We start from the raw sequence: 67578 nt of genomic DNA on the forward strand, positions 1-67578 counted from the left end.
TGGGATTAAAGGCATGAGCCACCACCGCCCGGCTAAAAGATTTTATTTTTAAATCGGTTTTTATTAGCTGGGCATGATGGTGCATAGCTTTAATCCCAGCACTCAGGAGTCAAATAAATCTCTGTGACTTTGAGGATACCCTGGTCTATGCAGTGAGTTCAAGGCAAGCCAGGGCTATGTAGATACCCTATCACAAACACACACACACACAAACACACAAAAAGCTTTGCAGGTAAGTTGACATGTGCAGTACCAATGGAGGCCACAGGAGGGCATTGGATTCCCCTGGAACTCAAGTTAGAGAAAGTTGTCAGCCACCACACGTGTGCCAGGAACTGAACATGGGTCCTCTGCAAGATCAGCAAGACTTTAACCCTGAGCCTGCTCTCTGGCCCCTAAGGTTTGTTTGAAAAGGTATGTATCTTACGTGTGTGAGTGCTGTGCCTGCATGTATGTCTGTGTGCCACGCACACGCAATGCACAGAGGCCAAACAGGGTATCAGATTGCCTGGAACTGGAGTTACAGATGGTTGGTTGTGAGCCCCATGTGGGTGCTGGGAGCCAAACCTAGAGCTCCTGGATCTTAACCTGAGCCTTCTCCAGAAATACATTATATTTATCTCTTTTATTTTTTTATGTATATTAGTGTTTTGCCTGCATATATGTTTGAGTGTTGGATTTCCTGGACCTGGAATTAGACAGTTGTAAGATGCCATATGGGTGCTGGAAATTGAACTCAGGTCCTTGGGAAGAGCAGACACTGCTCTCAACCACTGATCACCACTCCCGTCCCAAGCCCTTATTTTAACTGCATGTATATGTATGCCTGTGTGTGTGGGTATGTGTCCGCAAGTGCGGGTGCCCTCAGATAGAAGACAAGATTGCTCTAGACCAAGGTAAAAATTTTAAATGTACTGCACAGCTCTCAAGCAGGTAACATTGTGGTGGTCTGCATGAAAATGCCCCCACAGGCTCACAGGGAGGGGCACTATTAGGAGGTATGGGGGAGGTGTGTCACTGGGGGCGGGTTTTGAGGTTTCAAAAGCTCAATCGAGGCCCAGTGTCCCTCTCTCCCTCCTTCTGCAGCACCACGCCCGCCTGCACACCACCATGCTTCTCACCACGGTGGTAACGGACTAAATCTCTGAACCTGTAAGCCAGCCCCAACGAAATGTTTTCTTTATAAGGGCTGTTGTTGTCGAGGGGCTCCCTGAGATACAGACATCTACTGCACAGAGAGGACTAAGACAGCCTGGAACCAGACGCAGACATCCACAACAAAACCAGGCTGAGCTCCAGGAATCCAGTTGAAGAGAGGGAGGAGGTCAAGATCATGATGGAGAAATGTACAGAGACAGATGAACCAAGCTCATAAAAACTATGCACTCTAGACCAACAGCTGTAGAGACTCCAGAGGACCTAACTAAGCCCTCTGTATGTGGGAGACAGTTCTGAAGCTTGATCTATCATAGGGACCCCCGGCAGTAGGACCACCATACAAACCTAGTATATGAGCTAGCTTGCTAGATCCCATTCCTATGGTGAGATGCCATGCTCAGCCTTAATGCATAGGAGAGGGGCCAGGCCCTGCCCCAACCTATTGTGTCAGACTTTTATTCCTCATGGGAGCCCTCACCAGTGAAGAGGAGTGGACTGGGGCGGGCTGGGGGAGGTAGTGGGGAGTGGGAGGGAGAACTGTAGTTGGAATGTAAAATGAAATTTAAAAGAATAAATTTTTTAAAAAGCTGTCATTGTCATGGTGTCTTTTCACAACAGAAACCCTACCTAAGACACACAGTTTGTACACGCCTGTGTGTAAGTAAGCATTCCCCCCCCCCATTAATTTCTTAATTACAATCCACTAAACAATGCTGTTCTTTTCTGGTATGCTGGGTCACAAACACACAGCTATTGCCTGTGAAACAAATAAGTCATTAAACCAGGGGTTCTCCACCTGTGGGTCGCAACACCTTTGGGGCTGAATGACCCTTTCACAGGGGTCACCTAGACTGTTTACATTACGATTCATAACAGTAGCAAAATTAATTATGAAGTAGCAATGAAACTAATTTTAAGGTTGAGGGGGTCACTATAAGAGAGGAATGATTGCAGGGTCAAAGCATCGGGAAAGCTGAGACTCACTGCTCTGGACCATGACACATCATGCCTGTTTTTGGGGCCAAGACTGAAGCTCTGCGGTAAAGTGGACACCTCCACTGTAAGCAGCTGCCCTTGGGTTTCAACTCCAGTGTGCTGCTCTCCAGAGACCAGGCTTCAGGCAGAGCAAGGGCACTGGCTGAGGTTCCTGTTCCTGCCTCCGTGCGAAGCCTTCAGGGCCAGCAGAGAGGCTTCTGTTTTCAGATGGCTAAGGAGTTCCACTGTACAGCTGTATTCTACCACAGATCACAACGGTGGGCTCAGAAGAAAGAGCTACACCTAACAACTAGGGATAGGGCTGACAGGAGTCCAGAGCAGCTGCAGGAGAAACAGGCACACAGTGCTACAGTGACAACATAGTATGTGCTATGTGACATGTCTAGATTTGGGGTCATCAGCACCACTTGTGATTGCCGCTGGAGTGAGCAGAGGGACAGCTGGGATTTGAACCCTCTTGTCTGCTTGAATCACGGTCACACATCCCATTCACAGAAAGTCTACTGATAGGGAGGAGACCTGCTAGGGAATAGTCACTCAGACATGTCCGGAAAAGATGTCTCACACGGGGGACAGGTGTAAAACAGAGGCTTTAATCCAAACAGCAAGGAAGGTGCAGGACTAGGGACCCAGGGACAGGGGAGGGAGCCAGGAAGGTGATGGCCTGGCCCTGGAAGGGCCTTTCCTGGGAAACTGCCTGTGACACTGATGACTTGAGTCCCAGCTGTGTCCACATAATTGCTAAGCCAAGTCCTTGGGTTGTGCTTCTCATGTCCACGCCCCAAAGGCTTTGTGGAGACACAGGATGGGCAGTGCAGGATGACAGGGTGAGTGTGGCAGGGAAGCCTGCAGCCGCCAGCTCAGCCACAGTGCTGGAAAAAGCTGCTGACTGTGGCTAGGTCCCCTCAGCAGTCCTACCCGTTCTGAGTCTGTGCCCAGGCGCAGGGCGCCGCTTGCCTCATCCCCTAAGAGGGGAGAGGGAGAAGGAGAGGGCTGCTGCCTTCCCTGCCATTCCACACCAGCCACAAACTGACCCAAGGGAGCAGAGCAGCAAGCAAGGGCCCCAGGTGAAGCTAAAAGCCACTCAAAGCAGGGGTCGAGGTAGCAGAACTGGTCAGGCCTAAGACTGGAGGAAACCAGACTCTCCACAAACACAATAGCCCCAGTGCCTCTCTGAGTCTCTACCATCCTCTCCCTGCCAGAGACAATTCTGGAAAGACAGGCTTTCCCAGGAGCCCAGGGCAGCTTCCATAACTAGGTTACCCCAGGAAGGGGAACTTTATGATAACAGTCAGGAAACCTGGCAAACCCAAGGGCCAGGGAACAAAACCCAGAATGAGGATGGGCACAGGTACCCTCAGGCTTAGGAGGCCACCTGAAAGGCCAACCTCATCATCCACAGCCCCCTACCAACCATTACCCCACCCTCCAGCCCCAAGGCAGACACCAGTGAACACAGCTCGAGCAGGTGGGAAGCTGACCAGCCAGCCCCGGAGGGGCCGTGTTCTGTTCCCGCTCTGAAGGAGGAGTCACATCATGGGAAAGGGAAAGCAATGGGAAGAGCAGGAGGCCCTTGTCTCCACACGGGCCTGGGCAGGAGAGAGAGGCAGCGGGGAGGACGGGGCGGGCAGGGGCCCTGGGACCAGGTCCCACCCCTCTTCTTGTCTGCCCACCAGACCGACAGTCAAAAACTGGCCACACTTTGGTCAATACCCAACTCAGGCCCTGCTCAGCACCCATCTCAGTAAACAGCCTCTCATCAAACAGAAAGAACAGAAGGTGGGTGGGGGTGCCGGGTCAGAGGGCACAGGAACCTGGCCAGGGTGGCTCTGGTGGCTCAGCCTCTCTTAGCCTGATGTGACTGGATGGATGGGCAGCAGGCTCCCGAACTTGAAGTGCTGGATCACAGGGAACTTCTCCAGGCACTGAGGAAGGAGGGGAAGACCAGGAGGTGAGGCCTAGCTGGCCTCTTGCATCCCTAAGGACCCAGACAAACAAAAGCCCACAAATGAAGCCACTTGATGGGGTATCCATTAATGCCAGGGAAGCCACTCAGAGCAGCCGCTGGCCTACACAAGGAAGGCTGTGTTCACCCTGCCCTTACCCCCATACACACACACACACACAGTAGAAGCCAAGACCGGCATCTGAGAGACACCAGTAGACCCAGAGGGGAAGCTGGCCATAAGAGACAGGAAAGTACCACACCACCCCCGCCCACTGCCACCCTGACGCTGGAGGCTGGGGACATCTGAGCACAGCTGAGAATAGTTAGCAGGAGTGGCTGACACCTGTGTCACCTCGGCAGCACCCACTGTGGAGGTCGGGGCAATAGCAAAGGGATAGGGACTCCCTAAGCCCAGTTCAGACCACTGCCACAGGCCAACACTGGCTCAACTCTCTCCCAGGCGGTAGTGCCAGCCAGGGTGTGAGGATGGGGTCTACCCGGCTGGCCAGACCTCTTCCTGTACTTTGGTCTCACAAACAACCCTCAGTACTGCTGAGGAACAAGACCTAGGGACTCAGAGCAGGGGAAGGCATCGCTCTGGCTGTGGTCAAAGGAGTAACCTGATTGGTTCACCTTCCCTCAGCCCAGAAACCAGCTTCAGAACAAGTGCAAGGGGCCCATGTCGGACAAGCAGGGCAGAGACTAAACTCAAATAGGAAGCCAGGCCTAACCAAAGAGAGTGGGGAGAAGGGGAGTGCAGCAAGTCCCTGGGGGAGGGGCAACACGTCCAGGCCTGAGGCGAGGCAGCTGCCATGCTGCTTATGTCATCAGGAAGTGGTGGGAGCTTGGAAGTCACCCCACCCCCCCAGGGCCTGGAATTCCAAAAAGGGTCAAAGGTCAACCTGCCTCAAGCTTTCACAGGAGAAGCCAGAAAGGCAAGTGGGGGAAGGGCAGAAATCATCCCCATTCTGCAGAACCTGAGCTGGAGAGAAGCTGCAGAGGTGGAGAAGTCGCAGGACAGGAGGAGCAGCGAAGGGGGTCTTTCTTCCAGCCACACTGGCCAGCTCAGGGCCTGGCCTGCAGAACCCTGTCACCTCCTGAGCCCAGTAGAGTCCAGGCTGGGTGGTCTGTGATACAAAGAGGTAGGACTCTGCAGGAACAGTGACAGCCTTCAGGACAGAAAGACCTCCAGTACACAAGGCCCAGAAAGCCCGGATACTTCTCTTCAAAAAAGCCAGGCCAAGCAACTTGACATTAATTGACTGTCCTGAGACTGTCTAAGGCCAGCAGGCTTCTGTTGGCAACTCAGGGGCCAGGGTCTTGTACTTCAAGTCTAGTGAGCCTCAAGGGGCCTTCCCTATAGACAGAGAACTGGACTGAGAAAGTAGGTCATTTTCTGGGCCCTCTAAGCAGGGGCTTATAGCCCCCCATTCTCAGGGACCAGAGATAAACGCACCAATAAGAACTGGGTACTGGTGGGCAGCGGTGGCACACGGAAGGCAAAGGCAGGTGGATCTCTGTGAGTTTGAGGACAGTCTAGTGCACAGGGTTGAGTTTCAGGACACCAGGGCTACATGAAGAAACCCTGTCTTGACCACCCCACCCCAAACCCCCCCCCACACACAAAAGAACTGGGTCCTACAAAGCCTGTAGGTCCTCACAAGTTGCAGAGTTACACTGCAAACCCAGCCTGCTGCATACACCAGGTGAATGTCCAGTCAGTCACAACCACTTTTCAGTCAACAACTAGGGACACCTAGCAATCCCTTCAGGTCAAGGATGCCAAGGCCTGTGTGTCACACCACCACTGTGTATCTTATCTGCTCCTCCCTTGGCCTGCAGATCTCCTGCTTCTGAAGGGAGGACACTTGCTGGCCCTCCCCTTAGGAAGCTGAATCAAGACAGGTCTGAAGACACCCAAGGCCAGCATTTATGACTGTAAACAAGGAGGCAGCTGGAGCCCTGCCTTTGCTATGAGGGGAGCTGCACACCGTCCATGCTGACCTGACACTCCCCAGCAGTGGGGTGGTCTTTTCTGATCCCACTGGGAATCAGCAGAAGGAAGGCTGTGGAGACAGGACCAAGGGTAGTGCCCAGGCGCTGGAGCTGGCATGCTGAGCCGGTAAATGTCTGGGCAGCTCCAGGAATGGCTTCCCAGATGACAGCTACGTGGGCTGAAGCCTAAACATAGGATGTGAAGTCTAGAGGAAGATGGTCACCAGGGAAGAACAGAAGAGAGCCGGCCTAGGCCTGGTCAGACCATCTTCTATTAACTCCCCCGTCAGGGTCAATTCAAGGACCAGATCAGAGGGAAACATTCGCACTACCACCCAACTGGCCTCTAGACCCCTCCCGTTATCCTGCCTCTGGTGACGGATGGGGTGAGCTCTGGGCACCGTGAAGCAGACTTCTCCAGAAGAGAAGGGATGATGTCAAGAGTCAGAGATGGGCAGCTGCAGGGCAGTACTTGAGAGGCTGTTAGTGAGATGGGGGTGGGGCAGAGGGGGCTACACCTGTCAAAGACAAGTAGTCCCGGGGACCAGTGTGCTCAAGCTGCGGGAGGGCCAGCAGCACAGACAGGCAGGAAGATGTCTTCTTCCGGTTCCATGCAGGACAGTATGGGAGGGCAGATACCTTCAGCAGGGAGAGTGTCCCAGCCAAGGTCCTTCCCAACAGATCTGTGAGCTGAAAGCAGGGAGAACACCTACACCCTACCCTTCCCACTAAAGAATGCTAGTGACCACTTCTGACCCCCCCCCCCTTCCTAGTCACCTTCTACAGGAGGATAGCCCACTTTTGATAGTGGTTCCAGGATCACACCCACCCCAAGGATGCCCTGGTTACTTTGGGAGAGAAACTCAGCCTCCAGCCATCCGACCTCTTCTCCAGCAGCGAGCGAGCGCTGCTTCTGTCCTTAAGCTATGCAGAGTTGAGGTGGCCTCTGCCTGGGCCTTGTGACGTCCCACCAGGTTCTGAGGTCCCCACGTTTCAGAGAGAATCAGTAGTCTTGAACTCAGCCCCAGGACTAAGTGACAGCAGGGGCAAGCATGCTGGCCAGACCCTACTCACCTCCGCCTTATACATACGGATGAGGCCCTGGTTCACTTTGGACCAAGAGGGGACGGCACTGATGTTCCACAGCTGGTTGGAGTGCTCTGCAAAGGGGCCGGTCTTCATCTGGAAAACAAAGTCCAGGAACTAGAGAGGCAGAGGCCACCCAGGGGTCTACCCCACACAAGAACACACATACATGAGATGGGGGCGGGATAAGGGGACTTGACTTGTAAAGCCTGCTGAAAACTATAACCTCTTGCCCACATCCTCCACTTACCTTTCTTTCCCACAGACATAAGACAGGCTCCATTCCCAACACCAATCAAGTTAGCAACCCTAGGGAAACACAATCCCCACCTGGGAGAGTAGGATATGTTCCCACTCAGATGGCAGCCACTGCCTTGCCACCCTGTAGGGAGTTTATTTGCACCTGCCAGGCAGACCTGAGGGTGAGAGAGAGCTACGGGAGGGCGCTGTGGAGACCCTCAGCACAGTGCATAGAGGGAAGAAAAACGAGAGCACAAGAAGGAGGTCACACTTCCAGAGCAGTACAGGAGGACCGTCTGTTTAGCCAGGTGGAGAGGAGGGCAAAAAATCACCACGGCAACACATCAGCAGGGACACAGACAGTCCGTCACTATGGTCCTTCTTGCTCAAGAACCTGACTCCAGGAAGGCAGAGAAACACTACAGGTCCAGAGCACTTCCTGTGACATCAGATCCGCAACACGGGGAACGGGAAGCCTGTGTCCTGAGTGGACTCTGCCAGGGATAGCGCAAGGCCAGTACAGTTGTATTTATTAACCATGCAGCTCGCCACACCCTCCTCCTTCCCTTCCCAGTTTACAGGCAGCATTTATGTTGAGAACAGGGCTCAGCATCCAGCCCCAGGCTACAGAGAAAGACTCTGAAAAACAAAGTGACTGAGTCTGGCAAGGAAGTCAAGACTTGGATCTTAGTCAGTGGAAGGTTCCAGAAGAGGCTGTATATGGATGTGGGGGTGAGGTAGGGGCTAGTCCAAGGAGAAAGGACGAACTCAAACATTCTTTGTACTGGGGCATCACAGGCTACTTTCTGTGGCTTCACCTGGTGGTCCATTCCCACCCACAGGCCTCTACTTCAGTAAGAGCAACCTCCAGATTTAAATTAGAAACACTGCCATTTTTCCCCTTCCTCCTCCCCTGGCAAAAGTCCCCAGTGAGAGCCTGTCTCAGTGGCCCCTCCCCAGTGGTGAAGTCACCAGGCTTCTAAAACCAGCCCTGTTCTCTACCAGGCATTCGTGAAGTCTTTCCTTGACCAGGAACCAAGAGAGGCACCAAGGTTTCCAGGGCCCTGGGCTTCTTAAGACTTCTCCCAACACTCCTGCAAAGACTCCGCCTTATCTACTCCTCCACCCTTGTCTTGTTCACTTGTCCGGCCAGAGGCGTGAGACTGCTGGAGCTGTGCACCAGGGTCCCCTGCAGACCCTCTGAGCCAATGCCAACTGCTTTGTCTCCTGGCAGGTGCTCAAGGGCCTCCTCAGCAAGGGCTCTGGGGCAAAGACACAGAGGGACACTAAGACGGCCTGCAGGACCAGCCTAACTCAGTAGCAAGGGACATTCAGAAAGGGCTGTCTGGCAGGCTGCAGAGTTGTGAGGCCCAGTAGGTCTCAAGAGAGGCTACCCCACCCCCAGGCCTTCAGTGCCTCAGGTCTCCCAAGTCCTTCAAAAGGAGGTTCTGCAACTCAGAGAAAGAAAAAACAGATGAGGGGAAAAAAGGAATTGGGGGTGAGAAGACAAAAAAAAATTAGCTCATTCTAGCCACAAAGGGAGAAGAGAAAGAGCGAGAACAAGCAAGCAACTGCAGTCCCGCAGTGACCCCAGGGGAATCGTGTGAGTCAGAGCAGCCATATTGAGCAGGAAATTACTCACAGACGCTGCGTTCCTGCCTCTCCACTCCCCAGAGAATCGGCCTTTTGTAAATGGTTCCTCTGTCAGTAACTGAGGGGGATGGGCAGGGGTGGGGGAGGCTCAGCACAGCGCCTTCCTGTCAGCTCCTTCCCTTCCAGCTGAAATCTGATCCCTCCCTTCCCAAAACTCCAAATTTAGAAGCCAGATTGAAACTGAAATTCTTTTCCTGCCTGCCCTGGGCTCTTAAAGGCGCCAGGGCTGCATTTCCTGAAGCAGTAGGAGCCCTGCAAGGTGGGCTTCCTCAGCTGCCATGCCCAGGGCTATGAAAGCAGTCAACACGAGGCCCAGCAATAGGAAGTAGTTTCCTTCCCAACTTCCTTGGGTTTGCCTAACCAGTAGGGATTTCAGGTCTCCAGAGGCAACAGAGCCCTGAACACCTCATAGAACTCTAGGTTGCTGTGCTCCAGGGCCTGAGTGATCCTAACCGAGCTACTCACTCACTGATCAGAGGTCATAAAAGGCTGCTCACTCCTCTGAAGTGCATGGGAGGCTGGTGGGGGATCTTCGAAACAAGAGAGCTGCAACGGCAACCATCCAACCCAGGCAGGCAAAAGGGCCCTTGCTACCACAGTGCCTAGCAACCAACCAGAGCATGACCCTGAATGAAGAGGAAACCAAGCCTTGCAGAGAAGGTGCACAACAGCCACAAAGCCACCCCTCCCACTCTTCCCACTCGGTCACAGAAGCCGGCTGAGCTCAATGGACTTTGAGTGCCACCTTGTGGTTACCTAGAGCTATCTTCTATGGGGTCCTCTGTTCCAAACTTTGGGGTTTTCCACCAGCAGAAACAAACAAACATGCTAAGTCTTAGCATGAGATTGATTCCCAGTCCCCGAAGCCCAGCCTGGCTAGCCTCCTTGTTAGAATTATTGACAAGGATGCAAGGGGCTTGGCAGGCTGCCAGGGGAAGCAGAAACAGGCTTTTGGCCTCAAGCAGCAAGCTCTGCAGAATGTGTGGCTCCATCCTCCACTTCTTCCACCTCGTCCTAGAGCTCCCCAGCCCAGCACTCCACTCTGAAGGAGCCCTCTAAAGCTGGCTTTCAAGGCAGTGAGCCAGGCTGCCCCCAAGTCCTTCTGACCTTGAGCCCACCACACTGCTGAAGGCAGCATATCTCCAAGAACCAAGTTGTGGCCGCCCAGCCATCAGTCCTGGCTCCATTTGCTGACTTGGAAAAAATGTGTCATTCCCCTCTGACCCCTGGAGCTTGGCTGAAGCTTGAGGTGAATGCTGACCAGAAGGAACTTAAGAGTCAAGGCTGCTAACCAGGCTCTTCCCCATTCAGAGGCTTGGAACAGGAAAGAGTGTCCATGGGCAGGAGTCCATGTGCATTTCCACAGAGCAGACATGCAGTAGTCATTGGAAGAGAAGGAAGACAGAACTTTGTAAATTTGGGGTGAGAGAGTTTGCAGGTATAGGTGGGAGAATGAAACGGTCCAACATCTCCTAGAAGCAAGGTCCTGAGACTGTGGGCTCCTTAATGAGCTCCTGGCTCGTGTCCATAAGATTCTAAGTAAGAAAGCTGGCATGAGGCCAAAGCCATGAGTTTTCAGAGTCCCAGGGCCACCTTGGGGAATGTTCCAGCACCACACTATAGGGAATCCTGCCTCAGTGAGACAGGTGGTATAGGGCCCAGTGACTGTCAGCACAGGCTGCTTGTTTTCACCTCTGGCACATTGCTGAAGCACAGACAAAGGCAGACAGCTAACTACTCCCATCACTACAGGTCCTCTAGGGATTCCAGCCTGAATCTATAGCACATGGCTCTACAGACCTCATCCCTGAGCCCTGATGGATGATCTTCCCCCCACCCCTGCCCCACCACAATGCCTGCCACCCTTTCAGGCCTGCTGCCGATCACCAAGTCTAGCTAGTAACTACAACTTAACCCATCAGCTCAGGAGCCTTGTAGGAGTTGAGTATGGCTGCTTATTTAGTAATTAATCCCAGCAGGTAGCAGGTCGAGGCAGGAAGATTGCCATGAATTTAAGGCCAGTTTGGGCAGCACAGTGAGGATCTAACTCAAACCAAACAATGAAAGCGTCCTCTCGGGTCTGGGAGACGGCGATGGCTGGGCAAGCAGGCGCTGGTGGTCTGGTGTCCCCGCACTGGTAGCCAAGGCTGGCTACCGGGCTGCAATGGCTCTCACCTCAGTGATGAACAGGATGCACTGAAGGAACATGTAGTCCTTGTGGTTCTCACTCACTGCCTTCTCATCCACAAAATGTCTGGGCTCCAGGTGGGGGTGGTCTGGGAAGAGCAGAGGCCTGGCTTTTAGAACAGCCCTGACCCAGCCTGAGCACAAGATGCCCCCCAGGTATTGTATAGCCATTGTGATGGTGTGCAGGGCAGAGCTGTGGTAGAGTGCTTGCCTAGTGTATAAAGATCACAATGGGACTGAGAAATCCCTGCCACCTAATGAGGTGCCCACTGTATGTGCCTGTGGTGACGCTGGTGCACAAAAGCCCCTGTGCTGCCAGTCAGCAGAGGGAACAGACCCAGCTGAGCACTGTGCACCCACTTAACCAGGACAAGTCTGTTCCTGGTTGTCAGCACCGGCCCCTGCTTTTCAAGCACCATTAGAGTGTACATCTTCCTTAAAAGTTACCTCAGCGGGGTGTGGTAGTATACACCTTTAGTCCCAGCACTTAGACAGGTGAGTTCCAGACGTCAGGATAAAGTGTCCCCAGGCGAGTTAACTATACACACTTACTATGTCAAGAAGACACCATGGTGTGGGAAGCACACACTACAGTGCTTATGCAATGTCCTAGCAACCAAACTCAACTCAGCACGTGGCAGTGAGCCCCTGGATGCAGGCTCCTTGGATTCCAGGCTCCGCATCTATGCCACAACATCCCCCTCCACCCCACCAGATGCTGAGACCCTGAGAAGACTGGTGGGGTATCTAGAATGGCAAATTCTCAGCCATTAGACATTTGTGAATATTAATTAGTAGCAGTTCATTCTCCATGGAACGAAAGATGACCCCTAACCCCGCCCAATGGCAGATCCCAAGATGCTGGTCACGCCTGCACAACCATCTCAAAGTGAGGAGCGCGGCAGAGCAGACTGAGGGGCACACAGGGAACAGCATTGGCAGCGACTCCCCATAGCCCCCCACACACAGGGTTCAATAACAACGGTGGACGGCACTGATGATCGGCAAATCAGGAGAGACCCTAATTTTCAACTTAAGACCCTACAGCTGCTGTTGCCAGGAGCTGCACGCATCCACACCAGTCTCCAGTCCACGCCACTCTCCGTTATTTTGGAGGCACTCTACCATCACCCCCTCCAGATGACCACACTGGCTGGAAGCATTAAGTCAACAGCAACCAGCCTCCATCCACAGCTGGTCTCCAAGCTGTCACTCTGTGCCCTGGGTAGGAGGAAGGAAAGGAGGGACTTGGAGTACCTATGAGCTGTGAGCTGCCCCAGATGAAGGGCAGGAACTGGAAGTCATCCAGACCCCACACGCCCTGGCTGCCGGCAGGTTCCATTCTGTACGTCTTCTGCAACTTCCGCATAACCTCAAGGTACCTGTGGAGGGGGTGGGGGGAGAAAGGAGACACAAAGGTGAGAAGGTAACAAACGGTGTCCTTCAGCACAGGAAGGGTAGGGAGAACGGTGAAGCTTTCTGAAAGGGCCAGTGGGCCTTTTCTCTTTCCCTCACACATCTTCTGTCAGGGAAAGAAAGAAACCACCACCTGGAGACCGGGCTCAGTGTCAACCCTGGCAACTTGTAGTAAGGCAGCAATCCCTTTCTCTAACCTAGGTACCACTGGAAAGTGGGTGAAATCCAGTAAGTCAGACATCAGACTGTATGCCTGAGTCACCTGCAGAGCTGTCCTGTGTCTCAACACCAGCATGCCAGTGTGCCCAGGACCACTGCAGCTCAGAGCAGGTTTTTGCACTCTTGTGGAATATCTGTATAACTATGCAAAAATGTGTTACATTTCTTTAGGTTGAGGAATATTTGTTTAACTATGTAAAGATGTGTTGCATTTATGTAGAGATGTGTTGTTTTACCTTGCCTGCCCTTGCCTGCCTAAAGCACCTGACTAGTTTAATAAAAAGCTGACCAGTCAATAATGAGGGAGGAGGTGTAGGCAGGACTTTTTTGGGGCAGGGAGAGTAAGTGAGAAGAGGTAAGCTCAGAAAGAAAGAAAAGTAGACACCAAGGGCCAGACAGACAGACAGACAGACAAGGAGGAAGCAGGAAAGTAGGATGTACAAACTGAAAGAAAGGTAAAAAGCCCTGAGGCAAAACAGAGATGAAGAGAAATAGGTTAATTAAGTTATAAGAGCTGGTGGGACAAGAACAAGCTAAGGCTGAGCATCCATGACTAGTAATAAGTCTCCGTGTCTTTATATATATCTTTGGCAGTCCAAAGAAAATCCAACTACACCACATACTTGTGCTGCCCATAAAATCTGCCTCCTACTTTGGTGGACTATGACCTCAGTGAAACCTGTTTGCTTCCTCTTCTGTAAGAGGGAGGCAGCTGCTACACTATAGGGAATTAACTGAGTTGTATAGGCCTCCAACGGTGAACACCAGGTATAGGGGCTCACCATCTCTTCCCCTCCAAGCCGACTCTCACCTATCAAACACCTTGAAGACAATAGCCACCTGGTCGTCTACCCGGAGCACCCCGATCTTGCAGAGACAACAGAGGAAAGCAGCAAAGGCAGCCTCGTGCCCTGGGGAAGAAGAACAGCTCAAGCTGACACCTCCAGAAGGAGTTGACACCTCCAGAAAAAGTCCCCAGCGTTCCACTCTTCTGAGGAGGAAAGCCCATACTGAGATGAAGCTTCTTCCCTGTCCAGAAGACCTGGGACTTCCAGAACCACAGCACCGGCCATTTCCCGACGGGCCTTGAGGTCAACTGCCTGCACAGGAACTTGCATCTTACTCTGTAGGTTTGACACCTTAGCAATCCCACCTTATTGAGCACCTACCATGCTGGCTCCCAGTGACAAAGGAGTCCTGCCTCAAAGAGCTCATGATCTGTCAGAAGCCACAAACATTAAATATACAGTTACTACTGTCAATCTAGCTATGTGGGATACAGGTGGGTACCTGAGTCACATCCCAGGGAAACCCTGGTTTCAGAGTTCAAGGCTTTCCCCTAAGGAAATGTTTGAAACAACAGGGAATGGGGAATGGCCAGGAAAAAGGACAGCAGGAAATAGGCAGAAGCAAAGCCCATGCAAAGGCCCAAGGCAAGTAAGCAGTGTTGTCTTGAGCAGAGGGAGAGGGAGAAGTCTCTCACCGATGGCCTGAATAGCCATGGTGAGAAGCGTGGACACTGTCCCAAGAGCAATGGGAACATGTGGACAAACTACAAGGCTAAGACACCCTCTTTTCTCTCCCTGTCACAGTCACCAGCAACAGTTAGCTCTGCAGAAGGCACTGGCTGGACCCTGGACCCCATTCCTTATCTGGAAGAAGGTGAAGCCAAGTGTTTCAGGCTATTTCTACAGAACAGAGAGTCTACAGAATCTGGAAGCACATATGATCGGTTACTTTCACCTGTAAATTTCTAAATGACCCATTGCGCTAGAAACCTTTTCCTTACAAGGCAGTAGTGGCGCACGCCTTTAATCTCAGCACTCGGGAGGTAGAGGCAGACAGATCTCTGTGAGTAGAAGGCCAGCCTAGTCTACAGAGCGAGTTCCAGGCAGCCAGGGCTACACAGAGACCCTGTCAGGGGGTGGGAGGTGGGAGGGGTGTACCTAGTTGGGTCTTTGGGGTGGGGGATGGAGGTTGAAACTATATACCTCTGGCTGTCCTGGAACTCGCTCTGTAGACCAGGCTGGCCTTGAACTCACAGAGGTCCACCTGCCTCTGCCTCCTCCTACTTGGGTCCACATCCAGAGTCTTGGAACTGTTCCCAGCAGAGAGAGCAAAGGACAAAGTTCTCTCAGGTTCTGGCTCCAGAGAAGCCTTCTCCAGGGCCTGGTCTGGAACCAGGCTCCCTCTGGCCCTCCTTCCCCAAGCAAGTAGGAGGAAAGGAAGCCCTTACCACAGCAGGGTCTCCTGGGCTATAAAGGTCATCTCTGACCTAGAGAACATGTCTCTTTAAGGTACCACAACAGCTTGGCTGAAATGGATGGCAGAGCCAAAGATCATCAGCACAAAGAAAAGAGCTCAGAGACAAGAGGTGTCAGGGAGAGTGTGGGTCTCTCTTTTCTCAGCTTCTATAGGCAGCTGCCTGGAGTAAGTGCTCCATGAACTACCACTAGTGTGACGGAGAGCTTAATCAGAAGCCAGCTTTCAAACTCAACTGAAACCAACTCTCAGAAGGTGCCATGCCTATGGCAGTAGCGCCACCTGGTGGAAGAAAATAGAGCATAGAGTCACACTACCCTCCCACCCCCCACTCCCCCACCTCACCCCACCCCACCCCTGCCACACACACACACACACACACACACACACTCTCTCTCTCTCTCTCTCTCTCTCTCTCTCTCTCTCTCTCTCTCTCTCTCTGCTGGTCGGGTGGATGGATAGAGGGCATGCAGGGGTGCCTGTGTAGAGCATGAAGAGAGCAGCCCAGGCAACATAAAGAAAGCAGCATGGCCTGCGTCACCCAAAGGCCTGCAGCAGCAGATACCTGTGCCATAGTCAATGCGTGTGGAGTTCCCTACAGCCTCCTTCAAGTAAACTGCCACTTCAGGTACAGCAGCTGCCAGGTGGGCGGGGACCACTGTGGCCACCAAATTCTCTGCTTCCTGATAACAAAAGAGACACACAGTGATGGCAACAGATTAGGAAGTATCTGAAGGAGCAGGCACCCTGGAGCAGCATCTGCCTGGGGTCCAGGCTGTCGGCCTGGCCTGTTTCCCAATTTTGACTGGCCACAGAAATAGGGGGAAATAACAAAGAGACACCTTACCGGGCGTTGGTGGCGCACGCCTTTAATCCCAGCACTTGGGAGGCAGAGGCAGGCGGATCTCTGTGAGTTCGAGGACAGCCTGGTCTACAGAGTGAGTTCCAGGACAGCCTCCAAAACAATACAGAGAAACCCTGTCTCGGGAAAAAAAAAAACACAAAGAGACACCTGTGGTGACTCTGGGAGCAAGACAGCTAATCCTCCCATGTGGTAGCCCATCAAAGGCCCACAGAGGTTATGGGGCATCAGGCCTGTTGTTCCCATAGTTGTTGGTTCCATTCCCAGGGCTGTAAGAGTGCAGGCCACAAGTCTGCCATGACAGACACATGAAATGATCCTAACAGCATTATTTACAGTAGCCAAAACATAAAAATTCAACTAAATGCCAGTCGGTGGTGATGCAGGCCTTTAATCCAGCACTTGGGAGGCAGAGGCTGATCTCTGTGAGTTCCAGGACAGCCACGGTTACACAAAGTAACCCTGTCTCAGAAAAAAAAACAAAAAGCAAAACAAAACAAAAAATCAACTAGAATATCCCCAAATAACAGAATGAATAAAATTGTATGTCTTTCTGCAACAGAATGCTACAAACAAAGGGAAGGATAGACCACAAGTGACAGCACGATGACCCTGACCTATACAGAACATCAAGTAAAGGAGGCTACAAAACATGAGATTCAAAACATGCAAATAAAATCAATGTATGGATTAGTAATCAAGATAGTCTGGGGGATACCAACTCTCTCAAGTTTAAAAGGTGCTGCCAGAGAGCTAGAATGTTCTTCAACGTGACTTGGTGGTGGGTGGTGGGTACATCAAGATGTAAAGCTATTCTAACTTCATGTATATCTTCTGAAAAACCAAGCCCACATGCCACCAGAGTCCAGAGGTAGCATGGGAGTCTCCATCCACCCCATTCTCCACTGCCCTCAAAATCCACAGCTGGGGTATGACACAGTACAAAGCTTTATGACCTTCCTGGACTCTATTGGATGTTTTTTCTGCAAATATGAGCAGCACAAGCATGCGTTTCTAACCCCCCCCAACTCAGAGAATACAAGGCCTGTACATCAGCACAGTGGGCTCAGCTCTATTTGTCTGCTTGTCTGAGTCTGTAACCCAGATGAGCTGAGAACACAGCTCCTTAAACTGTGGGTAGAGGCAGCTGAATGTGAGGGTGGCAACAGCCTGAACAACCAAGGTGTTTTTGGCAATGCTCCCCTCTGCTGCAACCCATGCCACTACAGCCTTGGTTCTGAGCACACAGCACGCGCCCGGGCACTGTGAGTGCTGTCATGTATGCCATCACACCACACAATACCCATGAGCCCTGGCTGACACACCCAGGCTCAGATGCCAGCAACTCACTGCAGGGCTTTCTCTAATAGAAATATAATGGCTTGCCGGGTGGAGGTGATGCACACCTTTAATCCCAGCACTGGAGAGGCAGAGGCAGGCAGGTCTCTGGGAGTTCGGGGCCAGCCTGGTCTACAAAGTGAGTTCTAGGATAGCCAGGATTACACAGAGAAACCCTGTCTCAAAAAAAACAAAAATCAAAGAAATATAATGGCTTAGATATGGAAAACAAAGACTTCTAATGGCTCTGCTGTCACTCCTCAGCATCTATCAAGTTAATGTAACTCTAGATTGTACTGTGTATGCCTTGAGTGCATATATGTATATCACAGGCATGCAGTGCCCTGGGAGTCCAGAAGGGGGTGTTGGATCCACTAGAACTGCAGCTGCAGGTAGTCATGAGCAACACAGTGTTACTAGAATCACACACACACACACACACACACACACACACACACACACACACACACACACACACACACACACACGAGATGCTATGGGGAAAACAGACTTACAGATACAGGACAAGGATAACCAGTTGCAAAGTCCTTCTGCGAAAGGGAGATGGGAACTGGCCACATGCTACTTCAAGCAGCCTGACCCAGTATTCTCAACCTAAGAGAGAACTCCTATCTCTCCTTTTAAAAGACAAGAAGCCACACCCTAAGGCTGCTATTCCAAAGCTATTGGTGGAATGAATTCCCACAACAACCCAGTATAGGTACTAGGTTCTCTACAACAGTAGCCCCTGCATGGCTGGGCATGGTGGCACACGTCTTTAATGCCAGTGCTCAGATGGCAGAGGAAAGAGGATCTGTGTGAGTTTGAGGCCAGCCTGGTCTACAAAGCAAGTTCTAGAACAGCCCAGATTAACTAGAAAGGCTGTCTCAAAAATAGTAACACATGTTCTTAACTGTTGAACCATCTCTCCAGCCACAGAGGATTTTAAAAACTGCAATTTGAGTTACCAACATGAGCTTCATTTAAAACAAAAACAAAAAACAGTGAATGAATTCTGGCTTTGGATTTAAAACAATTTCCTATTATTTCAGTTTGTCTCTTTTCTGTTACTGCCAATATACACCATGACCAAAAGAACAGAAACTGGGGGCTGGAGAGATGACTCAGTGGTTAAGAGTACTGGCTGCTCTTCTAGAGGTCCTGAGTTCAATTCCCAGCAACCACGGTGGCTCACAACCATCTGTAATGACATCTGGTGCACAGAAATACATGCAGGCAGAACACTGTATATATAATAATTAAAAAAAAAAAAGAACAGAAACTGGTACCAGAAGTAGGGTGTTGCATCAATGGAAATGACCATGTTTTGTTGGAAGACTGTGGAGGTGTTAGAACATTGAACTGGAAAAGACATTGAGTCCTCAGAGCTTCATAGGCTGTTCTGTAGGAAGACTGTTGAGAAGAAGGCAGACAACGGAGGCCTGGCTTGTGAAGCTTCACAAAGAAGCAGATTCTATAGAGGCTGTTCATGTGATAGTTTCTGGTCATCCAGTGCTGAGAAACTGACTGTAGTTGATATGAGATCAGCATCATTGAGAACTTTTCTGGGAAATACTTCACCAGACAAACTGTATAGACAAGCTGTGATCTGGGTAAGGCTGCATGTCCACTGGAAGTTGAACTGAGCAATGTGTAAGAGTCTCCATGTGGTATGATTTTGAAAGTATGAGGAGTCACGGAGGAGAGAAACTGAGACTTGACATCAAGTGGTGAGGTCAGAGTCCCTGAAGAGAGGCTGGGGTGAGGGGCTGTTAGTGGCGGTGCAGCCTTCACTGCAGGGAGACCCAGGACAGTGGACATGCAAGGCCTGTACAAGGAGTGGGGTGGGCGTGCTGCAGACAGCAGAGCTGGTGACGCAAGGCTGCCTGAGCCCGGCGGAGCCGGGAGATCAAGGGTAAACTCCAGATCTAAGAAGCTAACTTTTTTGCTTTTTGTTTTTTGTTTTTTTTGGGGGGGGATGTTGAGACAGGTTTCTCTGGAGCTTTGAAGGCTGTCCTGGAACTCACTCTGTAGACCAGGCTGGACTTGAACTGGCCCTGCCTCCTGAATGCAGGGATTAAAGGTGTGTGCCACCACTGCCTGGCCTGAAGCTGAGCTTTTTAGACTACGGCATTTTGGTTCTGCTTTGAGCTCATCATAACCACACTTTGATCATTCCCCTTTTCAACTACAAAAGCATATAACTTTTTAAAAGAGAACTGGGACCTTTTAAGTGGTTAAGAGGTTTTTTTTGTTTTGTTTTTTGTTTTTTTTAAAGATTTATTTATTTATTATGAATACAACATCCTGCCTCCATATCTGTCTGCAGGCCAGAAGAGGGCACCAGATCTCATTACAGATGGTTGTGAGCCACCATGTGGTTGCTGGGAATTGACTCAGGACCTCTGGAAGAACAGTCAGTGCTCTTAACCTCTGAACCATCTCTCCAGCCCTGGTAAGAGTTTTTTAAAGACTGTGGAACTTTTTTGTTGTTGGTGGTTTTTTTCGAGACAGGGTTTCTGTATTGTTTTGGAGGCTGTAGACCAGGCTGGCCTCGAACTCACAGAGATCCACCTGCCTCTGCCTCCCGAGTGCTGGGATTAAAGGCATGCGCCACCACCGCCCAACAACTGTGGAACTTTTTAAAAGTTATGTTGTTTTTGTTTTCTTAAAGATACGGTCTCACTATATAACCGTGGCTGGCTTGGAACTTGTTATATAGATCAGGCTGGTCTTAAATTCACAGGAATCCACTTGCTTCTGACACTCAAAATTCAAGGGTGCTCACCCCTGGCCAGCTTTTCCTTTTTCTTTGGTGGGGTGGGTTTCCAACTGCCTCTGTCTCCTGAGTAATGGAATTAAAGGTGTCTGTTACTACCACCTGACTTCCTTATCCTTTTCAGAGCTGCATAGTATGTCACAGTATGAAAGGTCTAGTATAGTTAACTTGTCCTCTTACCATGTGAGTCATTTCCAATCTGCTGCTAATAAAATGACTTAATAAGCAGCCTCGTACAGGGGACTGTGTAGCCATACCTGTAGTTCCCAGAAGACTGGTTGGGACAGAGGATGATTTTGTAATCTAGGTAAATAAAACTGCCATTCTAACAAATTACCCGATCTTATATGCTTGGGAGGGCGACAGGCCTGCTTTGGACACAGACCTTGCCCCATCTGGAGCCCTACTAGTTAGTGCTCCCACTGGCCTGGCCCAGCCAGCCTGCACACAGACAGTCTCACCTGATCAAGTTTGGCATACCAGGTCCTGTAGGCCTTGTTTCCAAACCGGGAAGGCTGGTCCACCGGCGGGGTTTCGTCAATCCACCTATCCAGTGTATTGAGAAGAGCCACCAGCTTCTCGATGGCCTGTGAAGGTGACAAGAACCACACCAGTGACTGGTGGCCCTGCTGGAGCCACACAAGGAAGTCTCAACTGCTGTGGAAGGTAGCCCCTAGGCCCAACTGTCACCCTCATTCCCAACTGTCCTCAATATAAAGGAGGGTCAGGGAGCAACCTTCCCTTCAGAGAGGGAATCACACGTGGCTGAACAGGACAGTGTCATGGATAGTTCTGTTTCTCCAGCCAGCCTATCCAGGAGGGGCCACTAGATAGGCGTGAATGCCAGCCCCAATCTGTTAAAGCAGATATGACTGAAGTTTTTCACTGAACAACACGGGCGTAAGAACAGGAGAGAACAGAAATGCAACGTGGTACTTCATCTCTGTGCTGGCTGGTTTTACAGCAGAGCTAGACAAAGCTAGCGTCACTTGGGAAGAGGGGCCTTAACTGGGAAAATGTTCCACTAGACTGGCCTCTGGGCAAGGCTGTAGTCTATTTTTTGATTGATGACTGATGTGAGAGGGCCCAGCTTACTGTGGGCAGTGCTAACCCTGGACACATGGTCCTGGTTCTGTAAGAAACAAGCTGAAGGCCGGGCGTTGGTGGCGCACGCCTTTAATCCCAGCACTCGGGAGGCAGAGGCAGGCGGATCTCTGTGAGTTCGAGACCAGCCTGGACTACCAAGTGAGTTCCAGGACAGCCTCCAAAGCCACAGAGAAACCCTGTTTCAAAAAACCAAAAAAAAAAAAAAAGAAACAAGCTGAAGCTGGGCAGTGGTAGCTCACTACCTTTAATTCTAGCACTTGGGAGGTAGAGAAGGCCAGATCTCTTAGTTCAAGGCCAATCTGGTCTACAGAGTGAGTTCTAAAACAGCCATGGCTACACAGAGAAACCTCGTCTTAAAAACCAAAAAGGAGCCAGGCGTTGGTGGCGCACGCGTTTAATCCCAGCACTCGGGAGGCAGAGGCAGGCGGATCTCTGTGAGTTCGAGGCCAGCCTGGTCTACAGAGCGAGTTCCAGGACAGCCTCCAAAGCCACAGAGAAACCCTGTCCCAAAAAAAAAAAAAAAAAAAAAAAAAACCAAAAAAGGAAGAAAAAAAAGAAAGAAAGAAACAAGTTGAGCGGGCCATCAGAACAAACCAGCGGCACTCCTCCATGGCCTCTCTGCTGCAGTTCCTGCTCTGACTTCCCTCAGTGATTGATGGACTATGACATCAGAGTTGTAACTTGAATAAAACATTTCCTCTCCAAAGCTGCTTTTGTTCAGGGGTTTTTTGTTTGTTTTTCAGGACAGGATTTCTCTGTGTGACCCTGACTGTCTGGAAACTCACTCTGTAGACCAGGCTGGTCTTCTTGAACTCACAGAGATCTGCCTGCCTCTACCTCCTGAGTGCTGGGATAAAAGGAGTGTGTCACCACGCCCTGCTGGTTACCTTGCTTTAAAACAGCAATAGAAACCCTAAGACAATCTTCATTGTCAGCATGACCCATTTACTTCTGTGTATGTTCCTAGGGCATGCTCCAGATCGTTGAGCTGAGAAGACCCACTCTAAATGAAGATGGGATCCCAGACTAAATGAAATGGGTAAAAGGAGAAATCCAGCTGTGCACCAGCTTTCATCGCTCTGCTTCCTGGCTGTGGATACCATGTGAACACCAACCTCGTGTCCCTTCAGCTGGTTCTACCTTCCCTGCCATGATGAACTGCACCTCAACTTCAAGTCAGAATAACCCCTCCCTTAAGCTGCTTCCTGTCAGGTCCTGACCACAGCAACAAGACAACCAATACATCCAGTAATCCTGACCTCCCAAAACAAACATCGCCCACATCTTAACATTCTGGCTGGTTTTCTCTAGTGTGCTCCCCTGCTCAAAAAGTCCACAGGGAGACAGCCAACCCTCTACTATAATAGCACAGAGCTACAGGGAGACGCGAGCTTCTGTTTCTTTGTTCCAAATGTGAGGCAAGAATCTATACCTCCTAAGGTACAAGAGCCTGCCACTGAGCAATAGGGCATACTTAATACCTGCAGACCCTGAAATTGGATCATGGACAACTGCCTTAGCCTGCTTCCCTCACCCCCAATCTCATTCCACACCAGTGTCTACACAGAATGCTGTGACCTCCTTAATGTTCCTCACTGTTAAATGTCTAGGTTTTCCTCATATTTCACTGCCACAGACAATACTGGTCCACAGTTCTGCAGTGCTATCTGGGTGAAAGTCTGGAGCCATCTGTACAAAACGAGCCAGCAGCCTGAGAAGTCATGTCTCTGTGACATGCCCACAAATAGCACCAGGAAGAAAAACAGGAGTCACAGGTGTAAGAGGCATCATCACATCAAATGTTAGTTACAGAGGAAATCAGGTCAGGCATCCATTCTCAAGTTCCTTCCAGGCACAGGTGCAGCCTGGAGAAACAGGCCAGGATTGGGGCTGGAAAACCACCTGATACTGGAGCAGGGATCTTAGGTACCACACACCTGCAGTGAGGACTGGAGCAGGGTCTTAGGTACCACACACCTGCAGCGAGGACTGGAGCAGGGATCTTAGGTACCACACACCTGCAGTGAGGACTGGAGCTAACTCGAGATAACTGCTGGCCCGTGACCCCAGCTGCACAGCATAACAGTGGGCCTGAGTGCCGCTCTCCCCACCTTCCCACCTATGCTGGGGCATGGTAGGAAGGTGAGCTGCCTGTAGGCTGAGGTGGTGCTGGCTTTGTGAGGAACCAGGTGACTAGGAACTGCTGCTGAATACAGACCAAAGCGTGTTTCACATGGCAGCTTGGGCTTGCAGGAACACCAGGCTCCCTCCCTGGAGATCTCTGCTTGTGACCCTGACAAGGCACTAAAGGGGATAAAGGATGTGACTTTTGAGGCCAGCAGGAGCCTGGATCCAGCAGCTAGCTCAGCTGGGCTGATAATTAAGAGACTCACAGCTCCTCCTTCTGCCTCCATTGTCTGGCTTGCTGGGAGAGAAGTGCTGGAGAGGAGTCAATTCTCGACTGGAACCACCCCATCCCACCCCACTACTTCAAGGCACAAAGAATAATTTGTGCCCCTCCCATCCCTAAAGCATTGCCTCTTGAACTTCATGGACCACTAAATCTTCTCTAAAATTACACTTACCAACTTCTCATTCTGGCCCGCAGTGGAAGTAGAGGCAGGTGGAACTCTATGAGTTTGAAGCCAGCCTGGTCTACAAAGTGAGTTCTAGCAGTCAGGGATACACAGTCTCGAAATGAAGGAAGGGAGGGAGGGAGGGAGGGAGGGAGGGAGGGAGGAAGGAAGGAAGGAAGGAAGGAAGGAAGGAAGGAAGGAAGGAAGGAAGGAAGACACTGTCTCAAGGGACAGGGATGTGGTTCAATGTAGAGCTCTTGCCTAGCATGTGCAAAATGCTGGGTTCTAGCCCTAGCACTGAAAAAAAAGGGCGGGGAGGCAAAGTCACTCATCTGGGAGGTGGTGGGGGATGGCAAACTCTCAACCTGAAACACAATATGACCCAGCCAAAAGAACAGCCCTTCAGCCAATGTAACACCTGATCAGTGAGGACAACTCCCATAGAAACTCGGAGCAATTGATGGCAACCCAAGAGTTGGTAGCTTAGTCCTTGATGAGGCAATTACAGTATTCTCCTTTAATTAGCTCCCCCTTGATGTTTCCAGCACACTGGGCACTGCTAAACTCATCCTCCCAGTCAGCCTATACTCAAAGAAACAGACTATGTCACCCAGCAGCCAACAAGGGCCAAAAAGTGGCTGTACCAGGGACCTGGTATAGGGCTTTAAAAAGGTGCAATGTCAGCCTAGGACAGAAGAAGAAACTAGGCCAGGACAAGGCCAGACCTTACCCAACAGGCCCCAGCTGTAACTAGAGGGCAGAGAGCCAAAGTGCTGAGAGGCCACTCAGCCACTGGTGCCTGAGATAAGAGGCTCAGGGTGGCTCTGGGCCAACTGGGACATGAACCCAAGAGGCCACTGGAGGCCTGGGCCCTAGTTCTGGGAGATGGCATTGCCACAACATGCAGCATGGGAGACTATACCCTCCAGTGGTAGAGGTGGTTGGTCACCTGTTTCTAGCTCATGCCTTTTCTTTTTTCTTTTTTTTCCTTTTGGTTTTTCAAGACAGGGTTTCTCTATATTGTTTTGGAGGCTGTCCTGAAACTCACAGAGATCCGGCTACCTCTGCCTCCTGAGTGCTGGGATTAAAGGCGTGCACCACCAATGCCCAGCTCCAGCTCATGCCTTTTCTTAAATCAAGTCTGTGTCTAATTCAATCAGAGCACCTATTACACATGGGGAACCCTAAAGCACAAGCCTGCCCGTGTTCTCTGTTCAGTGGTGTTTCTACTAGGAATGAAGCCTGAGGAAACAGGGTCCATACATCTTGTCAGATGCTTGGAGCAGCAGTGCCCAAGGATACAACTGCAAAGTCAGGACTGTGTCTCAATAGGGTGGCCAGTTACCCCAACAGACAGGAGGCGTGTTTGCTCTGGGAGTTGTGGTGCTGGGATTCGAAATCAGGGCCAATGCATATTCAGTATGTGGTGGATATTCTAGAGAACTAGCGACCTAATCCTGTTTTTGTTTTCATTGTTGCCACGAGTTTCTACTAATGATCTCTCCACAGAACTCATCTACTGCATTTGGTTTGGTTTTTTTTTTTTCCCAGCTCTAGGCATGGAACCCAAGGCTGTACATATGCTAGACAAGCACTAGGCCACATTTCCAGCCCATTTTGTCATCTTTAATTTCAAGTTTCATAAAAATACCAATTAGAAAAAATACAGATTATAAAATTGCACATTTACTTTGATTTCAGTTATAAATATTATTTTATTCATAGATTTAACACATTAGGAGTATGGTCCACAAATGCTAACTGCACTATGCTGGGGCAAACCATCGCCTGCAACCTGCCTGCCATGGATGATCAGCCCACGTGGCCCTGCAGCAGGCCCTTGCCTGTGCCTACCTCAGAGATTTTGTAGTCGAAGGTCAGCTTCTTGCCTTTCACACCTTCATTGAGGGTAAGGATAAAGCCGATGTAGTCAGCATATGCCTACCAGATAGGGAGAGGAGGGAAGGGAGACGGTGTCAGATCTTGGTTACCCCAGCTGCCCCAGCTCCCACTCCCAACCCAGACAGCACCAGAAGCACCAAATACACGCCCCATCAATAAAGCCATGCAGTGATCACAACCACACCCAACTCCTAGCCAAGGTCTACTGAGGGCTTACAATTGCTTTAGGCAGTCCTACAGGAAGACACTATTGTCACCATCTTACTAATATAGAAACAAAGACTTCAAGGGAAGTAATCTGCCCATGGTTTTCCAGGACCAAGATTTCATTGAACACAGAGCTAGGACCTTGCCAGCCAAAATCCACAGCTGGGTAGCAATTAAATGTCTGCCTATCACCCTGTATCAGCAGGAGTTCAAGGAATGCCCCAACATTCCCTTCCCCGGGTCATCTTCCAGCATCTCCCCACAACGACAGTACAGGGTGACAACTACAGCACAGAACTCCTTCCTCCAGCAAGAGCTGTCCCTGCCTACAGACAGGTCTGCTGGCACAGCAGCGTCACTTCCAACGGGACTTTCTTCCTGCCGTGCTGCAGGGTTACCCCAGGGAGAAAACAGAGACTCGGCCCTCTGGGGAAAGCAGTTTCTGAGAGCAAGTGCCTCCATTCCATCTTCTTTCTTCATTTCTCCTTCTTACTTTCTTCCTCCTCGTCCAGCCTATGGGTGGCGGGACATCCATGATAAGCCATGAGAACAGACGTTTGGCATCTAGAGTGGGTGAGTTCACACTAGAGTCCCCTATCAGCCTGCAAGATGGCCTCCAGTGGGCCAGGGGAATCAAGCACAGAAACTTTGCCCACACAGGAAGACAGGACCAAGCCAGGTTTGCCATGGTGGTGTCACGGAAGGGTTCAGACAAACAGCTAGTTCCGGATAAGAACAGTCTCTCAGCTGGGAGGATGTGGCTAGCTAGCGTCTAGCGTTATTTAGTAGGCAGAGCCAGGGTTAGAGCCTACCCTTCAAGGACTGCCTCCTACAAGACAGAAACGCAGGGACAGAGCAACTGAGATGATGAAAGGGTTCCAGCCATGGCTTCTGAGAGGCTGAAGGAATAAGGCGAATCCTGGTGAAAACTCAGAAAAGGACATGATACCCATCTGCAAGTGTCAGAGGGCAGGCTTCCTTCCTGTCAAATGGAGTGAAACATATGGCTGCTTGGTGCAAGCTTGGCAGACTTGGCATGGACACAAGCAAGGGCCTTTGTGCCTCCTTCTGTGCAAATGATGCTCTCTATGGCAGATGCAGAGCTGGCATGAGCGCCTGACTGGAGCTAGGCCCAAGGCCCTCTCTAAGAACTGCAAGTGGTCTTTCTTTTCTTCAATTCTGGACTGGAAGCCTAAGAGGCACAATTAGCTTTCTTCTGCCCATCATCCGGGCTGAGAAGCAGAGAAAGCCAGCCTGCTGCCAGGGCGCTGGATCTCAATTCCCAGCTATTTTTAGGGCAGTCATGTTCCTGGCCGAGGTATCCACAAGGTAGTCTCTTCTCCCTGTTGCACTGGCTCCTACACATGCAGACTCTTGCAAGCAAGAGCTATATTCATGTCCATCTAGTATAACACTAAAGGAGAAATGAATGGCTTAACCGAGTGGGAAGTTCCAGACTTACCAGGGCCTGGCCAGACCATACTGATAAAGCAACTCTGTGCACTGGCTGGGGGGGGGGGGGGGGACAGCTACCTTCTCATCTCCTTCCTTAGGTTCCAAGAGCAGGAGAGGCGAAGGGCCTGTAACCATGGCCTGCCTAGAAAGCCACTGAAAAGCCTCAAGTTCTCACCCCTGCTCCAACCCTCAAGTGTAGGTACCACTCATACCTGAGAGCGCTTCCATTTGCCCATATCTGGAACTGTGTGGATTTCTTTTTTTGGAATGATAAAGTTCTGAGTAGCTGGAGGGGTCTCCTCTGAAGAATCTGGACAAAGAAAATGAAAGGGCACATAGGTAAATAATTCCTCCCTCTGACCCATCCTCTCTTTTTGGAGGCAGGTTCTCTTCATGGAGCCCAGGCTGGCCTACATCTCACTCCTGGCCTGTGCTCTGCCTCTCAGTGCCCTCCTGCTGCGGGATTCCCGCCTGGGTCCCGTTGTCGCTTTAGCCCCCAAATAACACACAGACACTATATTAATTATGAAGCTGTTGGCCACGTGCTATGGTTTTTCTAATCAGCTAGCTCTGACTTAATCATTAACCCATAATCACCAACATGTATTTTTATAAGGACTTGTCTTTTTGAGAATGCCAGACTTGCGTTCTCTCCTCCAGGGATCACATCTTGACGATTCTCTTCGCTACATTTCCCAGAATCCTCCTTGACTCCTAGTCCCCCCTATCTTGCTTCCCTATTGGCTAACAGTGCTTTATTCACACCAAACATCTACACAGGACGTCCCCCCTCTTTTCTGTCTAAATAAAAAGAAAGGTTGTGACTTTAACGTAGTCAAATTTTATACCAATCAAACATAACACAAAAGGATGTCCCCCATCATCCTCTTTTTTTTTTTTTTTTTTTTAAACACAGGATTTCTCTGCGTAGCCCTGGCTGTCCTGGAACTCCATCTGCACACCAGGCTGGCCTCAAATCAGAGATTCACCTGTCTCTGGGTGCTGGACTTAAAGACATAGGCCGCTACTACCCAACTCATTTTTAAAGCAAGACTCGAGCCTTTGAACCCAAGCAAAAGTTTATTTAAAAAAAAAAAAACATCATATTCCAGCCTTTCATGGCATAAGGAGTGAAAAACAGAGCAGGCCAGTGACGCCCCAGCAGGTAAACTGCCTGCCACAAAAGAATGAGCACCTGAGTTCAGAAACCCAACATATACATACAAATCTGGGCACAGCAGCACACATGTACAATTCTAGTACTGGGGAGACATTCAGGTGGATCCATGGGGCTCATGAGCTAGGGTCTAGGTGAACCTGTAGTCTCAAAAAAATGTGAGGACAACACCCCAAAATCACCTCTGGCCTTTGCTTACATACATAAATGCACACACATGTCCACATACAAAGTGACTGGTTCTCTAGTAACCAACCACTCCTTCCCTGATTCCTAACTGAGCAAGACACTTAAAAAAATAAAACCAAGCCAGGCACAGTGGCACACACTGGGAGGCTGAGGCAGGAGGAAAATCACCAAGCTGGAAGCCTGTCTGGGCTACATAGTAAGTTCTAGGGCAGCTTGGGTCTGTCTCAAAAAAAAAAAAAAAAAGGAAGGAAGGAGGGAGGGAGGGAGGGAAAGTTGACCTGTATATGCCACAGAAATTTTTTAAAAATAAAACTTGTGGGGCTGGAGAGATGGCTCAGAGGTTAAGAGCACTGACTGCTCTTCCAGGGGTCCTGAGTTCAATTCCCAGCAACCACATGGTGGCTCACAACCATCTAATATTCAATCTGGTGCCCTCTTCTGGAATGTAGGCAGAAAATTGTATATGTAATAAATAAAGAAATAAAGAAATAAAAAAGTAAAATAGCCGGGTGTTGGTGGCTCATGCCTTTAATCCCAGCACTCGGGAGGCAGAGGCAGGCGGATCTCTGTGAGTTCGAGGTCAGGCTGGACCCACAGCCTCTAAAACAATACAGAGAAACCCTGTCTTGTAAAACCAAAAAAAAAATAAAATAAAATAAAACTTGTGGTCAGGCATTGGTGGTGCACGCCTTTAATCCCAGCACTCAGGAGGCAGAGGTAGGTGGATCTCTGTGAGTTTGAGGCCAGTTTGGCTACACGGCGAGTACCTAGGACAGCCTCCAAAGCAACAGAGAAACCCCATCTCAAACCCCCCCAAAATTTTTTTTTACATTCCAATCCCAGTTCCCCCTCCCTCCTCTTCTCCTGCTCACCCCTCCTTCCCCCATCTACTCCTCAGGGAGGTAAAGCCTCCCCTAGGATGTCAACTAAGTCTGTCCCATCACCTTGTTGAGGCAGGACCAAGGCAACCCCCAATCCATGTCTAGGCGGAGAAAGGTATCTCTCCATAGAGGATGGGCTCCACAAAGTCAGTTTATGCATTATAGTTAGATCTTGGTCACACTGCCAGTGGCTTCATATACTGCCCAAGCATACCACTGTCACCTGTATTCAGGGGTCCCTCAACTGAAGAATGTATAAAGAAAATGTGGTACATTTACACAGTAGAGTAGTACTCAGTGGTAAGAAACAACAGCATCCTAAAATTTGCAGGCAAATGGACAAAACTAGGAAAATACCTTCCTGAGTGAGGTAACCCAAAACCAGAAAGACAAATATAGCCACTCATAAGTGGCTACCAGACATAAAGCAAAGTAGAATCAGCCTATAATCCACAACCCCAGAGAAGCTGCAGATTCGGAGATCTGTAACTCACCACTGGGTCAACCTCCTGGAGTACAATCAAAGTGATAATATGAACAAAGGAGTCAAGACCATGATGGGGAAACCCACAGCATCAGCTGACCAGAGCTAGTGAGAGATCACTGACATAGGACTGAACTATTATTTTAATTTTTAAGATATTATATTAATTTATATTTATTTTCAACTATGTTCAGGTGTATGGGGATGTCTGTGCATGCTTCTGGGATGGATATATGTACATGCCTTTAGGTATCTTTAAGAGGTCAAAGGCAGTGGAGCTAGAGTTACAAATGGTAGTGAGCCATCCAACCTGAGTACAAGGAACCAAACTCAGGTCCTCTGCAAAAATAGTATGCACCCTTACCTGCTTACCCGCTAACCCATCTCTCCAGCCCTTTTTCTGCATTTCTTTAAGCTGTTGTTTTTGTTATCCATGTCCCTCTGCCTCCCCGCTTCTTGATCACCCCCCCTACACACACACACACACACACACACACACACACACACACACACACACACAGAGAGAGAGAGAGAGAGAGAGAGAGAGAGAGAGAGAGAGAGAGAGAGAGAGAGAGAGAGAGAGAGAGAGAGAGAGAGAGAGAGAGAATTTCTCTGTGTAGCCCTGACTATCCTTGAACTCGATCTGTAGACCAGACTGACCTTGAGTTCACAGAGATCGCCTGCCTCTGCCTCCCAAGTGCTGGGATTAAAGCTGTGCCCAACCATGCCCAGCTTGTTTTGTGCTTTCTTTTCTTTTTTTGTCATTATTCAAGACTTATTTTTATTTTATGTATATGAGTTTTTTGCCCAAATGGATGCAGGTGGAACTGGGTTAGAATGTGTGAGCTGCCATGTGGATGCTAGGAACTAAGAACCCAGGTCTTCTGAGGAACAGTAGTCTCTTAACCACTGAGCCATCTCTCTAGCAGATTTTGTTTGTTTGTTTTTAGAGACAGGGCTTCTCTGTGTAGCCCTGACTGTCCTGGAACTCACTCTGTAGACCAGGCTGGTCTCAAATTCACAGAGATCCACCTGCCTCTACCTCTGCCTCCTGAGTGCTGGGATTAAAGTGTGCCACCACCGCCAGGCTTTTTTTTTGTGGGGGGGGGGTTTCCAGACAGGGTTTCTCTGTATTGTTTTAGAGGCTGTCCTGGAATTCACTCTGTAGACCAGGCTGGCCTCGAATTCACAGAGATCCACCTGCCTCTGCCTCCCAAGTGCTGGGATTAAAGGTGTGTGCCACCAACGCCCAGCTTATTTTTGTTTTTTAAGACAGGGTTCCAAACTGTTACTCAGGCTGACTTGAAACTCACTGGGTAGCCCAGGCTGGCCTAGAACTAATGGCAATCCTCTTGTTTCACCTTCTTGATTACTACAGGCATAAGCTACCACATGGCTTTCTTATTTTTACAGCTTTAAAAGGAATAAACATCTGTATCACAGGCACAGGAAAGGTAATCTACATATTAACAACTGAAAAAGTCCTAATTTTTTGTATAATCCCACTCCTGTAAAAACAACTCACACTACTAATCTACGGGGTTAAATAGCAAAGCTCCTAATGGTCATCTCCAGGGAGCATGATTTATAAGGGCCTTCTGCTTTGAAAAATATGTTTTTGGCTTTGCTTTTTTTTTTTTTTTCAAGACAAGGTTTCTCGGTGTAGCTTTGTAGACCAGGCAGGCCTCAAACTCACAGATCTGCCTGCCTCTGCCTCCTGAGTGCTGGGATTAAAGGGTTCACCACTGCCTGACTCCCAAAGTTATTTTGAAATAAGTTTATAGACTAATAGTAGGCTTTCAGTGCCTGCTTAGTGAAGGTATTTATATACTGCAGAAGTGATTTTTCTGGGTTAGTTAGTAGTGTACCTCCATAAACATGAGAAATTGAATTCCAAACACACCAGTCATGGAGTTCATAGAGAGAGCCTGAGTCTGCAATTTGAGATGCGGTGGTTCAGGAAGTTGCATTTGAAAATGCAACTCTAGGAAGGTGAGCGATGGTGAGGCTCCACATAACACAGCCTGCCCTGACGCCTTCCTCTAAAACCTAGTCATCACTGTATGCAGAAAAACCGACAGAGGCCTCCAGGGTTCTGTAGATGTGGCATGTGCAAGAACAGAGCCTGCCCAGAAAGTCCTGAGAAAACTGAAGTGCTAGGGGACTGGAGACCAAAGTGGAAGGTTAAAGATGAGATAAGAGCAAGATAAGCTTCCCAGACTTAGCAGAGCTCAAAAGTAAAGCAGAGGGCAGAGGGTGAGTGAGGGAAGGGGAAAGGTCATGCATGCAGAGAGTCAAAGCTTCCCCCTCCCACCACACACACACACACACACACACACACACACACACACTCGCGCGCGTGGTTCCCACGCCAGGCCCTTCCTAATAGTAAACTGCTAATGGAAAGCTTTGAAGCTAGTCTGGAGAGTCCCCACTGTTTATGGGGACACATTTTATGGGAAAATGTCTTCCCCATTCCAAATAACCAACCTGCAAATGATCTTTGGCATCTAGCTCTCTTGTAAGAGACCTATTCCCTGCAACAAGTTGCCCTCCAGACATTATTTCACAGAGAAGAAGGCCTCCAGGCCTGGCTACACCCCAAGAGCAGAGGCCACCTTACATGAAGCAAAACAGTAAGTACCTGAAGAAACAGAGGCAACAGAATACACAATCCCAAATCAAAACCAAACAAGCAAACAAAAATTACTAAGACTTCAGAGACAAGACTATAAGAGAGAGAGCACACCCACAGCTTCTTCAGTCACAGACAAGGGACTCAAGAGACACTGGATCCCCTGCATTGACAGTTAAGATCAGAACAGGAAGAGTTTTACAGATGTTCCTTGAAAAACACTCAAAAGCAGCCCAGGTGCAGTAGCATATCACGATAATCCCAGCATTCAGTGGGTGGAGGAAGAAGAACCCGTCCCAACTCTAGTCAGCCACGGCCACATAGTGAAGCCCTGCCTCAAAAACAGCTGACCATGGTGGCCCACACCTGTAGCCCAGCTCTTGAGAGGGCTACAAGATGATTTCCAGGGCAGCCAGGGCCAGTGCCCGTGTATCAAAAGTACAGGCTGGACGTAGTAGTGAAGGAAGGCCGTGAAGGCCAGCACTCGGGAGCCAGAGGCAGATGGATCTCAGTTCCAATCTGGTCTACACAGTGAGTTCTAGTCCTAGGAACAGAGTCTGCCTGCAGAAGTCATGAAGGAAATGAAAAGTGTCAGGAATTTAGTGACACCCTGTCTCAAAAAAAAAAAAAAAAAAAGAAAGAAAAGAAGAAAAAGAAAGGAAGAAAGGGAGGGAGGGAACAAAAATACCCACACCCCCCCAGAGTGTGCTGGATTATCACCTGTCATCTGGGTGTGACATGTTTGTATCCACCTTGTGTCTGCCACACGTCACACTCTGCTCACTTCTGACTGTCCATATACCAGAACTCCAAGAGGAAAGTTGAATAACCTCACTGTAACGTTATATTTCTGGAGTGTGTGTGTGCACATGCACACGTGCCTATAACGCCAGAGTGTGTGAGTTCTATCCTCCATCTTGTGGGTTCCAGGGATGGCGCTTGGGCGGCCAGGCTTGGCAGCACACACCTTTGCCTGCTGAGCCAGAGCGTCCTCATTTCCAGTCTACCAAAGGACACAGAGGTTGTGACTTGCCATATTAGTCTGTGCAATTCAAAACTTTCCATAACTTTACAGAATTTCTTACCACATGTGCTACTCTCATTACTTCCCATACTGCTAACCTTCACAGGTACTCAAGTCTGTTTTATTACTAAAGCCTAAGTTAAAGCTGATGAAATTAACTTTAAAAAATAAATAACTACTGGGAGTTACGGTGGCAAACACCTTTAATCCCAACACTCTTAGGCAGAAGCTGGCAGCTCTCTGTAAACTCAAGACCAGCCTGGTCTACCTAGTGAGTTACAAGGTAGCTAGGGTTATACATATAGTGAGACCCTGCCTTCAAATACTATTTTCCAGGGACCTGAGTCTTTCCAGACGACCTCCCTGAGGTTTTTTTGTTTTGTCTGTTCCAGTGCACAGGTTCTGATCCCCAAGTCTCTCCCCTACTCATCTTCAGGGACACTTGTAGTTCTTGATGTCATCACCACAACTGATTAGGATACATTCATAGAGGCTTGGGAATAATGTAAAATAAACGTCTGGTTTCCAATTCCACTGTGTTCATCTATTTTAGGGGGACACAGAAATGGCACCTCCTTTGATTTTCAAAATATCTCCCTATTGAGACCTTGTCTGGGACCACAAACTATGAAGTGCGGTAGATGGGTCATCAAACGCTGTGTTACGCCAAACTATCCACTCTCTGTAAGAATCTTTCGGACCTTCTTAACTCCATGGAGTCATCAAACTGCTTTCTTCTCCAGGAAGGGGGGTCTCTACTGGAAGAACCGGCCTGTAGCTCTGCCCTAGTTACTCGGGATGAGCTACAATGAGGCCACAGTGTAAATAAAAGTTAACTCACGGCGATGCCACCAACCCTCTCATCTTGCACAAACAGCTTCATTAAATTAGTGGTTTAGACACCACGGGTAGTTTCTCTCAACTCCGTAGATACTGAAACAGGAGGGAGGGAGGAAGGGGTGATGATGCAGGGTGGGCAGGGCATGCAGGAAGCTGACCTGCCAGCGAGTGAGGCGCAGGCCCACTGGAGCAAAGTCTCATTAAAGAAAAAAAAAAAAAAAAAAAAAGGCAGCCTCCTCGATCCCTCTCCGCCCCGACCCCAGGCAATTCTGGCACCAGGTCAAGACCTCTTACCTAAGCACGTTCTGTCCTTCCCCACCGCTCTGCCCGCCCGGCCCTGGTCAGCCCCGGGCTCCCCAAGTCCGGTCATCCACCCCGCCATCGGCCTGCAGCCCGGGGTTCCGGCCCTTCAACTCCTCGGAGGCCGACAGCTTCGCCTCCAACGCCTCTCCAGGTCTCCACAGCCCTGAGACCCCCCCCGAGCCACACCCCTTTCCTGCCCGCACTCCAGGGCCCTCCAACCGCCCTACCTGGCGGCGGCTGCCGCTCGCCCTCAGCCATCTTCTCCGTTAGGAGCCGGCGGCGCGGATGCTTGCAGTTCCCTCTGCCCGTCTACCCCGCACCTTTTCCCGGCTCCGCTAAGCCTCCAGAGGAGAAATGAACGCCGGCCGGCTACGACCGGAAGCCGAGAACTGGAGTCACTCTTGCGAGGGCGGCAGCCATGCCAGTGCGGGGCACCCAGGGAGCATGCCCACCAACCGCCGTCTCGCGGCCGCCGGGCGCACAGGCGCAGCGGCCATTTTGGTGCGGGGCGCCGGGGCGCATGCGCACTAACGGCTGCCGCCCGCAGGCCCCCCCCCCAGCAGAGATGCGGCGGCCATATCTGTGCGGGGCTTCCGGTTTCGGGGGGCTGGGGGAGGAGCGGGATGGCAGCCATAGTTTTGCGGGGCAAGGCACCTGTCATCTTTGTGAATGGCACAGAGCCTAGCCCAAAGAATCGGAGACAGCCCCCCCCGCCCCCCGTCAACACGGTTATGTTTTCCTGCAACTCCAGGAGGGACGCTCAAGGACACCACTCGGCCTTGATGGATGCACGCAACCACCTCGACAGCTTAGGGGGCGTTCGGGGGAGGGGGGGAGGCGCGCGCTGCACTGCGGCCACCGTTGTGGCCCGTGGCGGAGGCACAGCGCCCGGCCTCTAACGGCTAAACCGGAGACCCAGCGCCGCAGGCCCCTCCCCCGTGACCACGCCCAAAGCTTGGGCCCGCCCCCGGCTCGCGGCTCGCGGCTAGCGGCCGGGGACTGAGCCACCGAGGCTCCGCCCCGTGAGTCCTGCTCCACCGGCCGCCCGCCCGCCCGGCCCGGTGGGCGCGGGGCCGCCTCTACTGGCTGGCGGCAGTGACTCGGTGACCTTGAACCTACAGCCCGAGAGGAGAACCCACTGACCCCACAGCAGCAGCAGCAGCGCAGACTTTGCCCAGCAGTAGAGGCGGAGCGGACCGAGTGTCCGCAGACAGATTGGGACGATGTTAGCCTTTGCTGCCAGGACCGTGGTAAGTACGCACGAGAGGGTTCTGGACAGGGTTGGGCGGGCGGGCGGCGGGCTGCAGGGAAACGAGGGTCCAGAACCCCCACACCGGCTGATAGGGTACGATCTGCAGAGTGGGTAGAGTAGACCGACCAGGTGAGGCGCGGGATCGACCCCGAGACCTGTGGCGCTTATTATCAACGACCCAGGAAAAGACTGGGATATCTTATCTAGGTTCAAGTCTTTTGCATCTTTACACACCGCTTCTCCTTCATGATCAGTTATTCTGTCTCAAGACACCAGTCGGGAGCTCCTGGCTGGGGCTCAGCCTCAGGCCCGGGTGCCCTTGCCCCACCGGAGCCGCTTCTCCAAGCCTACCCAGTTGGTCATCCTTGAGTTCATCAGGTGCTCACCCTGCTTAAGAGAACCTCAGGTGCAGGAGGTGGCAGGCAGCCCCTTGCCAACCTTGCCCAATGATGCTGTCCTGATGTGAGCTCCTTTCCCCTGATGCCATCTATACAGCCGTGAGCTGTGTCTCCATCTCAGACTCTGGGCCGGCATTTAAGGGCACCCATGTCAGCTCCGAGGAAGACTCATCTAGGAGTCCCAGCAGCACCTGAGACCTGCCTTGCCCTTTTCAAAAGCTGTCCACCATCCAACAGACTCCTTGTCCGTCATCATGTGGGATCCCCATAGTGGCACAACCACTTTGATGCTAGGGAAACTGAAGCAAGGAGACAGTCAAATCCCATTCAATTAGCCTAACCCTCAAACTGGGGACCTTTAGTTTATTGTTCATACCAAAAGTACTCCTGCACATACACGTACACACACACACACACTCTCTCTCTCTCTCACTCTCCCAGGCACACATCTTTTTTTTTTTTTTTTGGTTTTTCGAGACAGAGTTTTTCTGTGGCTTTGGAGGCTGTCCTGCAACTCACTTTGTAGACCAGGCTGGCCTCGAACTCACAGAGATCCGCCTGCCTCTGCCTCCCAAGTGCTGGGATTGAAGGCGTGTGCCACCAACGCCCGGCCCAGGCACACATCTTGATCCTAACCTAAGTGATCTGAAGCTCAGAAAAATCAAAACGAGATTTTGGTAAAGGGGTGGCCACCAAAAGCCCCCGGCTCTCGAAGTGAAACAAATGGACAAGGTTTGTAGAAAGCCTTGTCCACTTGCGGCCCCTCCTCCTGCCTTGCACAGTCCGGAACAGGACTGATTTCAGGGCCACAGGTTAGCAGTCAGACTGTTTTCACCCTCCAGCCAAGTTTTCCCACATCAAAAAGATCTAGGAAGATTTTGACAGGTGGATTTTTAATACCTTTTTGGCTTGCCTTCCTGGCACTGGGCCCATCCAAAGAAGAAAGGAGAAAGTCCCAGGTTCCCTCCTCCCCTAATGCATATTTCCAGCCCACTCACCTGCCCCATTCCTCTTCTGGAAGCTAGGAGGAGGTGGAGGAGTAGCTGCTGCAATCCTGTGGCTACCAGGGCTAGAACCTTAACTGTCACATCAGTGACTAGTGCCTCACTGCTCCCTCAGCCCTGAATTGTGGATCTTGTCTTTTCTTTGCAGCCCAGGCAGGTGGCTGCCTCTTGCTAGTTTCTACTCGTCCAGTTGGTAGCACAGTTAGGCTTAGAGATCCAGCCAAGGCAGACAGACAGGGCTCACATCATCAGTCCTGCCATGGAGGACGAGCAGCAGAGAGAGAAGGTATGGAATGGAACCTCTTCCGCTCGCCTGCGCTGTGCCAGCAGCCTGGGACCTTCCTTCCTGCCTTGCTTTCTGCCACTTCTGAGTCTCCTGGACTCCCAGCTCTCTCTCTGCTACCTCTCACCCTCCATGCAAGGCTACCCAGCTCTCTTGCTGCAGCACTGCCCAGCACCCCTTACATCACCCACGGTGAAGAGAAAGCCCAGAGGCTGAAGCTTCACCCAGAGGCGCTCTCACTGTTTGGTTCTCCCATTTCCAGTTCCCTCCTATTTCTCAAACTGGAAAAGATGGGGGGAGAAAGAAGTTGGGGACCTCAGCCTAGAGTCAGCTGCCACCCCTCTGCTGGCTGACTTACCTGCCAGGGCAAGAAAGACGATGGGTCTAGTGCATCCTCACTGCTGCTAGGCCCCCTTACCTCTGCCACCCCAACAGTGTCATTCAGTCATTCATCCCTGCCCCCACCCTTTCCTAGCCTCCCTGCACCTCTAGGCTCCTAAGAGGTGGGACTCCGGTCCCTCAAGGGCTGGGCATCCAGGGCAGGCACCACCCATTAAGCTGTCTTTGCCCCCGGGGATGGCATATAAGCGCCTAGGACTGCAGCTGGGGGACAGCTGTACTTCAGACTGAGGGAATGAATAGGATGCTCTGCTTCCCTCAGGTAAAGCCCCTGGGCATCCTCAAGCCCTCCTCCCTGATGAAGGTTTCTAGCCGCTTCAAGGCCCACCAGGATGCACTGCCGAGGCTGCCTGTGCCCCCACTCCAGCAATCCCTGGACCATTACCTCAAGGCACTGCAGCCCATCGTGAGTGAGGAAGAATGGGCCCACACCAAGCAACTGGTGGACGAATTTCAGACCTCAGGGGGTGTGGGCGAACGCCTGCAGAAGGGACTGGAGCGCAGGGCCAAGAAAATGGAGAACTGGGTGAGTGAGGTGGCAGCATCTCGATGACCCCAGGCCCCTCCAGATCATCCCTCCCGTTGCTTGCTGCTGGCCGCATGCCCACAGTCTCCCCACACCAGTTGTTCTGGCGTTTTCTTTTGTTTGCTTGACAGGGTGCCTCTCGGCAAGTGCAGGGTACTAGGCAAGAAGGAACTGCTTGTAGCCTCTCAGAACTGACACTCAGTCAAGGGGGTGGAGAGAGAAGGGTGGGAAACGGTTTGTAACTCAGTAGGTGAAGTCATGTTAAATTACATGGAGTTGTTTTAAAGGTCATTCTGGCTGGATTGTGGCTCTGTAGTAGAACATTTACCTCGCGTGTATGAGACCCTGGGTTCCACTTGCATGACTGAGGGGAAGAGACAGAGAGCGGGATGGCAGTGTCTGTCAGAGGGAGGGCAGGAGGAGAAGGTGTTGGATTTGAGGACAAAGGTAGCAACAGTATGACCTACTTTGGGACAGAGCCGGGGCCAGGAGTGTGTTCAGAGCAGGATGGGCAGTCAAAGGAAAGGAATACAGACTTGAGCTTGATGAGACAGCCTGAGGTAGGCAATTTGTGTCAGTCTGAGGTTGCTGTGTATGATCCTAGGTCTGTGTCTACTCAGTTAGATTAGTTCAATTTGCAAAACACATCTAGACGTACTTGGTACATATTTCTGTATTCACATTATACATAAAGATTTAAAAAAGTAGCCTAGCTACTAGGAAAGAAGGAAGAGCAGGAGTCAGAGGCAATGAAGAGGCCAATGCCTTTACCTAGGGAGGATGCTCCTGGCTTGGGCCTGGCACAGGGAGATGGGAGTCATGAGGTCCAGGACTGAATAGCGTTTGCTAATACAGTGGGACCGAGGGAGAAGAAGCTTCCGATATGAAGTCCAGGGAAGAAGCTGGCTATGGGGACAGCCTGAGCTGGGTAAAAAAGTCACCTTCAGTGTCCAGGGGGCACTGGTTCCATGGCCCCACAGATACCAAGACCTACAGATGTTCAAGTCTCTTAGGTAGTTCAGTATTTTTGTCTCACTAAATACCTGTTCCCGTACACCCTAAGTCATCTCCGGATGGTGTAATATCTAACACAGCATAAATACTGGGTAAATAAGTATGATGTAGCTGGGCATTAGTGGCGCACGCCTTTAATCCCAGCACTTGGGAGGCAGAGGCAGGCAGATCTCTGTGAGTTGGAGACCAGCCTGGTCTACAGAGTGAGTTCCAGGACAGCCTCCAAAGCCACAGAGAAATCCTGTCTCGAAAAACCAAAAAAAAAAAAAAAAAAAAAAAAGTATGATAATTATCAAAAGTGAAAGGCCTATGTGTTCGGTATGGATGCAGTATTTTGCTTTTCAAATTTCCCACCTGGGCCGGCGGGATCCGTAGGTACACCATCTATGGGGTTAGAAGCACAGGTCTGGGCTGACTGAAGGAGGAAATGGGAAGGACCTTGGATAGCTGGGCCTCAGGGAGCCGGGAGCCCTGAGCAGGAAGTAAGGGGTGGGTGGAAGTTGTTAGGGACAAGCGCCTGCTGAGCCTTAGCAAACCAGGGTCTTGAACCCTTGAAGTCAGGATGCTGGCCCTGAAAGGACCTTAGAGATTCTGGGGTCAGGTCTAGTGGCTTTCTAACTTTGTTGAGCCAAAGACTCTGCCTAGAGTTAGGCCACCCACTCCCTATTCACAGGGCCCTTAAAGCGTTGCTGCTACTACCATGGGTGCCTTCTCCCCTTGTCTTCTAAACTCTGTCCAGGGATTCCTGAAATCCCTGCGGTGTGAAGGCCCCTGACTGAGAGGGAGCCCTTGTCTGTCTCATTCCTACAAATGAGGAAACTGTGACCTAGAGGGGCACACCAGAGTCCAGATCCTCATAGTAGCTCTCGTAAAGGAAGGACCCTGAGATGCACAGGGTACCTTGGCTCCTCGGGGGACCAGTTCTTGGCTGTGAGTCAACAGATGGCGGTCCTGTGTTACCCAGCTTGTGGCCAGCCACCTTCCCTTCCCTCTTGCCAAGGGCCCAGGACGAGTGGCCTGATGCCACAGGCTGCCACTCCACAAAGATAGTCTGTGTGCTGTGTAGACACATCCTGCCGCTGTTTGGGATGGGCATGGAAACACCGAGAAAGGCTGCTCACTCAAAGAGGTTTAGGAACCTACAAAAGACAGGTGTGGCATGGAGGAATATGCCTAGCACATGGGAAACAGGTGCAGATCTCTGTGAGTTCAAGGTCAGGCTAATCTGCACAGCTCTAGGCCAGCCAGGGTTACATGGTGAAACCCCTGTCTCAAAAAAATGTTAAGAAATGAAGGGGGATAGGTGGAAGTTGTTGTGGACAAATACCTACTTTCTGTAAGTTGTAATCAGCACACAAGGCTAAAGGGTATCGCTAACACCATGCCTGTGGCAGATCCCCTGAGAGACCCACCCACGGGTTCTCATTACTACAATACTTATCCTCACAGTTAGTTCCCCACTTAGAATTGCCCTGACAATTGTCAGTGTCCATTTCCTAATCGAAGGCCGCTGAAAAGGAACAGTTCCTGTGGGTGGCCCTGATGCAGGGTTCTGGCTCCTCAGACAATTACCAACTAGAGATGGTTGAAAATCCACTTGCTGGGCTCTATTATATCATCATTGTTATATGTCATTCTTTCTGCTTTATTCTACTTATCTAGGGATTGACAGGAAATTTGTAAGCTAAAGGAAGGGTATATTTCAGTGACCAAACGTGCTTATTAGCATGTGTGTGAGGTCCTGGGTTCAAGCCTCACCAGCACACACACACACATGGAAAGAGAAAGGTTGCTCACTCATTTATTCCCTTGCCAGGTTTGCTTCTAGTCTTGTCTCCCAGGCCATTCTGTTAGGCAGTGCTGTTTGCTCAGGCTCAGGGGAAGGCGATGGGTAGAAGGAGGTAGGGAAGGGTACTGTGGACCTCAGCATTTGCAGGGAGACTGTTCTTCAGAGAGGTCAAAGGATGCCAGGACCAGCTAGGTCCCTAGTCCTGGGGAGGAAGGGGCATCAGGTACCTGTGTTCTGTTCCTGATCAGCTCTTGTCCTCATCCAGCTGTCCGACTGGTGGCTCAAGACAGCCTATCTGCAGTACCGCCAGCCCGTGGTCATCTACTCTAGCCCAGGAGTGATGCTGCCCAAACAGGACTTCGTGGATCAACAGGGGCAGCTCCGGTGAGTATCTGAGACTGGCCCAGGGCTGAGCAGTGCCAGTGGACAAGGCCTTGTGGCTTCCCAGACCCCTCAAGGCTACTCCCTAGGAACCTGGAATGCCTTGACACTGCTTTTACCCCGCCCATGGCCTCATCTTCCAGAGGAGGAAACTGAAGCTCAGAACAATGAGGGGACCTTCTCCCGTAGTCACAGCTCAGGTTAAGAGGCCGGCTTCTAGTGCCAAGGCTTATTCACCCGCCAGGCTTGCCCCGAGTCCCTCCCACTCTTCTCAGCTGGCCACACTGACCTTTATACACAGTCCCCTTTTCCACATTCAGCCATGTCACCTGCCCTGGCCCTTGTTCCAGTCCTACCAGAGATAAAAATACTAGCAGCAGGGATCTCCAGGAGCCTGCCACTCACTCATTACTGCCACCAGCTTCTCTTAAAGAGACCGGGACAAGAATACAGAGAAGCCAGGAGGGAGGGGAGGAAACAAGTGTGGCTCGGCGGTTGAGTGATGGCCTAGCATGCGTCAGATCCCAGACCGCATCTTTAGCAAGGCACACGCGCAAATGAGAAAGGACCAGTGCCTCCTGGTTATGGATGGGACTCAGCCTGGGAGCTCCAGCCAGCCCATACTGGGACCAGAGATGGCCTCAGGCATTGGGGATAGTTGGTATGAGCCAGGAAACCCCTCTCCCTTCACCCAGATAATCCAAGGAGGAAGAGCAGGTTGAAAGCAGTGGACTGGGAATACAGACTCAGAGAGAGAAAGGAGCTTAGCAGCAGGGATACCTGGACACATAATGAGCACTTCAGACTGGTTCAGGCCCTTGGTGGTGGTTTCCCTTCAGTGAGCAGGCTCCACTGGCCACGATTGAGCAGCTCCCAGGTCTTTCCGGGTCATCTCCCACCAGCATTTCTGAGGCAGATGCAGCCCTCTCCCAGAGATGATGAAAAAGGAGCTCAGAAGGCCTCCCACTACCGAGGTCCACCTTGAAGTCCACAGCCCTCAGTTCACTGAGAGGGGGAGTAGCGATTCCATAGGTCCTACCCGGGACTGGTGCTCCCACTGCTCGGCACCCATCCCTGTCCCAGCTCCTCCATTGGATGACCACACTGTTTCACATTTCCACTTCATCCTCTAGGTTTGCTGCCAAACTCATCGAGGGGGTGTTGGATTTCAAGTCCATGATTGACAAGTGAGCAGCCCACCCCCACCCCTGCCCACACCTGCCTATACCACGGGCGCCCCCGGCTCTGGCCCTGGATGTCAGTGCGTCAGCCTAAGCACCGAGCAGGCCCATGTCGTTTTCATTTCCTACCGGACAAGCGTTGGAGAGGGTTAAGGACAGTGATCAGTGAGAGTGGGGACACTGACATCTTCTGCTGCAGCTCTTGGGACTCCTGGTGACCTTGTTATCCCAGGCACAATGGCTCACAGTTGCCTGTGGCAAACTGAAGCTCAGAAAGGGAGAGGGAGGGAGTTTGGGTGACTCATAAACAGGGCCCCAATCCTTAGAAGGTATCGGCCTCAAGACCCCGTTTTACCCTAGTGGCTTCTGCTCATGTGAAAGAGAAGGTCCCTCGCCCAGTCCCTAGTCCCAGCAGGCGTCTCTACCCCAGCCTCTTCCCCATTCACTTGCCCGGCCCCTGCCTGTGTCCTCCCACAGCGAGAGCCTGCCCGTGGAGTTCCTGGGGGGAAAGCCGCTGTGCATGAACCAGTACTATCAGATCCTGTCCTCTTGCCGTGTGCCGGGCCCCAAGCAGGACTCTGTGGTGAATTTCTTAAAGACAAAGAAGCCACCCATGCACATAACTGTGGTGCACAACTACCAGGTGGGTGCCGCTTTCCCCTCTGAGGCCCCGCCCCTTCCAGCCCAACTCCAGCTCCTCCGCTGGCCCTAAGATGTGCTGGTGTGACCTCCACAGCCAAGGCCAGGAGAGGCCTCTCTGCCTGAGACCACCCGGGCCCTTTCTCTTCCATGTCTGCCTCACAGTTCTTCGAGCTGGATGTGTACCACAGTGATGGGACACCCTTCACCTCAGATCAGATCTTTGTGCAGCTGGAGAAAATTTGGAACTCATCACTGCAAACCAACAAAGAGCCCGTTGGCATCCTTACCTCCAACCACCGTAACACCTGGGCCAAGGCCTACAACACCCTCATCAAAGGTGCCTCCAGGGCAAGGGCTTCCTTACAGTCACTGTTTCATTGACCCTCTCAGTTTGGAGTAAGTGTTACTGGCCCATTTTATAGATGAGAAAACCAAGGCTCAAATTGGCGAGACTAGTTTTTTCCTGTAAAGTAGCAAATTGGATTTAGACAAGTGTTCTGGCTGAGGTGCCCTTCTCCAGACTGTCTCTGCTCCCAGAATCACCCCCATCAAATCCCATGCTGGCCATGGGCACTGTCATAGATTGCTTGTATTAGATCCCTGACTGCCACACCAGCTCTCCATGTGACCCTGGGCTTCTGCCTCTCTGTGTCTGGTGTGTCAGGTGTTGGGCTCTGCCCTTTGAGGTATGGGGGAGGGGAACCTGCAGGACTTTGCTGAGGGCAAAGCTCTGAGCATACATTCTGAACTCCAAGCATACTCTAGTGGCCCCAAAAGTGGGGAACTCTCCATCCCCAGAGGGGTATGAAGCAAGAAGAGCCCAGGGCAGGAGACCACAGGCTCTGAGGCTCCCCCAATTCCACAGACAAAGTAAACCGGGAGTCGGTGAACTCCATTCAGAAGAGCATCTTCACCGTGTGCCTGGACAAACCCGTGCCCAGAGTCTCCGACGACGTCTACCGCAACCATGTAGCAGGCCAGATGCTGCATGGTGGTGGCAGCAAGCTCAACAGTGGCAACCGCTGGTTCGACAAGACACTGCAGGTGAGTGAGCACCTGGCAGGGCCAGAGCCCCAAGGCCTGGTTCCCCTCCTGAGGCCCAGCATCCCCAGCCTGCTGCTTATAAAGGAGGCTGGACGCTGCTGTAATCACCAGGCAACTAGCCTGTCATTACCAGACCTGCATGCCGCTGGCCCCCGCAGCATGACCATTCAGCATGTCCGGGTTCGGTCAGAGTGGTGCAGTCTGGGTATGACTTCCTCCAGGCTCACCACACGTGCCGTACAAGTGCTAGGGCTGCAGAGGAAACCGAGCCAAGAAAGCTCAGCAGGTTACCCGTAAGGAGGAGAGTCAGATTTGGAGTTAGTTTAACTTTGGGTTATATTCTCAGTAGTAAGTGTTACTAATAAACTTGTTGAAAGTTGTATTTTTTGTTGGTTTTTGTTTTTTGAGACAGGGTTTCTTTTATATGACTGTGGCTGTCCCAGAACTTGGTCTGTAGATCAGGCTGGCCTCAAACTCAGAGATCTGCCTGCCTCTACCTCCCAAGTGCTGGGATTAAAGGCTTAAGCCACCATCGCCCGACTCGAAACTAGTATTTTGAAATAGCATCTAGGGTTTCAGATTTTGTCTGTGTATTAGAATGTTTCACTGATCCACAGGAAAGTATTGCTGAATGTGCTGCACCTTAAGGACCTGACTGAGTCCCTTGTGGGGAGCTGAAATTGGTACACAGAGAGTAGACCCAGAAGACTAGAAGAATGAAGCTGGGCAGTTGGAGGGAATGGAGTCCCATGTAGGTGCTGTTGTGCTGGCCGGCAGTCAGGGAAGATCTGCTGTGCTGACAGCCGAGCTCTGGAGAGACTAACGTTGAATAGAACCTAGATGCATCTCCATCTGACTCCTTCGTCTTAGAGATCTAGTAAATTAGGGTCTATGTCAATGAAAACTTGCTCACTGACTAAAGAGAAAACGAGAAGTGCTGGCTGATGTTACTTCTAAGGACCTACTCTCAGTTATGCTGAGCGTGTCAGCACAGGGCCTGGAGATGGCTTCAGGGACCCTTCCCATGAGGCCTATGTAGAGAGCGACTAGGTCCCTCCAGGGATCTAGGCTGACAGGATGGGTCCTTTCTCATCCGTAGTTCATTGTGGCAGAAGATGGATCCTGTGGGATGGTTTATGAGCATGCGGCTGCAGAAGGGCCCCCCATCGTTGCTCTGATAGACCATGTCATTGAGTACACGTGAGTATGGTTCCAGCTTCATTCCCCAGTTCCTGGTGGCAGATGCTATACAGGTGACAGACAGCCTGTAAAATAGATCACTCCCACTGGCACCAAAGAGTCAGTCAGTCCATCTGTCTCTGTCTTTTAGGAGATTTTTGTTTTGTTTTTTAAGACAGGGTTTCTCAGTGTAGCTCTGGCTGTCCTGGAACTTGCTCTGTAGACCAGGCTGGTCTCAAACTCAGAGATCTGCCTGTCCCTGCCTCCTGAGTGCTGGGATTGTCACCACCACTCAGTTTAGACAATCTTTAAAGGCTTGTTTATGTATTTTATGTATATGGATGCTCTGCATGTATACTTGCATACCAGAAAAGGACATTGGATCCCATCATAGATGGTTGTAAGACACCAGGTGATTGCTGGGGATTGAACTCAGGACCTCTAGAACAGCAGAGCATGCCACAAAATTGTGGTGCACACCTTTAATCCCAGCATCTGGGAGACAGATCTTTGAGTTTGAGGGCAGCCTGATAGCCTGATCTACAAAGTGAGTTCCAAGACAGCCAGGACTACACAGAGAAACCTTGTCTCAAAGGAAAAAAAAAAAAAAAAAACGGAAAAAAAGAGAAGAAAGAAACAGGGTCTCACTATAGCCTAACTGTTCTGGAACTCACTAAGTGATCCAAGCTGACCTCAAACTCACAGAGATCCACCCACCTCCTGAGTTCTAGGACACTAGATGTGTCACCACACCTGGCTTCCATCTGGCATCTAGAAAGCTGGGGTGAAATTAGTTTTCAAAAGAGCTAAGCCCTGATCTCTGAACCTCCTACCCCTAGCTTTAGGAACTTATTTTCCCTACCTCAGTCCCAGGGACACTGGGGTTTCAACGACAACAGCATGAGCCTGAAGCCCCCCCTATCCCACGCAGAAAAAAAGCCTGAGCTTGTGCGGTCCCCTATGGTACCCCTGCCCATGCCCAAGAAGCTGCGGTTCAACATAACACCTGAGATCAAGAATGACATTGAGAAAGCCAAACAGAACATCAGCATGTGAGTGCATGGCTGCGTCCTGGTAGGGGAGGGCCAGCCACGAGGCGCCAGGCGCCCGCTTCTCACCCATGCCTCCTGCATCCCCACCTCAGCATGATCCAGGACCTGGACATCATGATGCTGGTATTCCATCACTTTGGAAAGGACTTCCCCAAGTCAGAGAAGTTAAGCCCTGATGCCTTCATCCAGATAGCCCTGCAGCTGGCATACTACAGGTGTGCCCTGCCTGACCACTGCCCCCAGAGGAAGAGGGGGGTGGTGCAGGCAGCCCTCTGTGGAGAGGGGACACACTGAGATCCACCTCCCATCCAGGATCTATGGACAGGCATGTGCCACATATGAAAGCGCCTCTCTGCGCATGTTTCACCTGGGCCGCACCGACACCATCCGCTCAGCCTCCATGGACTCACTGGCCTTTGTCAAAGCCATGGATGAGCCCACTGTGCCGGTGAGAGGTCTGGGACCAGGGTGGGTGGGCTGTGCCGGCTCCCTCTGTGCACCTCTATGGTATTTCAGCCCTATAGTGGGCAGAGGGAACTTAACAGAAGATGGAGCCATGAACGTAGTTCTGAGCTTTCTGGCAGAATGAGGAGATGGCAGCTCAGCACTTGCTGTGGTGCTGGGTGCAGAGTGAGTTGCTAACATGGGAGAGGAGGGACAATAGTCAGCTTGCTCTGTTCCCACCCCACCCCCAGGAGCACCAGAAGGTGGAGCTGCTTCGGAAGGCTGTGCAGGCCCACCGAGCCTACACCGACCGAGTGAGTGAGCCCTGCTTTCCTTCCTTATTGTCCATTACCGCCCCTGCCTATCTATCTGTCCACCTTCCTGTCCATTTCTGATAAGAACTGTAGAGCCCTTGGGAATCTCTCCATTTTAAATTAATATCGCCGGGCTGCAGAGATTACTAAGCGATTAAGAGCACTGATTGCTCTTCCAGAGAACCAGGGTTCAATTCCTAGCACCCACATGTCAGCTTACAACACCCTCACACAGACATACATGCAAATAAAACATCAATACACACAAAATAAAAATAAATTTAAAAATTAGTCACTGTTTGCCGGGCGTTGGTGGTACACACCTTTAATCCCAGCACTCGGGAGGCACAGGCAGGCAGATCTCTGTGAGTTCGAGGCCAGCCTGGTCTACAGAGTGAGTTCCAGGACAGCCTCCAAACCTACAAAGAAACCCTATCTGGAAAAACAAAACAAACAAAAAGATTTATTTATTTATTTTATGTGAGTTGTTTTGTCCGTGTGAGGGTGTTGGATCCCCTGGAACTGGAGTCACTGACAGCTGTGAGCTGCCACATGGGTGCTGGGAATTGAACTCAGGATCTCTGGAAGAGCAACCAGTGCTCTTAACCACTGAGCCCTCTCTCCAGCCCCGAAGGCTTATGTTTTAAGTCCTGCACTGTTGTGCCTCCCTGGATAGCTCTCTGTTCCTCTAAGGCCCTAGTTTCCCCATCTGGGAGGTGAGGACTCCTCTGCCTGGACACCTTGGCCTCGTGTTCTGAGAGACCAGTGGCTGAAGGAGCAGCAATACCACAGACTCCTGAGGAGGGCAGGGTGTGACCCTGCAGCACCTCCCTCTTACAGTTCTCCCACCCCCAGGCCATCCGAGGGGAGGCCTTTGACCGGCACCTGCTGGGTCTGAAGCTGCAAGCCATTGAGGACCTGGTGAGCATGCCCGACATCTTCATGGATACCTCCTATGCCATCGCTATGCACTTCAACCTTTCTACCAGTCAGGTAGGCCACTGCCTCATGTACCCCAGGGCAGGATGATAGAGCCCACGGGCAGGGCTGGAGAGATGGCCAAGAGCACTCGCTGTTTTTCCAGATGACCCAAATTCAGTCCCCAGCACCCTCATCAGGTTTACAACCACCTACTAACTTCTTCTGGCCTCTGTGGGCACATACATACATGTGGTACACATACCTAAACTCAGGCAGACACATAACATGTAAATAATCTTTAGAACCCATGGGCAGATGGTTCTTAGGGGTAACGTGGTCCACACAGGTCACCACAGCCACATTGTCAAAGCAACTGAGTCCCCAAGCAGGAGCTCGGGGTAAGGACACTGCTTTGACAAGGGTGGGAAGGGCTTAGGCCTCTCACGAGAATCTGTTCCATTCTTTCATTGGTCAGTACCAACTAACATGTACCGGGTGCTGGAACACAGCTGGGGACAAGCTGTAGTCTCAGGAAGCTCCCAGTGTCAATGATGGCCCCAGGGCAGTACTAGGGGCGAGAGGAGTAGAGGGAGCACCACTGTTCCCTCAGCCCATGGAGAGAGGGAAAGAGCACAGGGAGGAGCGGGTTCAGAGGGGCAGATTGGTACAACCAAGGGGCAGGAGGCCACTGCAGACCTGGATATGAAAGCTTTGAACCTGCTGTCCCCAGGTGCCTGCTAAGACAGACTGCGTCATGTTCTTCGGACCTGTGGTCCCAGATGGTTATGGCATCTGCTATAACCCCATGGAGGCCCATATCAACTTTTCCGTGTCAGCCTACAACAGTTGTGCTGAGACTAACGCTGCCCGCATGGCTCACTACTTGGAGAAAGCTCTGCTGGACATGCGCACCCTACTGCAGAACCACCCCAAGGCCAAGCTCTGAGCCCAGGCCAGGGCCTGCCAGTCCAATCAAGCCCTCTTTGTATGGACACCTGCCACGGCTCAGTTCCTTGGCTCCTGTGCCCTCCAATTTGATGGAGCCAGCCAAGTGCCTTTCAGGTCCTATCCTCAGCACCTGCCATAGTCCAAGCGCCAGGGTTGAGTTCAGAAGCTGAATAAGATGAAGGCCCAGGTCCCCAACGTGTCACCCACCACCATGAGCCCCAGGGAAGAGAGCCAGTCAGCCAATCCTGTCTCACAGCGTGGCCAGTCACTACATCTCCAGTCAAGCTGAAGTCTGTCTTCACCTGTGACCGCCCGAGGACCAGCAGTCGGAATGGTTTAGCGCTAAGGGGCTCTCGGCTTCCCTGAGGCCTGGTCTCCATCACTCCATCTCCAGGTGCCATCTCCCAGCTGCCATGCTTTCTGGTGACTCTGCCCCAGCCTTCTTGCTTCCATTCAGCTTGATTCCAGAACTACATTCATGGTTGCATAATGTGAATATCCCAGGTGATCAATAAAGGGAAGAAGTGCCGGTGACGACGAGTTTTAGCTGAGGGGAAGTGGAGGACAGATGCCTGGCCTCGCCTTCTGCCATCTCTGGTTGAGAGCTGGAGCAGCTACCTGCACTGAGCTCAACGGGAGGGGTAATGAAACAGGGTCCTGTCATTAGAGCAGATGCTTACCAGAGGTGGGCTAGGGAGGCAGCCACCACGTCAGAGCCATTACTGTCCCAGCCCTGACACCTGCCCAAATCCCTGGGTACACATGTGCTTGAAAGTGCTTCATGGCCTGACTGGCCTGTGTGGTCACCTGAGGCCTGTGACATGTACTACTAGTCTTCACATGAGGAACCCTGCTTGGAGGAGCTAATGTCACTGTGCTCCCAAGGCAGGCTCCCAAGGGTACATTAACCACCTCCAAGCCAGAAAAGATCTGAGAAATCCTGAAGCCCAGCCCAGCCCAGCCCCATCAGCTGTCCGTAGGCAGTAGGTATGCAGAAAGGAACTGGATCAGGGGTGTGGCCTTGGGTTCTGATTAGGCCCCAGAGAAGAGCTGGAGCCCAGGCAAGACTTGCTGTAACTTAAAAACTATGGAAAAAAGTCCAAGATACATTCTGTTTTTCTTTTTGGTTTTTCAAGACAGGGTTTCTCTGTGTAGTTTTGGAGGCTGTCCTGGAACTCGCTCTGTAGACCAGGCTGGTCTCGAACTCGGGAGGCAGGGGCAGGAGGATTTCTGTGAGTTTGAGGCCAGCTTGTTCTACAGAAAAAGTTCCAGGACAGGCTCCAAAGCTACAGAGAAACCCTGTCTTGAAAAAAAAAAAAAAAGCTCCTACCCTCCCCCATCCAAGCTTCCCCAGCTTCCCACCATGTGAGGAACATGGTAACCCAGAGGGTGTGCTGTGCACCTTGGCATAACCTGCTGGGAACGGAAACTGCCTGCCTGCTCCAGGCCAGCCTGTGCTCACTCAGTCCTGCAAGGCCTCCGGCCACCAGCTTGGCAACAGGCATTTACGTCAAGGCGGAACAGTCACCTGAAGCAGACAGAACAAGTGGGATTATCATGGAGTCCCTGTGAAGAGCAGCTACTCCCTAGTCCTCAGACTGTTCTGTGGGGAAACGTGGCCAGGGCTAGCCAGACTAGGCAGAGAGGGCGTCTGACGGGTGCGCAGACCTGACTATTCTGGGCACCAGAGGCTGACAAGCCCTGCGGCAGACGTTGATGTCATTCAAACCCTCACTTTGGGGGATAGAAGGAAGGGCCAAGTATCCCGGAAATGCTTCGAGGTCTTACCATATCCTTGTCCCAAAGGGCCACCTATGCCCCAGCTGTCCCAGCCTCCTCTCATGAGCTCAGTTAATGTGTACTCAGCCTCCAGAGTTTCAGATTTTATTTTAAAACAATAGTAAACAATTTCATTTATTTTCTTAAACCACCTCACACTTGGCTTGTCTCAGGCAAAAAGTAAAAAATAAAAATCCTAGGGGGAGGGAGGGAATGTGACTGACCTACCGCCCTAGAAACCAGCCCTGGCCCTGGTGTCTCGGGTTTGGACACAGCCTTTAACAAACACAAAGGAAAGCACCAAGGACTTGTGCTTCAGCAGCAGGCTAGGAACCTCCACAGAGAGAAGGGGGAGGCTTCCAACAGTCCCCAGGGCTGGCAGCTTCAGTTCTGGAAGCATCTCCACAGCTGTGGCAGGGCAACTCAGAGAGAGGCCCCAAGAGGGACTCCTTGCAGCTGGGCAGGTGGGGATCAGAGAGTCCACACCCAGGCAGCCTCCAGGGTCAACGTGCACACAAGTTTCCAGCCTCCAGGGCAGGAACAAATCCAGAACACACAGGGCAGCTGAGGGGGAGGGTATGAGCACTGCCACACTGCCGGAGTCCTGGCTCCTCTACTTTGTTCATGTGGGATGAAGACAGACTGCTTGCTACCGGATGGCCAGACAAAAGGAACTGTAAACGCTTGGTGTCCCCACCATCTGTGCAGGCTCTTTTGTCGGGAAGGGATGACTGTCTTGGGGACAGAGGACCAGAGAAAGCCCTTGTGATGTGGGGTCGCTATAGGGAAGAGCACAATGACAGCAGCTGACGGACAGTGCTCACTCTGGGCCCTGCCCCCAGACAGGGAAACACTGACAAGGTTCTGGAATCGCAACGGTGGCAGGGACGGCGGGGGATGCCTCACTCATGGGCCCCGGGCCCCACTCAGGTCCAACAGGAGGCAGGCTGCCCCACCTGTGGCTCAGGACACAAGGCCTGGGAGCTGACCTGGGCTCCTCCGTACACTGGGCAGCCACTGCAGAGCTGCCTCTTCAGCCTGAACTTCACCATCCCAAAAAATAAATAGTGTGCACTCCACCACCTGGAGTTCCTGTCTCCAGACCAGAGGACTGAGCCACTATGCTCTACCCACCCCAGGGCCCATGCCAAGAGCACTTTCCACCCAGTCAGGAGCTGGCAGCAGCAGAGCCGGGGCCTCTGGCCATATGACCCACAGAGAGCAGGCCCTGCCAGGGTCCTCGATGAGGGCCTATCTAAGCCCTTTGGTCCACCAAGTCCATTAAAATTAAAATAAGAAAAAAAAAAAGGCTCCACTTGGTGACTTGGGTCTGTAGAGGTCCTGCTTCACCCTCTGTCCATCATCCTGTCAGTCCTGCAAGGCATGGTGCAGGCCAGATTCGGAGGCTTGACCCAGCCACACCTGCCAGTCACTGCAGTTTTGTTCCCAGCTTGCGTTGTCTGTTCCTGCAAAATGGGATGACTTAGACATGCGGGTGCCTGGTATTACAGCTATCCTCTCTGCTCAGCCTTAACGAGACAGGCAAATGCTCACCCACAGCCACCCTAACCAGAGCCAGGCCAATCAGAGCTGCTGCCACGGGCTGGAACCTGAAGAGGGCCAGCATTAGGCTGAGCTGTATCATGATGACCCAGGGGATGGCAAAATGGGGTTGGGACAAGGAAGGCCAGTGGTACTTGTCTGGGCCTGACTAATTGTGGGGAGCTCTGCTGCTACCACCAGACCAGCTACAGAAAGGAGGGGTGCTCTTCTGGTGGGAGGTGCAAGCAGAGGCACACAGAAGGGGCTGCCCGGGACAAAGGCCTTCTTAGAGGGGCACAGGCAGAATTACCGCTGTTCTCTAGAGGGGCTGGCTGAGGCTCAAAATTAACAGTGCTCGTGTAAGGTACCCGTAGAACTAGAAAGTAACCATGGCCCACAGCCCTCTAACACTCCCCGGGCTCCTCACAATGTCTTCATGCACGCATGCTGTTCCTCTTCCCAGATGCCTCTCTGTCAGGCCCACTGTGAAAGGCCTGCTCATTTGCATCGCTCAGGTCTGCTTCCTCCTGGGAGGCCTGTGGACTGTCCTGCTCTACTCTAGGATCCTGTCACTAAGACTCTAAGCTTTACTCCTTAGCGGAGATCACATGGACTGGCATTCCATCCTCATGGCTCAAGAAGGTGAGAGCATGGCTGTCTCACTGTCCCCTGCACACAGCCTGACACGGAGCAGGTGGCAGCTGGCTGAGCAGGGCCAGGCAGTGTTGGCCACTCTGGGAGCCAGGTGGAGAGCCGAGCCTGAGGCATCTGGGCCTTTCTGTCGCTAATGGGATTGCCCTGCCCTAACCCTCAAATCCCCTTTCCTCATGGATCCCAGGCTTTGCTCTTAAGCTCATTAGGATAATGTAGACCTTCATGTCCTAACACATTGCCTAGCTGCCGAACAACCACCCTGCTCTGCACTGCCCAGTGGCTCCTATTACCGCTCTTGGAAAATCTTCCAGGCCTCCTCTAGAGCCTGGCCTGCTCAGCTCCCCTCAGAACTCCACCCGGGACTGGGGAAGAGTTTAGAAGAGTGTGAGTCAGGAGAAGCCAAAGTCCAGCTTTGCCCTAACTTGTACTTGGCCTCAAGCTGGTCCAGCTCAGTGTGCCTCAGCTTACCCAGATAACAAAGCTAAATGGTTCTGAGGGTGGCCACACTCATGAGCTCTGAAAACCCCAAGGCCTGGCTCTCTGCATCTGGGCTGTAGAGGGTAAAAAGCACACATGGGGCCAGCAATTAATCACCAGCTCCCTCCCTCCCTCACTAACAGACAGCCTAGGCTTCCTCCTCTCTGAGACTAAGACCACAGGAGAATTCAACTTCAGAAATGGAATCAACTTCAGAAATGGAAACAAGTATCTAGCTCCACCTTCCCCACCCCCCCAACCCCCCCACCCCGAGACAGGGTTTCTCTGTGGCTTTGGAGCCTCTCCTGGAACTAGCTCTTGTAGACCAGGCTGGTCTCGAACTCACAGAGATCCGCCTGCCTCTGCCTCCAGAGTATTGGGATTAAAAGCGTGTGCCACCATCGCCTGGCTAAGTATCTAACTTTTGAAGAGCCTTCCAAATGAGGGACAGTGTTGACTACTGTGCCCTGAACTCACCTGGCTTCTGCCCTGGTTACTGTGTACTCAAACCAGAGCACATTGGGAATGAGGCTTGTGTCCCGGATGAGGAAAAATTCGGAGATGGGCCTGGAGAAACAGATACCCAAAAGCCAGGGCATTGGTGAGGGCATGAGCCTACCACCAACCCAGATGTCCCAACAGTTCCTGGAGTCCTACAGTCTCCACTGCTCCACGAGACTCTGGCTGACTTCTAAGTCTCTAAGTGCTGAAGCAAGGGCAGAGGATGGCACTCTGGCTGCTGAGCCTGAAAGACCCATAAGGCCCTGGGGGACTTGGTAGCCAGGAGAGTAGGCACTATAGCCTCATGCCACTAAAGGCCCAGACACTGGGTCACTCGGGGCTCTCCAAAGATGGGCATGCCTGCAGGAGGGGCAGGGAGGGACACGGAGCTAGGAAGGGATGGGGAATTGGTTACCAGGCTGCTATCCTGGGGAACAGTGGGGTGAGAACTTCTTGGGTGAAGATGAACCAAGCGATGGCCATGAGGCTTCCAGCAATACCCCCATAGAGGACCTGGCTCCAGGTGTGGTACAGCAGGTAGACCCTGCGACAAGGCCAGAAGGGAAACTGATGAGGTCCAACCAGGAATGAGCTTGCACAATACCCCATGCACAAGGGTGAGCTCCTGGGGACTCTGTGTGTGCAGATGTGAAGACACACACAGAAGAGGCACTTCCAGAAGGCAGCAGGGACGCTGGAGCAGCCCATCTCCAGACCTGCCTCCTTCCTGGCCAGCTCCTAAACTGGTGCCTGTCCACAAAGGTGTACCCGCCCTCACCCCCACCCAGGCAGGAAGCTGGGGACAAACTGCCGTTACATTCCTGGGCTTAGCCTGCTGTGTTAGAAAGGGCAGCTGGAGCCCTGGCTGTTAAAAGTTCCTGTCCCAGTCCTACCATACAGACTCTGGGCCCAGGGTCCACAGGGACTGTTCAAAAGAGACCAAGATCCTAGCAGGACCTCAGGCGAGCAGGCTGCAGGGTGGGGCTCCTCCTCCCTTCATACCTGCTGTAGGAGACGAGAAAGGCTGCGGTGAGGAGCCCTAGGGAAAGCACATGCCTCCACAGCAAGTCCAAGAACCTGGCGTTATTTGTTTGATGCATTCTGGAAAAAGAGGTACATAAGACAGCCTCAGCCCACAGCCTGAGTAAGACCCTCCCGACTACCATTGCTCCCATCCAAAAGCCTACTGCAGCAGTCTCCAGCAGAGCATACCTACCACGGGGGCCAGGGGCGGGGCTCACCTCAGATACAGGAAAAGGAAGGAATAGACGGAGAAGAACCACATAAACTGGGAATGGCTGGAGGGCATCCCGTACTTAGTGCCCACTGCCGTGTGTGGGCCTGGGGGAGAAACAAAACAGGGCATCATGGGAAGACATGGACTTCCTCATAATGTCCAAGGTGAAGCCCTGGGTCTTCGAAGTCCCAACCCTACCTCCACAGGGCCGAGGCTCCTGGATGACGTGTTTGATCAGCCAGTTGACGCCTTCATTCAGTGCCAGGCCCCCAAGGAATGAAATCTGCTGGGAAAGATGGGCACTCAGCTGGGCCAACACCCAATGACCGTGGCCTCTGACTGGACAGTCCAGACCAATGAGTAAACAATCTGGACCCAGCAAGGAGACCTCCAGGCTTTGCAGAGTAAGGCACTGCAGACTGAGAGAGGGCTCTGGGCAACGTGGGACCAGAACTCACCGTGTGTAGCTCCCGCTTGAATATGATGAGGGTCACAAAACCAACAATAACAAAAATAGGGCTGAGGCTCAGGTAGGCAAGGAGATGGCCAGAGAGATCACCTGTATGGACAGAGGAACGGCATGAGGCAGGTCATGGGCATCAGAAGAGGGGTCAGTCCTCTGAAGGTCCCAGAGCCCAGGGCCATAGCCATGGACATCCAGGTGATGTGCCAACTCCCTCACAGCTGTAAGGGGTGTGCCACCATCCACGAAAAGCCCACATATCAGGAGTTTCAAGAACATGCCTCTTTGTCCCCATCTTACAGAAGGAACTAAACCCTCTTTGTGGCTATGGGACTTGCTCAAGTAACATAATCAGAGAGAGGTGGACCTGGATGAACCCCAGTCTCTGGCCTGGTCTACATACTGTACCCATAAGTCTGCCAGAGGGGGCGTCTGAATCCCAAGGTCTGGTGCAAAACATGTCTGGGCTCCTCCGTCTCTGGAGAAGCCTGTGCTCGTCCAGACACCAGATACAGAGCCACATTGGAGACGCTGACGGGGCCAGCTCAAAAGTGGCCACCCACAGCACTTAGCAGGCAAGGCATTGGTTTTCCCACTCCCGCCAAAGCCTGCAGGGAGAAGTGAGGACCACTGGCCTCTCTGAGAGACAGCTGAAGCTTAGAGGCACAGTCCCTTGTTCACAGGTGGGTGACTCAGAAGCCATCATTCACTTCCTGTCGCAGCATGAGCTGCTTGCAGGAACACGGATATAGAATTACCTCCCTAGACCACACTCTCTCTTGTGGGGCAGCGTCAGTAGTATCTTTCCCACAGCTGTGAAGAGCGATGTAAAATGCCCAGCATGACCTCGGGCACACAGGACACTCCCACAGTGGGGCTCACAGAGGCTGGGTGAACCCAGTACGGGAAATGGCCCGCACCAGCAACCCGGCTTTACACATCAGGCAGGTGCCCACACAGAGGGCAGAGAACAGATTCCAGGCCTTAAGAGATAGATGCACATAGACCTTATCAGATCCAACCAGGAAAACTGACTTACAGTTGGCCAGTGACTCGGGTTCAAATGCTGTTATTGCCACGGGCCCACTAAATAACATGTCTCCCCAGCCCTGAGGTTCTGACTGTCTCACAACTCAACTGATAACTGCTGGGCTATGAGGACAGGGCATGGCTAGGGCCCCTGAACCTCTGACCAATTCCTCAGGTTGCAAGCCAAGACCCTCAGGCTTTCCTGTACATATTTCCAGGGACTCTGGCCTCAACTCTCTCCGATCCCTCTCCTGCCCTTGGGACGTGTCTCCTTAGGCCCTGCTTACCAGGCTCTGTGCAGTCCTGGCCCACTTCCCTCCCACCCCCTGCTCCAGTTGCGGGAACGGAACTCTAACTCCCTGAACACACTGTGCTGTCCTATTTCCCCACCTGTGCACACGTGACTTCTCCCACCAGGGTGCTACATAGGTGAACTCAGCAAACAAAAGCTACAAATCCCAAAGATGAGCCTGACAGATGGGAGACTTGTGACTGGGCCATTGTTCCTGAGTCACTAGTTAGTTTAGGTAGCTGTGGGGTGGGTGCCTCTCTTTGCCCTCTTACACTTCAGGTCCCCTGAGGGTAGTCACAACATCTCTACACCCCACTGTCCTCTGAGTGGAGCAATGTGTGACATTCCACAGGACCAGACACCGTGTTAAACAGATAAAAGGAACATGTTCAGTATACTGAGGGATTTGTAGTGCAGGGGTTCCAGAAGAGTATCAGGGGACTGGATTTTACCAGATGGCCTCAGGCTCAACCAGGTGCCACATCACACATAGTCTGTATATGTCATGGTGTTCCCAGAGGCAGGTGCCCTGTAAGGTCATGAGCCCTCCAAGAAGCTACTCTAAAGTCAGGAAGGGAAAGGCAGGAAGATGTGGAGGCCCGAGTCAAGTCTCTCCCCCTCTCCAGGCCTGCTCTCCCTCCTCCGGAGCAGAGACTTTCCACAGAGCAAGAGTACAGGGACGTCACCATTTCAAACCCAGAGCCGGCTCAAGGCCTAGCGCTGGGGATGCTAAGGGGATGCAGAATGAATGAATGAGTGGATGGGTGGGTGGCGAATGGGCACTTGGATAGGGGCCGATGCTGGGTAGGGCTGCCACAGCCTTGAGTATAACCCAGAATACCCAGAGCCAAAGTTCTCCCTGCCTGCGGCCCTGCGCTCTCAGCAGAACCGACTTCTCCCTTCCTGGACAACCAGAGGTCAGCAAGGGGCCCCCAGCAGCTGCTCAGCAACAAACATCTATCAGTAGAGATATAAACTGCAGGTATTTGCTGGGTGTTCCCTGTGGGCTAGGCCCTGTGCCCGGCACCTCTCAGGCCTGTGGTCCTTTGATTCACACACCATTCCAGAAAGGAGACACTGTTCTTAGAGCCACTTAGAAAGATGAAGCGCCCGGAGTGACGGTGCCTCCCCTGGAGCCCGGAAATGTCTCACCCCAAGGCCTAAGCTCCGCACCACTCCACAGAGCCGAGCCGGAACTTCAGAACCATGGCTAATGGACCTTCCCACCAGAGAGGCGGGCACTCCCAGAGGCGTGTCGGATGGAAGCTCTTACAAGTCAAGCTCCCGGGGGCTCCGTGCCCCCCTGGCGGCTAGCCTCTGTCCCACTGCTCAGGGCGTGGCGCTGCAAATCCTCCTCAACCTGGCCTGGACTTGTACACTGCCTGCAACAGAGAGCTTTCTCTAGCAAGCAGCCCGCAGCGTAGTGAAGGAAACTGGCACTCCCTGCACGCCCCGGCAGGAGAGCGGCCTCTCTGGCTCAGGGGAGGGCGGGGCACAAGGGACAAGGTCCAGGACCAGATCCTTGCCCGCCCCACCCAAACCTCGGGCCCAGGACAGCCCACTGGGACCCCGAGACCCCGGAGAGCGACTCGGCCGCGCAGCCGCAGAATACACTGGCGAGCGGCTCACAATTTCGCCCAGCTCATCGCCGCCCCACTGCGCCTGCGCGGCGCGCGCGCCGGCCGAGCCCCTCCATGGCTCGCTGTTTGACAGTTCCCACCGCGGTGCTCCGGCGCCCCCACGCCGGCCCACGCGGCCTGGAGCGCCCGAGGCTGAGGCGCCGGCTCCCGGAGAACGTCCTCGGGACCGGGGCCGCCTCTTACCTGCAGGGTACTCGACGTGGGTGAGGGTCACCGGCCGCCATGAAGCGGGGAGCGAGCACTGTCCGTCCGCTGCCATCTTACCCGGAGACCGGGCTTCGTCGAGCAACCAATGGGGAGCAAGGGGGGCGGTGGTCCTGACCTATCACGCCGGGGAGGCGCCACGCACCCAATCCGAGGCCGATCGCAGGTAGTGGCGCAGCCATTCAGTGTGCGGGCCGTGAGGCTGGCCCGCGCGGCGAATCAGAGAGCGGGGACCCTCGCAGCTCTGCCAGCGCCCAATCCCGGGCGAGCGCAGGTAGTTGTCTAGCCAATCAGGAGAACGGAGGCTTCCATCGCAGGACTGAGTGCAGAACAGCCAATCAAAAGGTCAGCCTGGTTCGGAGTGTGGGCAGGAGGAACCAATCAGGCGCTGTCTCGGGGGGCGTGTTGTACTTTGGTGGGAGCTTTGGTTCGGCTGGCACCTGCTCCCAGAGCAAAGGCTTCCAGGAGTCCTGAACGCGGTGGAAAGGGAGTGTCGGGGCACCACAGGGTCTGAATCCACTCAGTTTGAAAACCAAAATCAGTGTGTCACTATGAAGCCCAGGCTTATCCTAGCATCGCTTTTGCCTCACCCTTTCAGGTTCTGGCTTCCTGTCCATACACGTAAACTGAAGCCAAAGACGTAGCGCGAATTATTTTTTCTGCCGTTTATTGACATACAGGAGTCACAGTTCTGCAAAGGGGCCTTTTGGTCAGAAGATTATGCGCCCTAACTCCGGAGACGGAGCACATACTAGGCATCTTAGATGGAATGCTACTGGTTCCATCAATAACGTTATGTGGTAGCCGGGCGTTGGTGGCGCACGCCTTTAATCCCAGCACTCGGGAGGCAGAGGCAGGCGGATCTCTGTAAGTTCAAGACCAGCCTGGACTACCAAGAGAGTTCCAGGACAGCCTCCAAAGCCACAGAGAAACCCTGTCTCGAAAAAAAACAAAAATAAATAAATAAATAAATACCTCCAAAACAATACAGAGAAACCCTGCCTCGAAAAACCAAATAAATAAATAAATAAATAAATAAATAACGCTATGTGGTGAGGCGACCTGGGAACATTTTCAACACGTCCAGATGTTCCGTCTACCTTTTGTTTCCCTAAAACATTCTTGAGGAAACAGCCACACCTCCCACCCACAGCCTAGGCCAGGTAGTCTGTCTCCAACTCTTTCCTATGCCGTTCCTCTGCTTGGAATGGGCACACGCATCCCGGCCCCATTTCCTGGCCCCTACTCTTACTTATCTGTCAGTTCGTACTTACCGGTCCCCAAGGTTAAGAGAGGGACCTCCACAGAAGCAAGAGGATCTCTGTGAGTTCAACCCCACTCTGGGCTGCCTCAAAAAAGCAAAACAAAACCCAGAGGGGCCTCCAGTGCTCTTACGGTTGAACCCCCTTTGCCTACCTCATCTCTGGCTACATTACACTGTCATTATTTCCTTGTCCGTCTCTGTCAATAAGCAATGGTTCTCTGACCTCACTGAACCCACAACATGTACAATAAAAATGCAGGTTCCTGGGTCAACCCAGTAGATCTGGCTTGGAGCCTTGACCTCCACATTCTATGTTCTTGGGTTTCTGATACAAGTGGTTGTAACTCCACCTTAAAACAAGCAGACAAACAGGCAACTTACATAAAAAACATGGCCCAGCCGGGCCTATCATGTAGTGATAAATGACATAGTACAAGTTCCCAATAGATGACCTAGAATAAATACTCAATAAGTCACATGGTTCTTGTGAGGTGAAGTGAGAATAAACCAGAGGTCATTAGCCAGAGTGGTTTAGTTTGGCAGCCTGCGGAAGCCAGGACTGGGTAGGTTGGGGACTTGCTGGTGACTCAGAACCCAGCTGTGGATCAGGAGGCCCCTCCCCCAGCTGTATTCAGCGCCCCCCCACCTCCCCAGCCCAGCCTGAACTTGTCTGGGTCAGCTGGCCTCAGCTCTGTCACCTGCCCTTAGCGCTCTCAGACACTGCCATTATTAGCCTCTGAAGGAAAGAGGTGTGAAGAATGGCCGTGGGCTTCCTAGAATAGTTCTCTGAGACGGGGCAGGCTGTGCAGCCTCTCGTCAGCAGGCTGCAGAGGCAAAGTCCCTGACACACGGGGAGAGCACTCCTGAGGAAGTGACAAGACGAGGAACTAAAGAAATGTGGGAGTCATGGGGTGAGTTTCTGGCAGAGGAGAGAGCGTGTGTCCCTGCCCTGCGGTCCAGTCTGACTGTGTAAAGGACCCCAGGATGCCGAGGGAGGTGAGCTGGGCCACTGAGGACACGGTTGGTAGTAAGGATGAGAGGGCTCTGGAGGGAAAGCAGGGAAGTTGATTTGCTCTTTTATTTATTTATTTATTTATTTATTTTATTTAAGGCAGGGTCTCACCATGTAATCTTGGCTGGTCTGGAACTCATTATGTAGAAAATATGTAGGCTGATCTCAAACTCAGAAATTACCTGGCCCTGCCTGCCAAGTGTTGAGACTAAAGCTATGTTCCACCACATCCAGCTTGCTCTTGCTTTTTTTTTTTTTTTTTTTTTTTTTTTTTGGTTTTTCGAGACAGGGTTTCTCTGTATTGTTTTGTAGGCTGTCCTGGAACTCACTCTGTAGACGAAGCTGGCCTCAAACTCACAGAAATCCAGCTGCCTCTGCCTCCTGAGTGCTGGGATTAAAGGTGTGTGCCACCAACACCCAGCCTCTTGCTAATTTTTTAAAAGATTTATTTATATATTATGTATACAGGGTATGCCTGCAGACCAGAAGAGGGCACCAGATCTCATTATAGATGGTGGTGAGCCACCATGTGGTTGCTGGGAATTGAACTCAGGAAGAGCAGCCCATGCTCTTAACCTGTGAGTCATCTCTCCAGCCCCTATTTTAGCTAATTTTTAACTAAATACAATATCTAACTGGGTGGCATGACCTAAAATTACAGCATCTGAGAGGCAGAGGCAGGAGGACGGAATTCCAGCCCATGCTGCGTAGTATGTTCCAAGCAGACTTGATCTACATAATGAGACTGTCTCAAAAAAGAAAGGATGCACCAGATGGAGCATGCCTATAATCCCAGCACCTGGAAGGAGGTAGGAGGATCAGGAGTTTAAGTCATCCTCAGGCCACACAGTGAGCTCTTGGCTAGCCTGAGATACATGAGAATATGCCTCAAAAATAGAAGAAAAAAACAACTAAACTAAAAACCAAAGAGTGTGACTTTTATGCTACTCCTGGTGGTGTGCACTTATAATCTCTTCACTCAAGAGCCTAAGGGAGAGCCGGGCGTTTGGTGTCGCACGCCTTTAATCCCAGCACTCGGGAGGCAGAGGCAGGTGGATCTCTGTGAGTTCGAGGCCAGCCTGGTCTACAAAGTGAGTTCCAGGACAGCCTCCAAAGCCACAGAGAAGCCCTGTCTCGAAAAAAAAAAAAAAAAAAAGAAGCTAAGGGAGGACCAAGTGTGTGTGTGTGTGTGTGTGTGTGTGTGTGTGTGTCCCCATATGTGATATTCTTACAGAAAGTTCCAGGAATCAAATGGATATAGGTCAATGTGTTTCAGAAGCTGAACATTCTCCAGATAGCTGGGCAGTGGTGGTGCACACCGTTAGTCCCAGCAAAGGCAGGCGGATCTCTGGGATCTCTGGGAGTTGGAGGCTAGCCTGGTCTACAAACGATGTTTCAGGACAGCCAAGGCTACACAGAGAAACCCTGTCTCGAAAGAAAAAAAAATCCTCCAGATAGGGATGGCCTGTGCAGTCACACTAGGTGACACCTAGTGCTAGACACCAGGCATGTCTAGGCTTGCAGCTGCTGAAAGCAAACCCTGCAGTGCAGTAAGCTTCTCCCAGTGGGCACCGACTATGGGAGCTGCTGATGCTGTGGCCACAGCTGTCCTTGTCTCATGGGGTGAACTACTAGCTTACTTCTCATTGACTCTTGGAGGACATTTGGGACCAGGGCACCTATCTCAAGTGTGGGCTGAGCTACAGTTCCCATATGGGTCTACAGAGGCAAAGTAAATCCATGGGTACATCACTGTTGCTAATGGAAGTATGTCCAAGAGACATTGCAGGGTTCCTTGACATGGCAGAGGTGACAAGATCAGACCTGCTGTGTAGGTGAGGGGTTCTGCCTCCAACTTCTCTCTCAGAGATTTAGACCAATGGCATCTGAAATCCTTCTGATCCATACCATAAGATGCTCCTCCTTGGTCCCTTGTGCCAGTCACAGCAGCCCAAAGAGACAGCATTTGTTCATTCTTATTTTATATGTATGGTGTTTTGCTTGTATGTATATGTCTATATACTGTGTACATGCAATGCCTGTGGAGGTCAGAAGAGGGCATCAGATTTCCCCTGGAACTGTAGTTACAGATCCAGGCATCCCTATAGCCACAGGGTCTCAGGACAGGAGCTAGCCTGTCCATCATCTCTTGACTCCTCCTCTGGAGGCAGTAGCAGTAGCAGGAGGATGACACTGAAATCAGAGGCATGGAGTTTGACTCTGAGCATTCTGATTGGTGCACAAAGCCACAGCAGAGGAAGCATATCTCCCCTGGCCTTGAGTGCTGAGAGGTGGCTGCCCTCTGGGTTAGAGGTCATTTATTTTTAGGAAAAGCTTGAGCACTCCCACACCCTCCCCCCAGGATAAAGAATGCAGTAAATTTGGGTGCTGCCCTGGCCCTCAAGGAACTTCCATCCCATGGAGGCTGTAGAACCCCAAGGTTCTGAAGATGAGCGTTAAAGACACCAGCTGGGTGTGGTGGTGCCCAGGAGCCAAGGGGATTGCGTTCAAAGCCAGTTTTCAGCACAGTGCAAGACCCTGCCACAAAAAACCAACCAGGGCCTGGAGAGGTATTCCACGACTGAGGGTATGTACTTGTCTTTCAGACGTTCCAGTTTGGTTCCCACATCAAACAGGTCACAGCAGCCTGTAACTCCAGCTCGAGGGGCATCTGACTCCTCTGGCTTCTGTTGACACCTGAACTCTCCTGCAAAAGCGCACGCACGCACGCACTTAGTTTGCTGGACAGTTTTATGTCAACTTGACACAAGCTAAAGTCATCTGAGGGGGGACTTTGATTAAGAAAATGCTTCCAGCCGGGCATTGGTGGCGCACGCCTTTAATCCCAGCACTCGGGAGGCAGAGGCAGGCGGATCTCTGTGAGTTCGAGGCCAGCCTGGTCTACAGAGCGAGTTCCAGGACAGCCTCCAAAGCCACAGAGAAACCCTGTCTCGAAAAACCAAAAAAAAAAAAAAAAAAAAGATCTGGTGCCATCTTCTGGCGTGCAGGCAGAACACTGTATACATAATAAGTAAATAAATCTTTAAAAAAATAAATTAAAATTAAATTTAAGAAAGCAAAAAGAAAGCAGGCTGAGCAAGCCATGAGGAACAAGCCAGGAAGCAGCATCCTCCATGGCCTCTGCATCAGCCCCAGCCTCCAGGTTCCTGCCCTGCTCCAGTCCTGTCCAGCAGTGGGCTATGATGCAGAAGTGTAAGGCAAACAAACCCTTTTCTCCCCACACTGCTTTGGTGTTTCATCACACACACTTAAAAATAAATCTAAAAACAACAAGACCAGAGAAGTGGGTGTAGCTCTACTGACAGTCCTTGCTTTACATACATGAGCTCTGCATTGGATCCCCAGCTGCAACAAAATGAATTACTCTCAAAACATTATTCTACCAGAGTAAGCACAACTCAAAGACCACACATGACATGAGCCAATTCACAGAAAAGGTCCAAAAAAAAAGCAAGGAGAGGGGAAAGCTGCTGGCAGCTTGGAGAGCACAAGAGGGTGATAGGAAGTATATTATAGGACCTGGTACATGACTCTGCGTTCTTACTGAAATACTTAAGAAAAATGCATTTATAGGGTACAAAGTACACCTCAAGAAGGCTACTTAAATAAACCACTTGCTTTGTTTAAAGCCCACTTTTTTTTTTTTTTTTTTTTTTTGGTTTATCGAGACAGTTTCTCTGTGTTTCTGGAGCCTGTCCTGGAATTCGCTCTGCAGACCAGGCTGGCCTCGAACTCACAGAGACCCGCCTGCCTCTGCCTCCCGAGTGCTGAGATTAAAGATGTGCAGCACCATGGCCCGGCTTAAAGCCCACTTATTTTCCAGCATTAGAGCGACACACCATAGCTTACACTGCTACAGTTGCTGAAGGGGGCTCAAGCATGTACCCTTCCATTTAGGTTTGTTTGAGACAAGGTCGCAGGTATCCCATCTGGCCTCTAACTTGCTATGGAACTGAGGACAGACCCTCTGTTTCCACCTCTATAGTGCTGGCCCCACAGGTGTGTGCCACCACACCCAGCTTAGGTGGTTGTAGACTGAACCCAGGGCTTCCTGAATGCAGACAAATGCTCTACCAGTTGAGCCACATCCCCGGCCTGTTTTTTTTTTCCTGCTTTTTGAGAGTCTCATGTAGAGCCAGACTAGCCTAGAATTATGTAGTAGCCAGAGGTGGCCTTGGATGGCCGCTCGTCCTCACCTCTACCTGAGTGCTAGGACTGTTAAGTATGAACCACTTTGCCTGTCCCTTTTTGAGACAGGGTCTCTTAAAGCTCAGGCTGGCCTCGAACCCTGCGTAGCCAAAGGTGGCTTTGATCTTCTGGTCTTTATGCCTAATCTCTCCTTTCCATCACACCCAGTCACTTTCAAGTAGGGCTAGAGTGCAGCCCTTCCAGGCTCCAGTGCAGACACGGCAGGACAGAACTGGTGTCTTAGGATGTGGTTGCCCTCGCTGGAGCACTGCCTAAAATCTGCTCACTCAAGTGCTTGTGAAAGACGTTCCCGATGAAGCTCGCTCCGAATGCACTGGAGAGGAAGCAAACGGGGCGGAGTTCTACTCGCCAGCTGAAGGCTTGGGTTCTGCGGTGTGGAGCTGGGGTCTGAATCCAGGGCTTTGTGCTCTGGCTAAGTGCTCTTCACAAAGTGAACCTTCAGTCCTTGAAAACACCTGTAAAGATGAGCGTGGTGGCACACGCCTTTAGTCCCAGCACTCAGGACGCAGAGCCAGGCGGATCTCTGTGAGTTCGAGGCCAGCCTGGTCTATAGAGCGAGTTCCAGGACAGCCTCCAAAACCATACAGAGAAACCCTGTCTCAAAAAACCAAAAAAAAAAAAAAAAAAAAAAAAAAAAACCAACCAAACAAACAAACAAACAAAAAAACCTGTAAAGATGAGCGTGGTGGCACATGCCTTAAGTCCCAGCACTCAGGACGCAGAGCCAGGCAGATCTCTGTGAGTTCCAGACCAATCTGGTCTACATAGCAAGGACCAGAACACTCAGGGCTACATAGAAAGACCGTGTCTAAAGAAGAAAGAAAACTTCTGTGTGTTTATCAGTGCACATGCTGTACAGATGCTTATGAGACTAGAGGTCAGTAGAGTCCTCCACGAGCGCTCTCCACTTGATACTTTAAGACAGGATCTCTCCCTGATGTCAGATTTGTGACTCAGCTAAACTGGCTGGCCTTCAAGGACCTAAGGGCCCTCCTGTTTCTACTCCAGCTGGAACTATGCTGCCAGCGTTTGCCATTTACCAGGAAGCACTTCACCAATTTGAGCCATCTACTCAATGCCCAGTCCCTAGCCCTTAAAAACTTTGAGACAGGGTCTCACTATGTAGCCCTTGCTGGCCTGGAACTGGCTCTGTAGACCAGGTTGGCCTCAAACCCATAGAGATCTCCTGCCCCCTCTACCTCTGAGGGCTGGGATTAAAGATGTGTGCCACCAACACCCAGCTATGTATTGGCTGGTTTTTTTTGTGTTGTCACCTTGACAGCTAGAATCATCAGGGAGGAAACCTCAATTGAGAAAATGCCTACATAAACAGTGCTGCAGGGGAGCCTGGAGGGCATTTTCTCAGTGATTGACAAAAGGGTCCAGCCCATTGTTGGTGGAGCCATCGCTGGGCTGATGGCCCTTGGTTTTCTATAACAGCAGGCTGAACAAGCCAGTAAGCAGCACCCCTCCATGGCCTCTGCACCAGCTTCTGCCTCCAGGTTCCTGCCCTCACGGTTTTTTGTTTGTTTTAAGGTTTATTTATTTATTATATACAGTGTTG

The 67578-nt window shown here is 51.6% G+C and overlaps 3 protein-coding genes across 9 annotated transcripts; 1 reads left to right on the forward strand and 2 right to left on the reverse strand.

Annotated features, from left to right (window-relative positions):
* Positions 1-2726: 2726 nt before the first annotated feature.
* Positions 2727-35439, reverse strand: Ptpa (protein phosphatase 2 phosphatase activator). Of its 4 annotated transcripts, none has more exons than XM_040745043.1 (11): positions 35147-35439; positions 27599-27696; positions 25677-25763; positions 20601-20726; positions 15726-15843; positions 13710-13809; positions 12521-12645; positions 11252-11352; positions 7172-7279; positions 5009-5229; positions 2727-4079 (listed from the first exon to the last, which is right to left on the reverse strand). In XM_040745043.1, exons 1-11 carry the CDS (start codon positions 35175-35177, stop codon positions 4058-4060), a joined length of 1137 nt encoding a protein of 378 aa, XP_040600977.1. In that variant the 5' UTR covers positions 35178-35439; the 3' UTR covers positions 2727-4057. The 4 variants fall into 4 exon arrangements, with proteins under 4 accessions (XP_040600977.1, XP_040600976.1, XP_040600975.1 ...); XM_040745042.1 differs by lacking the exon at positions 35147-35439 and adding an exon at positions 34911-34932 and having other exon boundaries at positions 5080-5229; XM_040745041.1 differs by lacking the exon at positions 35147-35439 and adding an exon at positions 34911-34932.
* A 426-nt stretch (positions 35440-35865) lies between these two features.
* On the forward strand, positions 35866-50224 carry Crat (carnitine O-acetyltransferase). Of its 2 annotated transcripts, XM_040745040.1 has the most exons (15): positions 35867-36169; positions 37722-37859; positions 38518-38781; positions 41850-41968; positions 43099-43152; positions 43624-43789; positions 43951-44125; positions 44654-44832; positions 45932-46032; positions 46944-47063; positions 47156-47278; positions 47376-47511; positions 47759-47821; positions 48677-48814; positions 49473-50224. In XM_040745040.1, the coding sequence occupies exons 2-15, from the start codon at positions 37833-37835 to the stop codon at positions 49686-49688; spliced, it is 1881 nt and encodes a 626-aa protein (XP_040600974.1). In that variant the 5' UTR covers positions 35867-36169; positions 37722-37832; the 3' UTR covers positions 49689-50224. The 2 variants fall into 2 exon arrangements, with proteins under 2 accessions (XP_040600972.1, XP_040600974.1); XM_040745038.1 differs by lacking the exon at positions 37722-37859 and having other exon boundaries at positions 35866-36169.
* A 1336-nt stretch (positions 50225-51560) lies between these two features.
* Dolpp1 (dolichyldiphosphatase 1) lies at positions 51561-59689 on the reverse strand. 3 transcript variants are annotated; one of them, XM_005085491.4, is made up of 8 exons: positions 59488-59689; positions 56339-56439; positions 56079-56163; positions 55885-55984; positions 55646-55744; positions 55059-55187; positions 54620-54709; positions 51561-52935 (listed from the first exon to the last, which is right to left on the reverse strand). In XM_005085491.4, exons 1-8 carry the CDS (start codon positions 59561-59563, stop codon positions 52899-52901), a joined length of 717 nt encoding a protein of 238 aa, XP_005085548.1. In that variant the 5' UTR covers positions 59564-59689; the 3' UTR covers positions 51561-52898. The 3 variants fall into 3 exon arrangements, with proteins under 3 accessions (XP_005085548.1, XP_040600979.1, XP_040600980.1); XM_040745045.1 differs by lacking the exon at positions 59488-59689 and adding an exon at positions 58938-59212; XM_040745046.1 differs by lacking the exon at positions 59488-59689 and adding an exon at positions 58817-58910.
* Between the last annotated feature and the right edge of the window lie 7889 nt (positions 59690-67578).

This window comes from Mesocricetus auratus, unplaced genomic scaffold (genome assembly GCF_017639785.1).
Source record: "Mesocricetus auratus isolate SY011 unplaced genomic scaffold, BCM_Maur_2.0 Super-Scaffold_100004, whole genome shotgun sequence".
NCBI classification, from domain to species: Eukaryota; Metazoa; Chordata; class Mammalia; order Rodentia; family Cricetidae; genus Mesocricetus; species Mesocricetus auratus.

What these genes read in the sequence shown, in the direction of transcription:
- Ptpa (XM_040745043.1), bottom strand. Translation starts at nt 35,177, where the DNA reads ATGGCTGAGGGCGAGCGGCAGCCGCCGCCAG. An exon ending in CGAGCGGCAGCCGCCGCCAG is followed by an intron (nt 27,697 to 35,146) that starts GTAGGGCGGTTG and finishes TTCTTTGTCCAG; the next exon opens with ATTCTTCAGAGGAGACCCCT. An exon ending in GCATCCTGTTCATCACTGAG is followed by an intron (nt 7,280 to 11,251) that starts GTGAGAGCCATT and finishes TTTGTTTTCCAG; the next exon opens with ATGAAGACCGGCCCCTTTGC.
- Crat (XM_040745038.1), top strand. Translation starts at nt 36,143, where the DNA reads ATGTTAGCCTTTGCTGCCAGGACCGTG. An exon ending in CTGTGGTGCACAACTACCAG is followed by an intron (nt 43,790 to 43,950) that starts GTGGGTGCCGCT and finishes TCTGCCTCACAG; the next exon opens with TTCTTCGAGCTGGATGTGTA. An exon ending in GGTTCGACAAGACACTGCAG is followed by an intron (nt 44,833 to 45,931) that starts GTGAGTGAGCAC and finishes TCTCATCCGTAG; the next exon opens with TTCATTGTGGCAGAAGATGG.
- Dolpp1 (XM_005085491.4), bottom strand. Translation starts at nt 59,563, where the DNA reads ATGGCAGCGGACGGACAGTGCTCGCTCCCCGCTTCATGGCGGCCGGTG. An exon ending in TTCCCCAGGATAGCAGCCTG is followed by an intron (nt 54,710 to 55,058) that starts GTAACCAATTCC and finishes CTGTTTCTCCAG; the next exon opens with GCCCATCTCCGAATTTTTCC. An exon ending in GTAACCAGGGCAGAAGCCAG is followed by an intron (nt 52,936 to 54,619) that starts GTGAGTTCAGGG and finishes CCCATTTTGCAG; the next exon opens with GAACAGACAACGCAAGCTGG.